Source organism: Cupressus sempervirens, chromosome 2 (assembly GCF_028749045.1).
Source record: "Cupressus sempervirens isolate cs-2001-9-10 chromosome 2, ASM2874904v1, whole genome shotgun sequence".
Lineage (NCBI taxonomy): Eukaryota > Viridiplantae > Streptophyta > Pinopsida > Cupressales > Cupressaceae > Cupressus > Cupressus sempervirens.
In genome coordinates this window covers 289,400,265-289,472,353 of record NC_143119.1, presented here as the reverse complement: position 1 = coordinate 289,472,353, position 72,089 = coordinate 289,400,265, and the positions used below count along the sequence as shown (strand labels likewise).

General features: G+C 34.9%; 1 protein-coding gene across 2 annotated transcripts; it reads right to left on the bottom strand.

Annotated features, from left to right (window-relative positions):
• Positions 1–15,224: 15,224 nt before the first annotated feature.
• LOC149572199 (chaperone protein dnaJ-like protein) lies at positions 15,225–60,596 on the bottom strand. 2 transcript variants are annotated; one of them, XM_089813463.1, is made up of 3 exons: positions 60,271–60,596; positions 18,494–18,627; positions 15,225–15,721 (listed from the first exon to the last, which is right to left on the bottom strand). In XM_089813463.1, exons 1-3 carry the CDS (start codon positions 60,302–60,304, stop codon positions 15,407–15,409), a joined length of 483 nt encoding a protein of 160 aa, XP_089669589.1. In that variant the 5' UTR covers positions 60,305–60,596; the 3' UTR covers positions 15,225–15,406. The 2 variants fall into 2 exon arrangements, with proteins under 2 accessions (XP_089669589.1, XP_089669588.1); XM_089813462.1 differs by having other exon boundaries at positions 18,494–18,631; positions 60,271–60,578.
• Between the last annotated feature and the right edge of the window lie 11,493 nt (positions 60,597–72,089).

Below are 72,089 nucleotides of genomic sequence, written 5' to 3'. Positions count from 1 at the left end.
CTGACAAAGAGATACCAGTGTCACTAAAAATTGTAGAGCCAACAAGATCCCAAGTAACGCCAACACAATCTGGGTCAATCATAGAGGAAGGCAGTGGAGAACCATTGTAGACAAGGTAGGAGCTAACGTGAACGAAAGCGAAAGCCTGCACAGAGTTCATATTTTTCACTAGTTTCATGTTGTTTCTCTTACAAGTTGATGGATGTTGTTTCATCATCCATCTCTGTTATTTTAAATGGGGAGCCTAATTTATTTCGAGCCTCCAAAGATCTTCGCTGAGGGGACCCTCTTTCCCCTATTTGTTTATTGTTATAGCTGAGGGCCTTGACAGATTTATTAAGAGTTAGGGAATGGGTTGCCTAAGCTTTCACATCTCCAATTTGTGGATGATACTACTCATGGGGATTGCCCATCTTTATAAAGCTAAGTCCTTCAGGCGAACGTTGGATATTTATTTAGCTGCTTGTCAGAATTCAATGAGCATAAGTTCTTGATCTATTTTTCCAACACTTTACAACCTATCCAAGGAGGATTGTTAACATCTTGAGGCTTCAAATTGGATCTCTCCCCTTGATTTATTTGGGCATTCATTTTGTTGTTGGTCAACAATCTAGGCTATTCTGGCAATATTTGATTGATAAGTTGCGATATAAGGAAAACAATTGGACCAACCAATGACTTTCCATCACTAGGGTGACCTTTTTACAATCAGCAATTCAAGGTCTTCCTATTTAATGAAGTTTGGTTCAATTAGCCTCTATGTATTTTCTTAAGGATTTTGGTGCCCTCTCATGACAGTTTTTGTGGAGTTATAATTTGTAGACTTCTAAGTGGAGCCTTGTTAAGTGGGACTTTATGTGTCGGCCAAAGAACGAGGGGGTTGCAGTCTTTAATCTGCTACCATGAATGGATGAGATCTTGTAGCCAAATTATATTTGCATTGGTGTACCAGTTAAAGTCGGCTTCGGGTCTGCATTCTCATGCATAAGTATTTAATAGGAGTTGAATATGGATGTTGCTATCCTTTGGAGGGTAGAGGCTCTAGAAATTGACATACTCTAAAAATAGTGGTTCAACTAATTAAAAGTGGCCTTTTTTGGATTTGCAAAACAAGCTCTAAAGCTCTTTTTTGGACAGATTCTTGGGATTGGAATCCCCCTCTTATGTCCATGTATTTGCATCTACATTTCCTTTGTGACTCTTTTACAGTAGCTGGGTGGGATAAGGATGTGCATTATAAGCCCACTCATAATTTAAGTTTTGTGGTTGGTTACAAATGGAAGGATCCTTTTGAATGGTTGTCGGGTGGTTTAGAAAGGGATCAAGATAAAGTATTTAGAGTTCTAAGATAGTTGTTTGGTAGTTTTGAGGTGCCTTGGTGGAAACAAGTTTGAAACAAATTCTCTTGGCCTAAATGTAAATTTTCCATATGGTTGGCAGTTCAAAACCGATGTCTTACCTAGTATAATCTATGCCAATGGAACTTTCTAAGTCCTTCGAGGTGGGCCTCATGTTGTAATGGTGAGGAGACATTTTCTCATCTTTTCTTACTGTTCGTTTGCCAAGGAGATTAGCACTTTTGGTGAGGTGTTTGGGGTTAAACCTGTTGGCATGTCTCCTCTATATCTAAGTTTTGGGCTTGATGGGGTAAAACTCTTGCTAATCCCTTTTCTTTAGGTTGTGTGGGCTCCCAAACTTACTTTGATCATTTGGCATGTTTGGTTGCAGAGGAGTCAGAGGATTTTTCAAGATGCTAGGATGGTTGTTCAACACTTTCGGTGAAAAGATATTCATTCTCTTTGTGAGGCTATCTTGGTTAAGTGTGATTTGATTAGTGAAGTGGATCCTAGAGATGTTATTTGCAATTATCTTGATTTTCTCTTGAATGAGGTGCTCTTGTCTCTGATGATTAGGTCAAAAGTAGTAGACGCAAACATCCTTTGCAAAAGATCAATAGAGAGGGTTGTTTGATGCAGAGCATCATACAAAACCAACAATAAATAGGAACCTTTATGATCCTTTCAACACCCATTCAGTAATATCTTTGAACAAAGGCAACTTATGAGGAAAACCACAACATTGCTGTTTTCAAGACAGTCTTTAAAGATTGATTTATTTGACCCATAAAATCACAATAATAAATTTTCTGGAAAGAATGAAGTTTTTAATCAACATCATGAACTACCATTTCCCAAAATTACAAAGTCTTATGATTCCATTTGTTTCCTCAACCAATAATTGTTTCAGACTTCCATTTCTCTGTCATAAACCAGATTTAAAACACCAAATCCTTCCTAGGGCATCTCATATCTTCCTCAAAACGAATCTAAATGACACCAAACCAATTTAAAATTATCTATTAATGAATCTAGTTTCCAAATATGTAAGCCATTTATTTTTACCATTCACAAATCATTTTGCAAGCATAAATCATTGCCTGCAACTCCAATGCAGATTGTTAAAAACCAGTTTTCACTCAAATGCCCATAACTTTCACAAATCTGTATAAAAACAACCCAAACCAAAAGGAAATGAAAATTAATTCACGTATCTTCCCAATGAATATTCTTGGAGGTGTTGATTCATCAAAATATATCCGTACCAAATGCTGCAACATGACTGTTCCCTGAAATCCTCAAATCTACAAATACTAACTTTCACCAAAATGATCATAACTTATTCATTTCTTCATAAATTTGAACCAAACAAAAAGCATGAGAAGGAAGATTCATAATTATATCTATCCATTACTATATTACATGGTTTCTAGGCTGCACATGATTGTACAAGACCTGGAACCTACACTAAAACAGAAAAACCAATCAAAATAACAATAATAGAATGCACAAGAAATGTATCAAAATATTTCCTCCTTCAAAATCTTTGATTTGGTTCGACCATACAATGATATTTATAAGGTATTTGGTAGTTTTTTACTTCATAACCAACTCCTACACCAACCATCTACCCTTTTACATCTTTTTTTGCAATGTTAGCAACTTTCTCAATGTTGCATTTTACAACTTTTTAATGCAACTTTTTACATTTTTGACAAAATGACTTAAAAACTTTATCAAACCTCTCTATACATAACTAAATATAATATTTAAGACCTCTTATAATGCATTTACCATTTCATAGCCCTTTTATACAATTTGACCATGTAGACCTAAACATGACCTAGTTGACAACTTGAGCAATATTGTGCAATTGCTTACATTTCTTGTCAACACCATTACAAATGGATTCAAAATGAATCAAAACATCATATAATTGACTTTAAATGACACTAAAACCTTATATATCTCACAGTGACCTTTAGGATTAGGTGCTCCTGCACCATTGTTGGTCACCTCCTCATGGAGTTCTAAAAATTAACATTGATGGTTCTTCACATTGGAATCATAGGCATGTTGGGATTGGTGGAGTTGGTCGGGATTGTTCTAGTGATATTCAGTTTATTTCTTCTATTTATAAGGGCCTTCATCTGAATGATTGAATGGAGGCTCTTACCATTTTCTATATTGTTGAGTATAGTTCTCCTCTTAGATGGAGAAGGATTATTTGTGAGCTTGATTCTCAAATAGTGGCAACTCAACTTACTAGATAATATAGCGTTAATGTTAGTTGGCATTTAGCTTTGACTATTAGACAAATTCTCCAATTGTGTTGCTCCTAGGAGCCTATTACTTTTAGACACAGTCCTAGGGAGTGAAATAGTATTGCAAATTGTTTGCTTCAGATCAAGTGCAGGCTTGAAATGTAGTGGATAGGGGGCAAGTACCTCCTATGCTTCAGATATTAGATCAATTAGTCGAAAGTGATAGGGTTATGTAGTGCTCCTTTTCTTGGGCTCCCTATCCTTGTTTTAGTAACTTTCTTATATTTGAATAAATTTTTACCCCTCTTTTAGTTAAAAATTATTAATAAAACAATTTCTAATATCTTTTATTAGTATTTATCATTTCATAAAAATAATGAAAGGTAATGCACAAAATAGATTGAATGAAATAAAACTAAATTGAATATCATCTACTATTGTGAGAGATTTAAGCATGAAGATTCAGAGCACAAACATTTGTCAAGATAGGAAAGGTTTGAGGGTTGTAGATATTGCAGCTGCGAAATCTTTGCTAGGCAAGCAACCAAAATATGTAGGAATAGAGTGCATGAATAATATGGATACAATTGATTGTCATTTCATGGAATACAATGATTTAGTAGTACAATATTTATAATTCATTAGAAAGGATTTTACAAAACCATAGATAATTATTTCTAGTATCTTTTATTGTTGTTCATCTTTTTTTGGGGAAACATTAAAAAAGACAGATTAATAAAAGAAAATGATAAAAAATATTCTTATAAAAAGAAGATAATAATAAAATATATATATTAATTTTTTATTTGTATATTTATTAGTATTTATCTTCTTTTTAACTTTTTCTCTCATTAAAACAGATAATTTATCCTAAGAAAGAAAATAATGTGGAAAACTATCTTATGAAAAGAATAATTAATAAAATATAGATTTCTCCTATTATGCACATTCTTTTTCTAGTATATATATATATATATAGAAAAATACCTGCAATTGTTTTTTATCATGTAGATTGCACTCCATTGCTTATGCATCCTATGCTTATGTGTTGAATTTCTAACCCTGTCGTTTATGCCACGTGTTTGATACAATTTTCTTTCCTAGTGAAATCAATAAAAAATTTGCAGTTTGATGTAAAAGGGTAAGTTCTAATTTGAAGCTTTATCCAACTCTAATTCATACTATAGAAGCCACTCATTGAATAAGCTAATTAAATCAAAAGGAGGATTCTTGGAGGAAATAAATGTATGAATGAAATGACTATGATTTTGGCAACACTTATGAGAAATATGCCACTGTAAACACCTTTTACTTTTATTTTTTTATATTCGGTTGAAATGAATAAAGATAATAAAGTAAAACAAAAACACATTTATCTTAGCCGATGAGAGGAAGAAACCTCCAAAACAGTTAGGTTCGAATGAATAAAATTAAGGAGGAAGGATCATAAGAGGGGAACACCATCATACTTTGTGGAATAGTCATTTAATGGAAATTGATCCTTGATTTTTGGATACGAAAGTGTGGAAAACTTCTTGGGAGAAACACAAAAAGATTCATAGGATTTTAGACCTTGACATTCAGGCAATGCATTCTCAAGTAGTGTAAGGGAAGAGGCACTGAAAGGTAGTTATGCAAAGCTGGAAAAGGAGTTATTTTGGAGGGGTGTACTGACAAAATATGGAAATAAAATGGAATGTCTAGGTTCTCCATTCTTCTTTTCTTGTTGTCATAGTTGGAATGAATGAATAAAAAAGCTAGGTGATAATCTCGATCTGATTGCACTTCTGTAGCCATGTCAAACCCTCAGTATTGAGCTAAAGTTGAGTGTATAGGGGTCTTGCATTTATGTCATCACTTTCTTTCCTTGTAATGTTCCCACTTTCACGAGCATAGGAGTTTGAGGGATTAGCCTATTATTGTGTCCCTTGTAGGCTAATTATTGTGGATAGAGGGTCTTCTAACGCAAATGTTTGGTTAATGAAAGTCCTTATCTTCTGCAAAATTATGTATGTTCCAATTTGGTCTTCGTTTGGATCAGATTAAACTTCGTTTGGGCTCTATTTCATATACTTACTATTCATAGTAAGCCTGAGGTTGATCGAGAAGGGCCCTTTCCAATTTTAGTAAGATAGTCATACAGACAGAGGATGCATTAGTTGACTCCCTAGCTCAGATGGTGCAAGAAAATAACGAGAATTTTTTGAGTTATGACATTTTAATTATAAATTGACTTATATTAAAACAAATTATTTAATAATTATAAAGTCAAATTATAAAGTGCATGAGGAATAATTGTCAAGTGTGAGTTTGAAGGGAGATATTAGTGTTCATTAAGATATACTCTATATTATTTTGTTGTCCACCAAATGGAGGGAAATATAAACTTTGCAACAAATGCACTTATGTTCTTTAAGGTATATCGAGTCACTAATTTAAGAATCCAATCAATTTGCCTTGAAGTTTATAAATGCATTCAATACAAAAGACTAATTCGTTCTTGATGAATTTGATATTTTGGAAATTTTGGTGTTGAAATTTAAACCTAAGGGTTTCAACATTTTTATCTGAAGCATTGAGAATTCTTTCAGATTTTCATACACTTTGAACTGGTGAATCCAACCAGAGCTTTGTTTTCATCCTGAGGCCAAGACTGATATAACTGGTTGTAGAATTTAGTGAGAAGAAGCTATATGACTTTAAGCATGGGTTAAGGGTTGATATTAATGGCAGATCGCAGCTCCTTTAACACCTGTAGGTGAAGTCTTGAGGCAGCTGCACTATTTCTTGTGGCCATATGAGAGCTGAAGATAGTGATGCTAGGGTTTGAGAGGCATACATGAATGTTTGGTGCCTTAACTACATAATTCCAGCCTTTGTGTCTAATGATATTGGCTTTCAGTTATGCTGTGTCCAAATTCTAATGTCCATAATTACCTGCAATCAGATTTCCAGGTTTCTTTTATTGCATTTGTTTATTACACAATTGCATGTTATCATCATTGTAATAATTTCATTCTATTGGCTACATATTTAATTGGGAATTCATGGTTATATCAGCACTATATTTTATCATTGATAATAAATCAATAGTGTGCATGTCAAATGTTTGTGAAAATGTTCACTGACAGTAGGTGCACATTTTACATGTAGAAATCATATGTATGCATTCAAAAGGACAAAAAAGATTGTGTTTTTATTATAGTTCTTTGCTTAGATATGTCGGCAATTACTCACAAGCATTTAAACTTCATTTGAGACCATTACAAGCAGAAAAAACATTATGAAAATAAAAGTCAGCAAGATAGAGCTTGCATGGAAAGTGTTTGACAAATTGTCAAACATCGAAAATTGAAAACCCACATCAGATTTGAGACAATATTCTAGTGTGGTTTATTACATTCCTTATGTAGATTAGTTGCTGAATTTAAGTGAATGTAGAAGGAAAAATATTAATGAACTTGACAGTTTCTTGAATGGAGTTTTTGCTCAACCCACAACAGTTGTACTAATCTGTAGGAATCTTTCTTTGTGATAACCAAACTGTCTGTATAAGTTTCCTTTAATATCTTGGGTTTTCTGATGGAAAACTCTGCATCATAACCAGGTTTTGGATAGCTCAAACACTTCAATTTATTTATTTACTTAATACAGCTACTTATAAATTATGTGTATATTCCCACATCGCCATATTTCCTACTTTTGCTTTGATTAACTCAGAGATATTATTGAGTCCCACAATAAATGAATGGCATGCACTAGTGTAGAGAAGTTAACAAGCGGTTCTCCTCTTTGTTTATTAAGTGTTAAGAACATTGTCTTCTTGGAGTTGTACTGTGGGTATTTAGCTTGAAAAGAGGTGGTCTTTAAAAACGAGACCCAGAGGACGCAAGAAGAGGAAGATTAATAACAGATGTTTTTTCATGGTTTTTTGTATAGAACCATTAGATTGCAATGTGCTGTCTGTGGAATGAATAAACCCAGAAACATGTTATGCCCTTGTTACTTGTTTCTTTTTATTCTCTTAAACATAATTCTGTAAATAGAAAAATTATGGATTAGTTTGAGGACCTTCACAATTTGTTATAAACTGTATCAGGATTATTTAATCAAACTGAGGTGCTGTTATGTTTAACTGTTCAGTACTCGAATGTGTTAACTGTAAAGAAGTATTACAATCTAGATAGGCAAGATATTGATCAGTCAAACTAAATCTTCAAAAACTTAGTTCCGCAAGATATTGATCAGTTAAACTAAATCTTCGAAAACTTAGTTCAGCAAGCACTCGACAGTCAGTTTAGGGAACTTAATGCAACTATTGCACCATCTGAAATTCATGTTGAGGAACAACAAAATATATTTTATTAAAATTAAAAGCTCCCAAGCTATTAATGGACATCCTGTAGCCGTACAAGAGAACCAAATCATTCAACTGTAAAAAGCTCTGTTGGAATGAAATTTTCTACATTTCAGAGATGTCGAAACTGCAATTATACTATGTGATTTTTAAAGAGCTATTGGTATATGTTTTGTTCAATTGCTTGATATGTGTACTTCTTTTAAATACCTCAAAGCATAACAGTATGATTAGTGAAAAGAATATGCAACTAGCTGGGTGAATCTGAAAGAGTTTGTGAAAGGCTTCTCTTCTTTTGAATCCATACTATTTGTTTGCTGAATGTGCATATGGAATAACCGTGCAAAGATTCTGTTATAAGTACATAACTGCCTATTGCACTTCACTTGGAAGTTTGTTATTGTTTGAACTACAAATTTATGTTAACACTGAAAATGCCTACGCTCAATTACGTGTGATAGCTACCTCCTTGTCAATAAATGAACATTAAAAGACATGTCCATGATTTGGATGTAAAAAGTAAACAGTTAAGATTATAATGCAGTGTACTTACTGAAGGCATGGTAGTGAATGTTGTTTATGATTTATGTACAAATGTGTTTTCGTTGGAATTGTATTTAGGATGAATGTTTTCCTTGTCCCATGTGTGTTTATCTTGTTATGGAAGGGTGTTGAATATGGGCAATGAGGGAAGGGTAGAAATTTCTTTTCTTTCTACTTGTCAGTAGAAATTTGATAATTAATGCTATGGCCAGGGTTGTTTGCACGTGTTTTCTTAAATATGCTGGTTATATTTCATTTCCCTGCCACATCTGTGATTAGTTCTATATTAGGCATATGTGTTTTGTAGTTGGTTTCACAGCTGCACTAGGTACATCCAATCCACCACTTCCGGGTTGCTAGGCTTCTCAGGCAAGGTCAATGCACTTTTCAAATTAGGATGAGCCTTGATGGAGATAACCACTCTGTGGTTGGGCAGAAAGCATTAAGCCACACTCCCATCTAGAGATAACAGATGAACACGTCCTAAGGCTTAGGAGACATGAGTTTGCAGATGGACAGATGTTTGATGGTACTCTTGTATCATGTATTTTGATTGACCTTCATGGTCTTGTCTTTGATGTATAATCATTTGATTTTTGTACTTAATGTCCAACAAGTAGGTCTACATCCTTTATCTATTCTAATGTAATGGTTTTATGTAATAATGTACTATTATGATGTATTTGGTGCTCAATAAGTAGGTTGAAATCAATGAGAGAGCTAACCACTCCATTGCGTGTTTGACAGTATGATCGACACCTTTTCTTTGTTTGAATTCATTTATTGCACATATTTTAATTCAACAAATTTGTTGAATTCATGTATATTTTCCTTATGTATAAAATGAAAACTTATTTGACTAGTCTATGTGATATTTCGCCTCTCACTTTATGTGACTTTCCGAGGTTTTTAGCTCTTTTCTTATGTGGCATTCTTGTTGCTAATGCAGTCCTTACAATGAAACAAATGTTTATGCATAAGACAAATTAAGTTGCCACCATAATATCTTTAAACATCAAGTCAGCATTCATCATTAAGTCGACGAGTTACACTTTCATCTCTTGTGATTCTTCATCTACACAATCGCTTTGATGGATCACTTGTCTTCACAAAAATGTCTTCTTATTCTAAAGAAAGTTGTGGTTCTTTCTATGAGTCTTCAACATGGTCACTGTTGTTTGTATGTTTGTGATGCTTGAACATATTGTATCCTCCTTTCTTTCATTGCAGATTAATGACATGAAGATTATTAATATCAACAATAATAATCTTCAATCTGATAATAGTGAATCTTCAATCTGATGTGAAGTACATAAATTTGAAATCAATGACAAGATCTAACAATATCTTGAGTGCCCTTGACATCAATAACAAGAGACTAAGGTAGTTTCAAAAAATGAGACAGGTTTTCTGGGCAATTGTTGTCCACTTACTATTATTTACTTATTTGAAAAAAAGAAAAAAGAGGGGTAAAAATTTATTAAGACAAAGGATTACAACAAGGATAGCTCAACAAGGAGCTCTGTCCTAAGAAACAAGTTCATCAAATTCTTGTAACAGCTCAAGGGGGAGCTGCCCCCTATCCATAATATTTCAGCCCAGAGCATGACCAAAAGCCCATTTGGCCAAACAATCAACAACTCTATTCCATTCACGAAGAATGTAAGTAAACCTAATGAACTCAAGAGAGGTACAAAAGAGAAGAGTCTGATTAACAACAGTGGCCAACTGTTAACTAACATCCTCAAGCTCCTGGGAGGAAAGCAAGTTCACCACCACTTGGGAGTCAGACTCACAGATAACCTTGCACCATCCCCGCAAATAACATTGTTCCACAACGTATAAAATGGCCTAAGCCTCCATGAGATTGTATGGTCACCCTTATGCATTGAGAAAAAGAATTTAACTTCACCAAAACTGTAATGAGCCACTCCCCCAATACTAGCCGGGCTTGGATTCCCCTGGGAAGAACCATCAGTGTTAATTTTCAGAATTCCATGAGGAGTCTGATGCCCCTCCTGATTCACCCATCCTTTCCTCTATTGTCAAGACTCTTTGGGCACTCTTTGATACCAATGAGCTGCAACCCCATCCTAAAGATGAAAATTGAGGCGATTGCATATAGCAAGATCAGCCAAATCCATACCCCCATCTAGCACACACTTCACTTAAATAGTTTCGTGATTTACATTCTTTTTGTTGATTCTTATTCATAATTACATGTCATTATTTATTCATATCATAATTAATTATAATTTACTAATTTACTAATTAATATATATTATTTTTATACTATATATACCATATTAATATATTTTGTTTAATAACATATTATAAGATTGCTATATCAATTAATTAAAATTAAATTATTGATCAGAGGGAAATTTTACTGCCTTTTCAAAGACTGTTCTTCTCTTTCAATGTTCTTCAGCTATATTGATTAGCTGTGTCTTGCACTTTATCTTCAGGAGGCCACCCACCTTCGAGAGATTACCCTGCAGTCTTTTATTCCTCAGGGGCGTACTTCTGACCAGCTCATTACTGCCTTTTTCTCTCCCTTGTCTCCTTCACGGGGTTTGAAAAGGCCTTCCAGTACTTCTCATTCCAGAATGGTTAGACATTGCACCAGTCTCTCCAAGCAACGACAATCCTACTACGGTTCTACATGACATTCTAAGATTATGGATCGTTCACGGGTTTACCCCTCTATTACTGACTTCTTTGTGGCAAGGAAAGACCCTTAGTCTTTACCTTGTCTTCTCTCTTGTGTTGTTTCTTGCTTTTGTTATTCTCAGTCACTATTTGGTGCTTCTGCTTGGCCAGTTCTTCTGTTTGTATGCTCAGTCCCATAAACCTTGATGGTTTCTCATGGACAATAATATTATTATCTTATCTTATAATTTATTTATTTCTTAATTTATTTTTATTATTTATTATTAAATTTTAATTAGAAAGAGGACATTATGTACCCTAATATTTTTCAAACATCTAGGGATGTGTACCCACATCCACACATTGTGGAAACTAGTGGTCTTTAGCATAGTTAGCTTTTATTACTTGTAATCTAAGTCATTGATGCTGGTTCTAATGTTGATGCAGGTGTGGGATGCTAATGCATGGATGTGCAAAATTTTTTTGGTAGGATTTTGGATGCGTTTGGGTGTGTCCATGTGTGTGTGTGTGTGTGTGTGTACTATAATTTATATGCAAAGAAATGCAAGAAATATACAAAAATAAACCATTTCGTAGCATGATACTTCACCATTGGTAGTTCAAATAGAAATAACAGTAATACTAATAACTAATTGAATCCGCTACCATTGCTTATGTGTTTCCAAGCATTCTTTCAAGTGAACCATGTTCCATATCTGTCACTACACGGTTTTCCCAAAGTATTTCGGAAGCGATTCATATGCTTTGCTTGTGCTTGCCAAGATGAGATCCTCAATACTCACAAGTTCATTTAAGCATCTCATAGTGCGCTAGCTGTCTCAAGAGGTAATAAACCACCTATCATATTCAGTTTATATGTGTGCTTGTAAGCCTTTTATCAAATGATTATTCTGCCAAGTCCGTGCTAATTTTGAAACTCGCCTCTCCAACAAGTTGATGACTTTGTATTTGGATATTTCTCTTACCAATTTGACCATATCTTTGAGCATCTTAATTCTATCATCCACATCATATCTCAAATCAGAACTTTTATAGGCATTTGAGGATCTAATTTTTAAAACTACTCCATCGAGCCATGACTTGGAACAATCCACATTGCTTGGTCTCTTTTGGTCACTTCAGTTTATAAGGCATCGTCCCATATAGCACTCTGCTAGATATTTCATGAGTTTGCCAGTAACCATTTCCTTCATGAGATTATGCATTATGTGATAAATGAAGAATGAAACCAGTGGCAGAGTATGGAGCTTGGGCTTGTTACAAATTGTGTTCCATTCGTCCATTTGATCAATGATGAGTTCCTCAAATTTGACATCTTGGCATTATAATAGTTCAAATGCTCTCCAGATACACCCAAATGTTGTTTGGGTTCTCTCTCAATGCTCTCAGACACATCCTGCGTGCATCCACAGGTGTTGGATGAGCTTCCTGTGTAAATAATTGCAGCATCCGAGCATCCTAACGCACTAGAACCAACATCCGATAATTTCTTGGACGCATCAATATCTTAGCTTGTAATAGTTCTCTATTTTAATAAAATTGATTCTTAAGGTGCTTTGGTGATGGTAAACATATTGTTTTTTAATCTAAGCTTTTGCAGCAACTGTATAATTCACCTTAGAAATTCTAAAAGAAACCAAGGATACTCTAAAATAATTGAAACACCGAAGGTAAAAGAAAAGTTCAATTCATATTTTATTGATCTAACTAGCACAAATAGTAAATAGCATACAAGTGTAAAGAAAATGAAACTTTAGAAACTAGCATCCCAAAATCTGAAGTGTTCTGCACAAATGGGAATTACTATTATAGAACTAGACAATAGGTGGACTCTGTGATTGACAAGATTTATCATTGTGATATTACTATCAAGATTCAACCATGTATACTTTTAAGTCAAACTCACTAACCCCTATTTCATGAGTAGCGGCTCGTATGAACCCAGCTTCCATGAAAATGAATGGAACACTTAGCATTCATTACATCTAGGTGATATTCATAGAGGTGAAGCATTGGGACTTCCTAGGAGGTCACCTATCCCAAAACTACTCCAGCTTGAGTGTGCTTAGCTACAAACTTTCCTCCATTGTTAAACCCACTTTTCTTGCAACCCCATTTTCTTGCATGTATCATCTCTATGAGCATCACCTAGATGCAATGATCGCTAAGTTGTTCCATTCATTCCCATGAAAGATGGGTTTGTGTGAACCAGTACTCACAAAACATGGTTCCATGAGTTAACTCAAAAAACTACACAGTTGAATCCTAATAGCAATATCACAATTTGACTTGATGTGGAAAATATCTACTACTTATCAAGACTTATTATGTTTATTGATATTCTATTATTCTTCAGATAGGTAAATTTTTTCCTTTCTCACAGAAATTATAGTTTTCACAAAGTAGATCGATTTGATTTTAGGTAAAGCACGGTAGATAAATGGAAATTCTCATGGCAACAACCAGTTCATGCTACACTCACAAAGAAATTATGCCATTCCAAATTTAAATATAGAGGGTTTCTTTAACTAATTGATGCATTGCAAGGAAAGGAAAATACAATTCATTTTATATTGAAATATCAATGGTGAAAGATACAAACCAAAATAATCAAATAATTAAATAGCACAAAATTGTCAAGCAATGAAGCTTTACAGACCATGGCCACCAAACGTAAAATAGACATCCAAGTGGAAGGAATGATCTATACAGCATGAAAACACTGCCCCCATCATCTGCCAATTCACAACTCTCAACCAGGAATAGTTTCAAAAACTTATAGATCATGATAGAGTTCGAATCTGATAATAAGGGCCAACAATGTGAATGGATACAGGGAAACCAGATCATGTATATATTGATTGTTAAAAGCATTTGAATTATGGAAAGAAGTGCAAAATTACACACAATCAATGTCGTCACTGTTGAATTTTGAGTAGTTGCAATAGAATTCTTCATTATGTGTGCTGGAGTTGTTCATTTCCTGTCAGCTGAGATTTGCTTATGTGTTTGACTCTTTGTGTTCATTGGGTTTCTATTCTTCTCTTGTCCTGATTGATCTTTGATAGAGATTACAGGTCATCATTTTGTATCCATGGCATCAAATGACATGGCACATGCATGTCTTTATTTATTCCAGCAGTTCTGTTTCCATCTTGGCATCACGTGTTTTGTTGGCAGTTTAATGATTGGAAGTTGACAGTCCATTCATTATCTCCATCTGTTAGATTCTTCCATAACTTTTGTTGTCTCAGCTTCCCATCGTGATCTTCATTCGAGCAGGAGAAATATGTTGGCTCACCTTCTTATTCATGTTGAAATATCTATTGGGAATTTGGTTGCTGTTTTTGGAGAAACCTCATTGTATTTTCTATACTGATTTTTTATATCAAAAGGACAGATATAATCTCATTTTTCCGAGTATTGATAATTCTTTGTTACAATCAGTTGTGTGATCACAGAAACAGTTCTGTTTTGAATTGTAGTGTTCTCATTCAAAGCAGCTTGTTTGCTCTGTGAATGGAACGATCTGTATATGATTGTTTAGTAATTTTATGTTACTCTTGATAAGTCTTTTATCATTATCAGATGTTGTGAATTTCTGATAAAATCTTATCATGATTTTGGATGATCAATTCTGAAGAATTCATCAATATGCAGTTATCTTGTAATTGGTTCAAAAGACTTTGATTAAAGGAATTATTTTTCTGTGGGCTGGGTCATTTCCCTTGAGTAGAAGGGTTTTTCCCAGGATAAATTCTTGTGCTATCTGTTATTTAAGTTTTTATTATTCATTTGTTGCACTATTATACTTCTAGTTCACAAATTCAACAGCCACAAATGACAACACACCTGCCTTAATATGCTAGTGGTTCTGTTAGGTGATCCAGTGAAATATGACTTGCATGTACTTTGGGATGCATCACTCACTATTTTGATATATTGTTAAACTTAAAGCACCATGCCACTTGTCCTCTTTGCATGTTTTGAAGCATTGCTTGTTTACCGTACAGGGTAAACGGATACTTATCCCATTAAAGTATTAGAATGTAACGTAAAACAGGATACTTTATTCATATAAGCAGTATGCAAACAATTATTACCATGATAATGATGATCCAATAGTCCATTCGGACGATGTACATATACTTTCCTGAAGAAGTGACTCAACCGTCACATACCCTTTCGGATACAACTCTACCCGTCGGCAATAATACTTTTTACCAACAACATCATCCCCTCCAAAAATTAAAGTCGTCTCCGGAAAACAAAATAAAGACCACTTTTACAAAATTCAAACTATAACCCAAACAACTAATTACATCAAGATTTAGACAATAAGAAGAGGGATGCGTGCCTAGTGTAGTAGTTGTCCGTGCTCTAAGCTCGTCCAGCTCTGCTCGTAGCTCACGCACTTGCTCGGTCCGTATTTTTAAATCTGCTTCAGCCTCCATCTGAATCTCCAAGGTTGTTTGCATCATCTCAGCAATCTCTCCAAGCTCCATCTCCTTCTCCGCTGCCACCTGCTCCTTCACCGCTGCCACTAGCTATAACGGCGCCAAATGTTTACCGTACAGGGTAAATGGATACTTATCGCATTAAGGTATTAGAATGTAACACAGAACAAGATACTTTATTCATATAAGCAGTATGCAAACAACGATTACCATGACAATGATGATCCAATAGTCCATTTGAATGATGTACATATCCCGAAGGGGTGACTCAACCGTCACGCGCCCTTTCGGATACAACTCTACCCGTCGGCTATAATACTTTTTACTGACAACACTGCTTTGTTACTTACCATCTCAATCCTTCATAGCTTTGTCATACTTCTACTATAGATGAAGTTTGTTCCTTATATGTTGCATATTTTTTAATGTAGTCCAGGATACTCTTTTAGTTGCAATCAGAAATGTATGTGTGATGTTGAGATTTACAGATAAGATGCAACAATTAAGCACCAAAAATGATTAGGAATGTATTCAGGCATGTGTCATATTCTATAAGTTTGTCGTTGCAATTTAGTCTAAGAGAACCCTCACATTCAATTTACATATGTTAGCAATTTTTCCTTTTTTCTTGAGAAATTTGATTTTTTTCTACAGGGCCACAGTCCAGAAGCAGTTACATAACTCATTATTATGATGTCTCAGTTTAATACATAGAATTTGTTATCATTCAATTATTTGAAATGATGGGCTCAAAAAGCTGATATCATAGTACAAAGCTGAAGACATGGAAACTGTACCCAACAGTCTAAAAGCAAGAAATGTAAAATGTACCCAGTTGGATGGTAAAGTACAAAACTTGTTGAGTGTGATTCAGCTCTTAAATATTTCTCTGCATATTCTTCACTTGTAGATTTGTGTGGTGAATCTACATTTCCATGATAGAGAAGTGAATACAAAAGTTTTGAAAAAAATATGGGAGGTAATTCTTCACCATGAAATACAGAAGGTGAGTTTTCTATTTACATGAGATGATTAGCATCAATGAAGGATTACCTACTAATGGATAACAAGGATAGTCCCCTTCCAACTAATTGATTAAAGAACCTGGAAAAGTTTCTCCACTGACACACATTCCCCGAGATAAAGAGGCTGAGGTTGGGTAATATGCTGTTCTAATGCATCTAGCCAACACTAACATGATGAATCATGTTAGTTTTTTTATTAAACCTGTCATCAAAATGCTCTCTGATCATTGCACCAAGATTGTATGCACTGATAGAAAATGATGCATTACCATAGACACACCAAATCAAAAGAAATGTGAAGAAGATGGATAGGAAACAGTTAGAACATAAAGTTAGGGAGAACCAGGGAAAGAAACTATATAAATATGTCCACAAATGAATTAATAGGGTCAAAAGACCTTCAGTTATCTAAACACTAAGAGCTAAAGCAAAGAAAGCACAAAAGAGGGTAAACCAGGAGCGGTTAAACTCCGAGCTTAAGATTCAAGTACAGGTGCACATAGCCACACTTTTTGGAGACTGTGATGCCTTACAATCATGAATGCAGAAATATACCTTTTGACAATTGTGAGCCATATGTGGCAAATCTACGGAAAGAAAAGGAGAAAACCTTGTTGGTACTAATCAAGCAAAGTGAATGATAAAAAAATGTATGTCTGATGGTGAGGCTGAAAGAGAAGGGTAGAGTAAGAATTTTTTTGGCTCAACTTCTTAGTGCTAAACAGAGTATACAGATATAATTTTTCAGCAAACAGATGTTCTTGGAGTTGAAGGTGTCAATTCTGATCAAGCATAAGATTCAGCTCAAGACAGAATGGTGCCGTGTAAGGCATCTGTGAGAACTGAGATTATAAACATGAAACATCAGACTTAGCCCTTTAGAAGATGTCAAGAAAATCAAGTAGTTAAGAAGGATCCTGTGCAATTATAATTGGGTACTGCAGAAGACAAATCAAAAGGATAAAAGGAGGAAAACAAACCATAAGGTTTAAGTAAACTAATAAGATTATGATCCGCTGTAAATTTTATTAATATTTGTGATTTGGCCTGAATGTACTGTATTATTGTTTTTACCAACCAAAAGAATAATACACTGAATGTGGATGATATTAACCTGAGATAAGTGTGATATGCTCTTTTCTTGGAAACTACCCCCAAACTTTATTTTCTACAGTCTTTTTGAAAGATTTTCTTCTATTTTCTATATAGTCAAAGGAAGAAAAAGACTTTAACTGCGAACATTTTATTTTTCCTTACTCTTGAAGAGATTGGTCTTCCTACGGAAACATTCATATGAGCAAGGCTCCAATTGATAAGTCGTGGATAATGTAGCAAGATCTTGCTGATCATCCTTTCTAAACCCCTCAAATTCCAACATTTCTGTTAACTTCAAAGCTTCACAAGGCCTATGAATTTACTCCATTTTTAGGTAAACAATTCCTTTTTACTTGGGATAAGATGCAATATCACTTTTAGACGGAAAGGCACAAATTCATTGATAAGAAAACAGTTAGTAATTGTTTTCGAAGTAATATTGCTTTTAGACAGAAAGGCACTTAAGACAGCACCGTCTTCATACATCCCATTCCAATTTCATTTATGAAGGCATTATTTGTCTTTCCTTATGAAATTGCCCACCTGCTATGTGCAAAAGAGGAAATAGGGTGCAGATATGCAGAAAAGAAACGGAACTATCTAGAAAGCAAACTTCAGTACTGCTGAAACAAAAAGTAAAGAAATTCCAACATATAAAAAGTTTTAAATACAGTTTCAGAAAACTACACATATAAGCAGTCCTACATACATAGAGAGACATAGTGATAAGAAATACACTCACCGCTCGGCAGGAGGGGCAGCGTCGATACACACGGTTGTTGCGTGCTTTCACATTAGTCTTCTGACCTTCACAGAAGTCACAGACCACCCATCCTGCCCCTCCACAGGGATCACAGAGAATGCCAGGGCCATTTACTGTCTAGTTAAAATGTTTCAAACAACTCACCCATTAGCAAGCACTTAAAACATTCATGTTTAGAAATCAAAAAAAAAAATGCAAGTTTGTTCATGTTAATATATTAGTTCAGTCGGATAAAATATTATTGAGAATATGGATATAATTGTGTAATATATCACTATGATTTTTCAATATATTATGTTGTTATTATCATTGCATAATAAATTAAAATATAACACACACACACATTCATATAATTGCTAAACTTGATATTTCTAAAATCATTATACAATAATAATAACAATTTATCAATACCGACTGACCAAAGTCTGTTTTGACTGACTGATTATGTTGACTGTCTTAGGCAAATCAAATTTGTTTGTTCTGTTTTAAAGGTTGTGACCAGGAGCCACGTACCTGATTGGGAAGTGACTCCATGGTGGAGTCACTCCCATCAGGGATGACTCCCCACTAAAACACACATATCTGTGTCCTTGCTTTGACCTGCAGGCAGATATAAAAATGAAGACGTAAACCAAAATAAAGTCTTTGGTATTAAATCGCAGAGTTCGGTCTTCAGTATTAATTATAGAGTTTGGTCTCCAGTATCGATTTACAGAGTTTGGCAGCTATAAAACAGTCTGCTTCCAAATCTAATAACATCAATGAATTGGCATAGCAATATTTCCTCTATTCAATATAAATTCTATATATATATATATATATAGCTTTAGGATATAAGATCAAAAGCATAAGATTAACTTCATGGCTTTAGTCTTATCTATTTCCTATTTACTCAGATCATCCTTCTCTTTTGGCTGAGAAGATTTTTTCATAAATTTGTTTTAGATTGTTCTCCTTTAAGATTAACATCATTCACAATTTCCATGCTGCAAAATTTGAGTCACCTTCGAGTCTGTCCTCAAGTCCCATTCCATTCACCAATTTAAATATAGGATCTAAGTGTATTGATTTGATAAATCTGATCTGGATCGTCTCTCAAACTTGGCTCTGATACCATGTTAATTATCAAACTTTATCTATGAGTGAAGAAATCTTATTTCTTTTGATCTTATATCCTTATGATTATATATATAATTTCAAACTTGGCTCTAATACCATGTTAATTATCAGACTTTATCTATGAGTGAAGAAATCTTATTTCTTTTGATCTTATATCCTTCTGATTATATAATAAGATCAAAAGAAATAAGATTTCTTCACTCATAGATAAAGTCTGATAATTAACATGGTATCAGAGCCAAGTTTGAGAGACGATCCAAATCAGATTTATCAAATCAATAAACTTAGATCCTATATTTAAAATGGTGAATGGAATGAGACTTGAGGACAGAGTTGAACGTGACTCAAATTTTGCAGCATGGAAATTGTGAATGATGTTAATCTTAAAGGAGAACAATCTAAAACAATTTATGAAAAAATCTTCTCAGCCAAAAAAGAAGGATGATCTGAGTCAATAGGAAATAGATAACACTAAAGCCATGAAGTTACTAGTGGATGGAGTTAAGGATCATCTACTACCCATTATTACAAAACTAGACTCAGCATATGACATGTTCAAAGCACTTGAAGAAATGTTTGAGATAAATAACGCCAGTAGCTTCTCACTCTCAAAGACCAACTCTCCATCATAAAGATGAACAAAGGAGAGTCCATCTCTTCATATTTTATGAGAATAACAGAGCTTAGGAACCAACTCTCAACAATCGGTCACATCTACGATGGCAAAGAATTACCCATGATAGCTCTAAAAGGACTTCATGTCAAGGAATAGAGATCTATAATAAAGTTTTAACAATTCTGATATAACTTCAGACTTTTGTATATTACGCAGTACAGAGACTGTTCTAAAACTATCTTCAATTGTGGATGACTGCAGTTTTATATATTGAAATATTGCTGAAGATATTTGACAGAGCAGAGATAAATATTATATTCAATGTTGATGCAGAGACTAGTATTGCCGTTGTGATTGATATAGTTTATGCAGTGAACACATCATATATATATATAAAAGGGAATGGCCATGCCTATGTAGGGACATGACTCTACGTGGCATAAGCCATGTAGGGTCATGACCCTACGTGGTCATGAGTAGGGTCACGACCACTTCTTTAATATATGTTAGTTCCACTTAATACTAAGCGCTTGGTTTACAACAGCACACACCCTATGTTAATAGTAAGTGTTGCTGACAATACTGAAACCTGATTCACATATACACAGGTCGACGTCAATCACAGCATGCAGAGCCCGATCAGGGCATGTGATATGTATCTGTACTAATATGAAGTGCGCTACGCTATAAGTAGATAAGTAAATCAATTCGTAAATCAGATCATTCACAATGTGTTTTATATATATATATATATATATATATATATATATAAGTGAGCACAAATATGAATATATATTATATGTGTGTGTGTGTGTCTAATTTGCATGTTGACACACACACATATATGTATATCAATTTTATTATGATATATTATGTGCTTCAATCCGACTGAAGCTATAATTCTAACATTTCAACATCATGGAAAACTTTTAGACAAGGAGTGTGATCTTGGTCCAAGATACCTAAATTTGATCAACTTAAAGCTGAGAGCATACAAGAAGAGCGCATGTTAATATCTCGAGGGATCAGTGATACTTCTACTAGATATGATATTCAAATTCTCACAACTCGATTTGATAAAAGAAAGAAGAAATTCAATGGAAAAAGAAAATATATAGACTACTCTAAAGTGCAATGTTATAGATGCGACAACTATGGGCACACTGCAAAAAAATGTTCTGTCAGACTTAAGCTTCAAGCTTCCTTAGCTGAAGTTAGTAATCCAAAGTTGGACTTAGAGAAATTTGCATTCTAACAAACTTCAAATTATCCATAAAATGTGTGAAATATTGGATTAAGAGGGAGTTTTGATGCAGTGCAAGGCAAGAGAATCCCCAAAGGAGATGTCCTAACCCCTAGCAAATAACCACACAGTGGAATGTAAACAACAACACATAGATTTAGATACAAAACAATATCAATTCTATTGATAGAATCATTAGATTTACATCTAACATGCCCGGCTGTAAGGCCTTCCAGGTTACGGCCTCATATAGAAGCAATCACAATAACAATCTGCAAGATCTCACAAGATCCAAACCCTAGCTAGCCCATCTTCATAATCTAGTAGAAAACTCCAAGAAGAATCTTAACTTGTGCTCGCAAGCCACCAAGCAATCTTCTTGTTTCCCAAGCACACACTTTGCTACTAGTTCTTCTCATCTTCACTCCTTTCAGCTACTCCATGTTGAACTAAATCCACTCATATCCTCAAGACAAGACAAGGCCCCCTACTTATACTACACGAAGACACAAATCCGCCTAGTAACCCTTACATTAAATAAACCCTCAAACCACAGTTTGGCTTGCAAAAGGCATTGAATACAGGAAATAACTAAATACTTGGGGCAAGGCCCAAGTTTACAAAGCATAACTAACTCATATGACAATATAAGAGTACGTGCCCTTAGGTATAGGTCCATGTGCCATCCATTGATCCAAATCCAAGAGCGCACACATCAACTCCCTCAGATCAAAGCTCGCGAATACAATCTCCAAAATTTTCCAATAAATTAGGAACACGCAACCAACAGTCACCAAAACGGCTCTAACTTTAAGATGATTATTCCAATCATCATGCACAATTAGGAAAAGGTTTCCCAATATGCCTTGAACACATCCCCAACCATGCAAACCATAACTTTAGAAATCTGAGCTCGAAGCCCTTGCATACAGAATTGCTGACTTCCCTAGGACACTCTTGCATCAGATACCCCAGGTGCGAAGAAAGATGTTTTTAGTAGCTATGAGAACATCTTTCAGGGTTTAGCATATAAACCCTAAACTGGTTCTTCACATACATGCCCTCTACCACATCAACTTATACACTCTTTCCTTTGTTCCGCTGCTGCAAATCTTTTCCAACGATAGGCCACTGTTTTCTCTCATTCTTCACATCTGTTCTTGGCATGCAACAAGTCTTCTTCCCATGCTGATCTCTCACCCTTTCAGAATCCCTCAACTCAACTCGGCGACCAAAACTCAGGTTCCTCCTTCCAAGTTTTGCAACCTACAAAGGAATCAGGAATGCTTCCTATCGCCCTTCTCAACAGTAAACACATTCTTGACACAATCATGCACAACCCTGTAATCATACTGCCAAGGTCTACCAACTAATATGTGACAACTACTCATGTCCAAAATATCACACAACACCTAATCAACATACTGCCCAATCTGAAAATTGACAAGACATTGCTCCCTTACTTCCAAAGCATGCTCATCTTATAACCAACTGATCCTATAAGGCCATGGATGTCTCATTCTCTTCAAACCAAGTTTTTTAACCATCTCCTCAGCAACTAGGTTATCCACAATCACATTCCATCATTTGCCTCCAAATTTGCAACGAGTCCTGAACAAATTACGTCTCTGACAAGGTTCCAATGTCCTCTTACCAAGCAACACTCTCTGAATCAGCAAGTTGTCCCCATCCTTCTCGAGTTCATTCACCAAATGGTCAGCCTCATTCACCACAATAGTTCTTCTGTCGCCACCCTTTTGTGAACATTCAAAAGATTTGAGTTTGTAACATACCATTTTTCATACACTGGAAAAATAGAGATTAATTCTAGAGATAAATCTATCCTTCATAACTGAATGACCTAAGGCAGTTATATTCGTTACTTCAGAAAGAAAAACTAACAATTGTTTCAATGTACAAGAAATGTAAACAATAGATAAGAAGCAATCCTTTTCCTAGTTACATGAAAAGAAACTAATATAACTTCCGTAACTACTTCTAACATAATCATTTGATACTATGATGAACATAACCAAATAAATATTCATTTCAAGTGATAAAATGAAAATAAGATGAGGAAACATACACAAGTTTCAAGAATCATACAAGTGTCAGTATCTGATAATGTGTTGTGCAAGCCTCGGCATTTGGTGAAGAGGAGAAGCATTGGCATAGGCTTAGCCTCCCAACCGCAGACATTAACTTATCCCCACACAATCTCTTATGAGAAAGGCCCTCCCTACCCCCAAGTTAGGCTTGGGTCACCATGGTCTTGCCATCCAAGCATCCTGGTGTTAGAGTTTCGGCTAAGCCACAGACAAGGCAGTGGATATCCTCCATCAACCTTCCCCTCTGTTAGCTAGCACCCAGACCTCTGGTGATCAAATGCGGCATGCATGCCTCTACCTACCCTGGCCAAGGATTTATATGGGTAGTGTTTAAGCTCGATCACCCACTGCTCGACATGACAACCAGAACATTTATACATTTGGACAGTCATGAGCTGACCCATCATATACAATTCTAAATTCTTTATTTATTCTCATTCTAACATTTTATGTTATTCTTGCAGGGGTGGTTTTCCTCCTCACCCATTTGTTCTTGACCTTACTAGTCTAGGGTATATCCTAGGAGGTTTCAATGTTAACAATGCATTTCAGTATAATAATCATAATTTCTTACTTGAGTCTGGTTCTTATCTCAATGGTATATATCAATGTTACAAAACTCGACGACTCCTGAGGTGAGCCAGGCAAAACGAGGCCAGTGGCCTCTTGTCTCAGACTCGGCCGAGTCAAGGCTGAATCACCGAGTTAGCTGACTCGGCTCATTCGCTGAGTCTTGTCAGGCTCACTCAATTGGTAGTCAACATCTAAAAATAACAAAAAAAAATTGTTTTGTTTTGTTTTTTTTGGTATGTAATTGTAAACATTCTAAAGCATAAGTTAGACCTAAAAAGGTCATTCTATCACTTGCAAACATAAAGAATAGAAAAAGAAGAGTTGAGGGAAGAGTATTGGGGTTTTGGGAGATGAATTAGCAAATCGGTTGGCTCTCATCTATAAGTTGCTGATTGTTTGTGCCACTTTGTAACTTGCATATAAGCATTGAAAGGAGTTAAAAGAAGCATTCGAAGGAGGCGTCTTCAAACTTGGGTTACATTTCCATATCTAGAGCAAATTTGAAGAGGTAAGATATATTTTTTTCTTGTTATTTTGCAATTTTTTTTACATTCATGGATCTTTTTTTATTTTCATGTGTTTGAACTCTTTAGATTTGTTCCATGTTCTGGTGATGAAGAAATTGAAAAGCAGCCCTAGTATTTGTAAATTGGATTTTTTATATTCTAAATGCTTATTTTTTTAAGTTATGGTATATTACAGTAGCAGCAACATCATGTCTCAACCTGAGGGTAGTGGAACTAGGCCTAAAACTTACCCTGATGTTGACCCTAGTGCAGTAGCAAGGGATAGGGCTTGGAAACATGCTATTGCTAGGCATAATAAAGAAGTTGTAACATGTTGGCATTGTATGATAACATATAGTGGGGGAGGCATTAATAGATTGAAATATCACCTTGCACATATACCAAAGCGTGATATCAAAAAATGCAAGGAGGTACCTCAAGATGTTATGTGTGATATGCAAGCTCTCTTAGAATCTTTAGAGAAGAAAGAATTAAAAAAAAGCAACAAGAGATGGCACAATTAGCTGGAACTAGAAGTGTAGAGGGCTCTTCAAGTTATCATGGACATGGTCACCCTCCAATTCAACCTTCTTCTACTACTGCATCTCAGACTTCAAGCATTGGGCCTCGGATGCGTAAGCAAAGATCCTCACTTGATTCCATCTTTGTCCGACACACAACTCCAGGTGCACAACCATCACTTGAGAGCATGACTTGGAATAAGGAGAAGCATGAACAAGAAAAGTTGGCACTTGGAGATTTCTTCTTTTACAACAACCTTCCATTTAATGGAGCAAGGTACTTATAATTTAAACTTTGAATTTGTATGTCTTCCCTTGCTTGTATAATAAGTATACTTATATTGTTTATTAAATTTGTTTTAACTTTTAGGTCTCCTTATTGTCCAATTGCCATAGATGTTGTTACTGCTTGTGGTCCAAGGTTCAAACCCCCTAATGATGAGGAGCGAAAAGGTCATATTTTGGCCCATTGTGTTGCTAATGTAAAAGTTGAAATAGAGGAGCAGCGAAAAGTATGGGTTGCTAAGGGTTGCACCATCATGACTGATGGTTGGATTGATAGAAGAGATAGAATATTGCTGAATTTTCTCGTCTCCTCATCAGGTAATTCAATATTGTACTTAGAAAGTTAGAATTTAATAATTTAGTAGTAAATTGATTGATCATTGTGATTGTACTAAATTTCTTTATTTTTTCTTAGGTTTCATGGTGTTTTTGAAATCAGTTAGTGCCTCTGGGAGGACCAAAAATGTTGAGTATCTTTGTGAAGTAATGGGGAAGTGTTGAAGGAGGTGGGTGAGAAGAATGTGGTGTGAATTGTGACAGATAATGCAGCAAATTATGTTGTTGCTGGTAAACTTCTTATGGAGAGGCACCGCCACTTGTTTTGGACCCCTTGTGTGCTTCCCATTGCCTTGACCTCATGTTGGAGGATCTAGGTAAAATTCCTTTGATAAAAAAATGTGTAGAGAAAGTAAGGAATATTTGCAAGTTCGTATAAAATCATGCTTGGGTCCTTAACCTTATGAGGCGACACAAAGAATAAAGAGTTGTCTCGTCTAGCGGTTGTAATACCCCAAAATTGGCTCATTGTCATGATCACCAATTCTGGTCTATTCTGATCAATTCTAAAGTCCTATGTCACTAGGCAACTCTTATTTTGATTTTCGCTACTTGACTTAATTGTCAGATGCAAAAAACCCTAAATCTGCATTCATCAGACTACCTATTTAATTCTTAAGTATTGACTCATATTAGTCACATTAAACCTATTTGATTAAGATTTAATTTAATTTGAAGTGTTTATACTTTAATTAAATTAAATTATATCCTAAGGCTAATGTACTAAAGAATTAAAAACATTAAATTTAATAATTATGCCCACTTTAATTAATTGAATGAAATGATTCAATTAAATGAAAAAGGCATTTATGAGGTCATATCTCACTTTATTAAATTAAATAATCTCTTTAAAATCTTCTCTTCAGTTCTAAAATGGAAACTCTGAGTGAACTACCTCTTGAATTCGAAGTAATTTAGTTAACTTGTTTTCACACTCATAAAAAGTTCAATTAACTACTCATCACACTCAAATCTGAAACAGTAGACTTCACTTGCACAAGGAAGTTTCCATTTTAACTGAATCTTCTCTTTAATCTTAACCATTCATCCAAATTAATCATGACCGTTGATCAACTCTTGGATTCTATTTAAGGGGCTCTCAATCCCTCATTATAGGGGTTAGAATTTGAATGGTATTGAATTGTTGTCGAACTAAGTACTCATTTGCTTTCTAGCTTTCACATTTGCTATCATTTTTTAATTCTCATTTAGATTAAAGATTGCATACATTTAGCTTAATTTCTTTTATTTCTTAGATTAAATGCTTGCATTTTCATATAGACTAATTGCATAATCATACCTTTGCATAAATCCTTCATTCTAAAAGGTTTGGTTGCTTGCATCTCGTTCTGAGAGCGCAATAGGCAAAATCCTTCTAGTTAGAAGGCAACAGGTTGCATTGTCAGGCCTCTTGGATAAACTACTCCATGTTTATTCCAGGATGAATCCGCATACAATGACCATGTTGAAGTGTAGGTGAAAGATCCAAGGCCTCATTTTCATGTATACAATAGTCACTAGATTTGCAACAAATTCTCTCATGTTGAAATCTTTTCTTAATGCAAAGGCTGGTTTGAAAGTGTTAAGAAAATAACCTGAATAACCTACAAGTCGATAGGTACAGATCGTGCCTTATTCTTCTTGTCTTATATCCTCTAATGAATGACATTTGTATTATTTATAATCTCTCTACAGGTGCCGGCGATCAGGATGAGATTGGCGAGTTTGACAGTTAACTAAACTTTAGTTAAGAATTGTTACTAATTCCTAGTCGCCGACTTAGAGATATTAAATTAATAGGTGTATGTCAAGGGTTATGTCTCTTAAGGGACATACCCTCTAATGAGGATATAAAGATGGGTATTGTATGCAGTTTGTAGAACATACAGCAATCTACAATCTGGTCTACAAGCATACATTACCACGCGGGTTCCTTACAATAATTTCAACACTCTATTTTGCAATTAATTCAGAATTACAGTGAGATTAATATTCAGCACATCTAGACCTGAATATAAGTTTGAATCAGGGTTAACTTTGAGTCTCACCTAACTTTGATCTTATTCTCAACTCTTGTTATAAGAATCTGCAGATCATTACATGGTATCAGAGCCTTGTTATCAGATCTAGGGCTCTGCAAATTTTTTGATTATCATACCTATTTATATCCTGTAGTAATTCTTCATTTTCAATGGCATATACAATCAGGTCTGAGGATAGATTCGATGGAAAGGAACATTTTGAAGCATGGAAATTCAGAATCTTGATGATTCTCGAAGAAAATAATGTTAGACAATTTGTTGATGGAGCATCCAAACAACGACTTGTTGAACCTCACAAATCCATATGGTCCAATGGAAACAGGAAAGCCATTCAAATCATCTTGGATGGAGTCAAGAATGACATCGTACCTATGCTTACAAAACACCTAACTGCCTACGATATGATGAACACATTACAAAATACATTTGAAGTAAATAATGCAACAAGGGTCCTTGCACTAAAGAGACAACTAAATCACATCCAAATAAAGAAAGGAGAATCAATCAACTCCTATTTTCTAAGAGTTGCCGGTATTAGAGATGAATTGGCAAGCATAGGAACCATCATAAGTGACACCGAACTAATGCTCATGGCCTTAGATGGACTGCTAGAATCATGGGAAACATTTGCACAAGGAATAAGTGCTAGAGATCAGCTTTCGGATTTTAATAGACTTAAGAATGGTTGTCTTTAGGAAGAATCAAGAAAATTAAAGAAAGGAAGAAAACCTAAAGTGGAAGATGAAGAACTTCATGTTCTTAATGCCAACTCATATAAAGGCAAGAAAAAGCATTTCAAGAAAAATAAAGGAAATCAGAAGAATGGAAAGTCCAAGAAAGACCTATCATAAATAAAATGTTTCAAATGTGAAAAATTTGGACACTTTAGATCTAACTGTCTAGAAAACTCCAAACAACAAGCGAATTGCACAAATATTGTTAGAGAAGAAGAAACTTATGATCCGGAGAATCGTGTTTTGTATTCCTCCTTATCAAATGAAATCTCAAATAAGGCATGGGTAATAGATAGTGGATCCTCTAGGCATATAACGGGATACAAAGAAACTCTAGATTTCTTGTCCAAGAAAGTCAACGGTGAAGTTATTATTGGTGATAACTCCGCACATTTAGTTAAAGGGATTGGTAGCTGCACTTTGAAGCTAAAAATAGGAAATACTCTCCTTCTGAAAGATGTACTATATGTACTAGGGATAAAGAGGAACTTAATATCAATTACAACATTAGAAGATGATGGGCACAATGTTGCATTCATGGATGGCAAAGCACTAACTTGAGCTAAGAATTCTTCCATCAAGAAAGCTAAAGTAATTGGTCAAAAAAAGGGATATTTGTATGAACTAAATATAAAACCCATTCAAGCCCTTGTTCACAAAGCAGAAGATTCAAATGAAATATGGCACAGAAGATTAGGGCACCTAAACTTTAAAACCCTATCTACTATGGAAAAGATGGTTACTAGATTACCAAAATTAAAACAAGATCACCCTAGTATTTGCAAAGGGTGTGCCCTAGGTAAAAGTACTAGAAGACCTTTTCATGATAGTATTAGAAAAACAAGTAATGTACTAGAATTAATTCATTCAGATTGATGTGGACCCATGTCCGTTCCCTCCCTTGGAGGATTTCGGTATTATGTTTTGTTCATAGATGACTTCTCTAGGAAAACATGGATTTATTTTTTTAAATGCAAAGAATCAGAAGAAATCTTACAAAGATTTAAGGAATTCAAAGCATTAACTGAAAATTTTTAAGGTCATAAAATTAAAACCCTTAGAACAAATAATGGGAACAGATAATGGAGGAGAATTTACCTTAGATTTGTTTAAATTTTTTTGTAAAGAATCAGGGATCAAGAGGGAGTATACTGTTCCTTATAACCCTGAACAAAATGGGGTAGCTGAAAGGAAAAATAGGACAACTATAGAAGCTGCTAGGGCTATGACTTTTAACCAAAATCTAAAATACTATCTTTGGGCAGAAGCCTCTTGTACTGTTGTATACATCCAGAACAGAAGCCCTTACTCCTATCTTAAAGATAAGACTCCTGAAGAAGTATTTACTAAAATAAAACCTAATATAAGTCATCTTAGAATCTTTAGATGTCCGATATACATTCATGTGTCAAAAGAAAAGAGAACCAAATTGGAACCATCTGGAAGGAAGGGTATCTTTGTAGGGTATAGTGAAACTTCTAAAGCATATAGAATTTTCATACTGTTGAAAGTAAAGGATCTCTGATAGATAAACAATTACAAATATTTGTCTATAAATTCTGAATCAAATAGATAGAATGATTTTACTTATCTTCATTGTTTTGCAGTAGGTTCTGAGTTCTTCCTTCTTCAGCTCTAATTGCTTTTACTGGATCTCTATAAAACAAATGTTGTGAAATAATAATAGCAATTGATATTCTAATGTGAATATAATATTGCAGGTACTTGTATTGCCTTTTTGTTATATGTCCACTACAGTTGAAATAACTCAAATATATATTCAACCGAACAGCCATGACTCCAAAGAGTCATGACTCTACATGGCCCAAGGGCCACGTAGGGACATGCCTCTTCGAAGGCATGTTCAATGTAACTGTTCCAAGCTTATTATTGTTGTTGCTCGATAACACAAGGCATAATCACAATATTACTAATAGTGCCAAGTCGCGGGTTCTAAACTTGACACAAGAAGCAATATATATTACGCGGGTTATAGCACCCCAACTATACATCCATTGAGGGTAGCAAGAAGCCCAACAATAATCATCAGTCATGAGTAATATATAAAGTCCGATAGTGATATCTGTCGTGATTAATGTGAAGCCCGACAGCAAAGTCTATCAAGAGTAATATGAATCTTGACCACTTAAGTTGGTCGATAATGCATATATATATACTGTCACAAATTTATATGTACATAACAGAGATGTATGTGTATGTACATGTATGCATAAATCATTATGAATACATGTACGTATATATAGGTCTCTGTCATGTATATCAGACAGTGATGCATAGATACTTCTCTACAATAAGACAGATATCAAAGTCAGAACACAAATTGCTTATATCTCTGAAATGTAATTACAAATAATAACATCATGGAAGATTTAGATTCACTTCTCCTGACGCTAAACATCAACACTCCCTCTTTAGCTAGGGAGAAGGAAAACTTTGGTCAGAGTCATCTAATAAGTAATACTGTATGAATAGTACATGATCTCTACTTGTACTTAAGCAATGTCTAGAGATAATACACACAACCTCTACTTGCACTTAAGCAATGTCTAGAGAAGCTTAAAATACTCTCTACTTGCACTTAAGCAATGTCTAAAGAAGCTTGAAATAATCTCTACTTGCACTTAAGCAATGTCTAGAGAAGCCCAAAAATAATCTCTACTTACACTTAAGCAATGTCTAGAGAAGCCCAAAAATAATTTCTATTTACAAGATCGTCACCTTGTAAATAATTATAGATTACTGAATATGTCCATGAAAGATTGTCACCTTTCATTACATATAAAATAGAAGAAACAAACAAATCTTTTATTTCAAAAAATTTCCATTACAAATAATCATACCAAGTCATTTTCTGAAATATTTCAGTTTCACTTTAGCAAGAGGTTTGGTAAGAACATGAGCTGATTGATCATTTGTACATATATATTCCAATTGAATAACTCCTTGATTAACCATGTCTCTAATGTAATGAAATGGAATTTCAATATGTTTAGAGCGATTGTGAAACACAGGATTAGAGGAAAGCTTGATACAGCTTTGATTATCACAATAAATCACTGTAGGCTCCAAAGGTCTTTTGAAGAGATCTGAAAGCAACTTTCAGAGCCATACTACTTCTCTGGCACATAGGGAGGATGCAATATACTTGGCTTCAATAGAACTCAAGGCCACAGAAGTTTGTTTCTGACTAGTCCAAGAGATCATATCGGATCCAAGATTGAAACAATATCCTGAAGTACTCTTGCGCTCAATAGAGCTTCCAACCCAATCAGAATCAGAGTATCTAGTTAGCTCAAGATTAACTTTGTCATATTTGATTCCCATTCCAATAGTACCCTTTAGATACCTCATTATGTATTTAATTGCCTACAAATGTACCTTCTTAGGTGAGCACATGAATTGACTCAAGGTATGAGTTGCATAGCAAATGTCAGGACGAGTATTAACCAGGTACAATTAAGGATCCAATAATCTGTCTATAATAAGTAGGATCCACATCTTTAGATTTATTCATATCATCTTTTAGTTTGTGTAAGTTTATCTCCATAGGTGTAGCAGCTGGTTTGCATTCCATCATACCAAACTTGGTTAATATGTCAACTGTATATTTTCCCTAATTTAGTATAATGCAGTTGTCCAATTGCCAAATTTCTAACCCCAAGAAATAGTGAAGTAACCCTAAATCTTTCATTTCAAATTTAGCAGAGAGATCTTGTTTACATTTTTTTATAAGATGTTCATCACCTATAATGAGTAAATCATCAACGTACAATACAAAGATAACCATATCATCACCTTCAGTTTTGAAGTATAAATTTGGATCGGCTTCATTTTTCACAAATCCCAACTGTAGTAGATAATTATCTATTCTTTCATACTAGGCTCTAGGAGCCTATTTAAGACCATAAAATGCCTTCTTCAATTTACAAACATGAGTCTGGCGATAAAAAATACTGAACCCTTCTGGTTGTTCAACATAAACTTCTTCTTCAATCTTCCCATTGAGAAACGTTGTTTTGACATCCATTTGATGAACTTTCCATCCTTTAGAAACAACAATAGCTAGAATTGTTCTGATTGAAGTATATCTGGCAACCGGGGCAAAAGTCTCATCATAATCGAGAAACCTCGGGCTACAAATCTTACCTTGTATTTTTCAATACTGCTATCTGCACCATGTTTAATCTTGAACAACCATTTAGAAGAAACAATAGATTTGTTTTTAGGTCTTGGTATTATATCCCAAACATCATTTTTCAATATTGAATTATATTCTTCAATCACGGCTTCCTTCCAAGATTGATGTGAAAGTGCTTCTTTAACATTGGCAGGTTCAGATTTTATGAGTTCAGATAATAGAGCAACATAACAAGATTGATTCCTAGTTCTTTTGCTTTCCTGAATTACATCATCTGGTTCAACTTGATTTTCAGCTAACATCTTTCTAACCCAAAGAGGTCTCTTCCTATTGTTAAGGTTGACGTTTTCAGATTCGGTATAATTTGACATGGAAGAGATGTCAGAATTTTCCTCCCTCTCAATTTTTGTATCTTGATCTTCTTTTGAGATAGATTCATCATCGTTACTAAAAGTCTTGAAGGCGGTGTCTTCTTCAAATATGACATCTCTACTAATCTCAATTGTTCTTTGTCTAGGAATGTAGATTCTGTACCCTTTTGAAGTTTCACTATAACCAATGAATATCCCCCTTTTTCCAGAAGGCTCTAATTTGGTTCTCTTTTCTTTTAGAATGTGAATGTAGATTGGACATCTGAAAATTCTTAGATGACTTAAATCTGGTTTAACTCCGATAAATGCTTCTTTAGGAGTGATGTTTTCTAGCATAGAGTGAGGAGAACGATTTTGAATGTAGATAGTTGTATTGGAAGCTTCAGCTTGAAAAGAGTAATGGAGGTTTTGATCATGTAACATGGCCCTAGCTGACTCAACAATGGATCTATTTTTTCTTTCAACTATTCCATTCTGTTGAGGATTATAAGGTACGAAATACTCTCTCTTAATCCCAACAGAAATACAAAAGTTTTTGAAAATATCAGAAGTGAATTCACCCCCATTATCAGACCTAAGGGTTTTGATCTTTTGTCTTGATTGATTTTCGACTAGGGCTTTAAATTCTTTAAACTTGGATAAGACTTCAGAAGACTCTTTGTTTCAAAAAATAAATCCAAGTTCTCCTAGAGTAGTCATCAATGAAAATTACATAGAATTGACATCTATTTAGGGAGGGAACTGACATAGGACCACAAAGATTTGTAGGAATCAACTCAAGTATATTTTTAGATTTATGAACACTATTGGGAAAGGAGTGTTTAGTGTTTTTCCCTAAGGCACACCCTTTACAGATACTTGAGTGATTTGATTTAAGATTTGGAAAACCTTTTACAATTTTACTTATAGATGCTAAAGCTCAAAAATTAAGGTGAACTAATCTTCTATGCCAAATTTCAATGGAGTTTGTCATATTTTTACTAAGAGTTAAGTTTAACTTTGGGTTTTGAAAATTACATAGTTTATAAAGACTTTTTCATCTCTAACCCCTATGGTTATAGCTTTCTTGATAGATGAGTTCTTAGTCCAAGATAGAACTTTATCTCCTTGAAATGCAATGTGGTACCCTTGATCAGCAAGTCCTGAGATGGAGACAAGATTTCTTTTGATCCTAGGCACATAAAGGACGTTCTTTAGTTGAAGAGTGATATCAAAATTTAGTTGAATAGAACATGTACCAATGCCTTTAATTGGATGAGAGGAGTTGTCTCCAATAGTAACTTCTTCTGATTCATGATTTGAGAGAGTCTCAAACTTGTCTTTAAATCCGGAGATATGGCAGGAAGCTCCACTATCTATGATCCAAGTGTTGAGATTAGAGCTTAACTCACTTAAGAGAGCTACTATAAATGCATAATTTTCTTTATCTGTTTTCTCATTATTTTCTTCTTTAACTTCTGCCAATGTTGCTTGAATTTTCTGTTTTTTAGGACACAGATAGTAGGAGTGACCAAGCTTATCACATTTGAAGCATCTTACTTTGGACCAATCTCTATGCTTGTGGGATTTGTGACTTTTATTATTTTCTTTCTTGTTATGTTTGAACTTTCTTTTCTTATTTGATTTGGAATACAAAGCTTGGATGTCACCATCTTGATCTGAAATTAAACCTTTGGATGCTACTCTAGACTCCTCTTGAGTGCATTCATTCTTTAGTTGATCAAACTTTGAAAGTTCAGGACGAGAGCTTAAACCTCTTATGAAAGTTTCCCATGATAGTGGAAGTTCTCTAAGTGCAATCATACTTAATTTCTTATCATCTATTTAATTTTGCATAGTAGCCAGTTAATCCTTTAATTCAATAATTCTAAGGAAGTAAGATGTAATGGATTCTCCATTTTTCATTTTTATGTAAAGTAGATCTTGTTTCAAAGTAAGCAGTCTACTTGTATTATTAATTTCAAATGTACTTTGAATTGTAGAGAACATATCAAATGCAGTTTTGAGATTTGTTATAGAAGGAAGTATATGATCTTTAACTGAATCTATGATTATTTTCATTGCCTTATTATTGTGTCTTTTCCATGTTGCTTTCTCAGATTCATTTTCAGGCATAGGTAAATTAGTTTCAATGTGATTTTCTATTTCCATCTCTCTTAGAATTATTAATAGCCTGGTTTTTCAAGATGAAAATTTAGAAGCTCCATCTAATCTATCTTCAATTTTTACGTGGTTCACCATCTTAATGCCTTTTAAAACTTTTCTTTTCCTTTAAATTAGACTCAGAATTTAATATTTTGCAATGGTTTTCTTATCAGTGCTTCTCTGATACCATGTTGAAAGTAAAGGATCTCTGATAGATAAACAATTACAAATTTTGTCTATAAATTCTGAATCAAATAGATGAAATGATTTTACTTATCTTCACTGTTTTGCAGTAGGTTCTGAGTTCTTCCTTCTTCAGCTCTAATTGCTTTTACTAGATCTCTATAAAAAAATGTTGTGAAATAATAATAGCAATTGATATTCTAATGTGAATATAATACTGCAGGTACTTGTATTGCCTTTTTGTTATATGTTCACTGCAGTTGAAATAACTCAAATATATATTCAACCGAACAGCCATGACTCTAAAGAGTCATGCCTCTACGTGGCCCAAGGGCCACGTAGGGACATGCCTCTTTGAAGGCATGTTCAATGTAACTGTTCCAAGCTTATTATTGTTGTTGCCCAATAACACAAGGCATAATCACAATATTACTAATAGTGCCAAGTCGTGGGTTGAAAACTCGACACAAGAAGCAATATATATTACACAGGTTATAGCACCCCGACTATACATCCGTCGAGAGTAGCAAGAAGCCCAGCGATAATAATCAGTCATGAGTAATATATAAAGTCTGACAGTGATATCTGTTGTGATTAATGTGAAGCCCGACAGCAAAGTTTCTCAAGAGTAATATGAATCTTGACCACTTAAGTTGGTCGATAATGCATATATATATATATATATATATATATATATATATATATATATATATATATATATATATATATATATATATATACTGTTACAATTTTATATGTACATAACAGAGATGTATGTTTATGTACATGTATGCATACATCAGTATGAATACATGTACGTATATATAGCTCTCTGTCATGTGTATCAGACAATGATGCATAGATACTTCTCTACAATAAGACAAATATCAGAGTTAGAACACAAATTGCTTATATCTCTAAAATGTAATTACAAATAATAACATCATGGAAGATTCAAATTCACTTCTCCTAACGCTAAACATCAACACATACCTGGACAGAAAACTATTGAACTTAGCAGGGATGTAGTCTTTGAAGAAGATCTTGCATTTAAAAAGGCAATAAATTCTCATGAACCCTCTCCTTTATCTAATTCTGAAAGCATAAGCGAGTCTGAATCTCAGAGGGAGAGCTTAGAAGAGTTCGAAGATGAAGTAAACCTTGAAGAAAGTTCAAAGAAAAGGCCACTTTGGGCCATAAAAAAAGTTGAAGCAGCTCAAGATTTTGCTGCACCTTCAGGATCATTCAGAGAGTAAAAGACCTAAAAGATTCTCAGGTTATATAGCAAATATGATTGATTTATCCAAAACAGAGCCAACCAATCCTTTTGATGCTATTAAACATCCCGCCTGGAAAGAAGCTATGACAGAAGAATATCAATCAATCACTAGCTTAGGATTCTCTAAGAATGAAGCCGATCCAAACTTGTATTATAAAAGGGATAAAGATGGTATGGTAATATTGATATTGTATGTTGATGATTTATTAATCACAGATGATGATCATCTTATAGATCAGTGCAAGAAAGATCTTATCCGAGAATTTGAGATGAAAGACCTGGGTCTTCTCCATTACTTCCTACGATTGGAAGTGCAACAGAATGCTGATAGTATCATACTGAATCAAAGGAAGTACACTTCAAATATCTTGAAGAAATTTGGAATGTGGAACTGCAATTCCATGTCCTCTCCCATGGAGACCAATTTGCATAAACTTAAAATAGCTACAGAATCACCTCCAATAGATTCTACTCTGTAAAGGCAGATAATTGGGTCTCTGATGTACCTAGTAAATACTAGACCTGATATTTATTATGCGGTTCATGCTTTAAGTCAGTTTATGTGTGAACCTAAGGAGATTCACCTAGTTGTTGTTAAACACATTATGAGATACCTACAAGGTACTATTAATTATGGACTCAAGTATGATAGAGTTGCTTTAGATTTGCATGGATTCAGATTGGGGTGGAAGTGTTAAAGATAGGAAAAGTGCTTCAAGATGCTGTTTTAGTTTAGGATCAGCTATGATTTCATGGATATTCAGAAAATAGTCTTCAATAGCTCAGAGCTCCACAGAAGCTAAATACATTGTTGCAGCAATGGCCTCTCGAGAAGCAGTATGGTTGAGGAAGTTACTTGTGGGATTATTTGGGCAAGCCATGAATCCTACGATCATTCATTGTGATAATCAAAGTTCCATCAAGCTCTCAGTGAATCCAATTTTCCATGATAGATCAAAACATATTGAAACTCCTTACCATTATGTAAGAGATATGGTAGACAGGAATTCTGTGAAATTGGAATACATTTGTACTGCAGATCAGACAACAGATATACTCACCAAACCTCTATCTAGAGTAAAGATAGAACATTTCAGAAATAGACTTGGTATGGTTGAGTTGTAATTCATTTTTGTACTATTTGATTATTAATAAAATGATAAGTCTTTTTTTGTCAGGCTATTGACTGTTATGGGCTCCACCATATGTAATCATTATTTTAGAGGTGACGATCTCTAAAATAATGAATATTTGTGCAATAGGCATTATTAGAGGTGATAATCTCTTAGATAATGTCCTAACAGTAGATTTTACTGTAAGATGTAGGTGAATTTTAGATCGTCTTGTGGCATTGACATGTTCATGGGTCACAAATTGGATAAAGAAAGAATTCTAGAAATTCTTCAGTTTTAACCTGTATTCTGGTAGTCTTAAATGCAGGATCTAGTTGTGATTTAGAAATATCAGTTTCTATGAGTCATAATGTGTGTCTTATCACTAGTAGCAGTGATTTGTCATATTACGGGTTTAGTAATATGACTTTGTATCATGTGTTTTATGATACTATGTATTAAGAAGAGATAGACAGATATAGGGTATTAATTCTTGCCTAACATCTGTATTGATGTTGCTCGATATAATCTCTCTGTAGGATCATCTTATCAAGTTAAGAGGGAGTGTTAAGAAAATAACTTGAATAACCTACAAGTCGATAGGTACACATCGTGCCTTATTCTTCTTGTCTTATATCCTCTAACGAATGACATTTGTATTATTTATAATCTCTCTACAGGTGCCGGCAATCAAGATGAGATTGGTTAGTTTGACAGTAAACTAAACTTTAGTTAAGAATTGTTACTAATTCCTAGTCGCCGACTTAGAGATATTAAACTAATAGGTGTATGTCAAGGGTTATGTCCCTTAAGGGACATACCCTCTAATGAGGATATAAAGACGGGTATTGTATGTAGTTTGTAGAACATACAACAATCTACAGTCTGGTCTACAAGCATACATTAACACTCGGGTTCCTTACAATAGTTTCAACACTCTAGTTTGCAATTAATTCAGAATTATAGTCAGATTGATATTCAGCATATCCAGACTTGAATATAAGTTTGAATCAGGGTTAACTTTGAGTCTCACCTTACTTTGATCTTATTCTCAAATCTTGTTATAAGAATCTGCAGATCATTACAGAAAGGTATGTTTGTTGTCGGTAAATTCTATATTGTAGCCGACGGGTAGAATAGTATCTGAATAGGCACATGACGATTGAGTCACCCCTTCGGGAAAATATATGTACACCGTCCGAAAGGGACTTTGGAGAATCATAATTGTAATCATGGTAATGAGCATAATCATATTGTAAGCATTGAAGTGCATATTGCATATATGAATAAAATATATGTTCTATGTTATATCTTGCTATACTGCATGCGATAAGTATCCTTTTACCTTGTACGGTAAACATTTGGTGTCGTTGCCAGTCGAACCTGGAACAAAGGAAATGTTATGAAGATTAATGCCAAATTTGCTTAACAAGGATCGAAATAAGATAAAAGGTAAGGATGAAATGCGCACAGCACAGAAAGTTTTAATTTTAGCACAAGCAGCAGAGCGCAGACAAAAGCTTCAGTAGATTGTCGACAGGCACCGAGGGGGTGAAGAACAGACGGAGGGAGTGCATTCACCTAGCAGGCCGAGGAGTGTCGAGGAATTGCTAGAAGAGACTCAACAGCGATTGAATTTGGTGGAAGAGACAAGGGAGGAGTTCCTAAACTTGTATACGCCGAGGGTAGAGCATCCGAACGAAAGGGAAGCAACTCGCACGGCTCGAAGTGCCGCAGGAGCACGAGCATGGAGTGAACTCTTCATTCCTGATACACCCGACGAATGGATACAGGCAAAGAATCGAACAACTTCACTTGAGGAAGACCTTTTCTCACCAAGTAATGCGGTTGTTGGAAGTAGGATGATTGTTCGAAGCAGCACGATCGTACAGAACAACGCAGGTGCTCAAAACAACGCAAGCACTCAGAACAGTGTGGGTGCTCAGAACAGTGTGGGTACATAGCAAGTAAAACAGAACCAGAGGAAAGTAGCAATGGTAGGACCAAAAGAGAAATTGCTGAAGTTTAATGGTGATGGGACGGCAGATTCAATTAGACACTGCAAGACGTGTGAAACATTATGGACAACAAATGGTGTAACGGACGAGAATGATTGGGTCCGACAATATCCAACGACCCTGCGAGGTGTGGCAATTGATTGGTTTGCAGATACCGACCCTCAGAAATTGACTACATGGGCAGACGTCAGGAAGGAGTTCATAGTAGAGTTTCGACTACTAAACGATGATAATGAGATCGTAGCAAAAATATATAGCACAAAGCAGGGAAAGAATGAAACAATCTGTGCCTATGCAAGACAGCTGAAAGTGTTGGTGAGGAAGATGGTGAGCCAACTAGCTGATGGATTAAAGAAACGATAGTTTGTTGAGGGGCTACGACCGGCTCTGAAGAAGAAAATAAAGATTGTACCTCTAGCATCGAACAAATGCCTATGCGTATAATCGAGCAATGTATCTAGAGAGTGAACAAAAAACAAGCAAGATGAAGAAGCACAAATCGTTGGACTCAGACGATTCATCATCCGAAAGCAACAGCAGCGATGAAGAATCAAGCAACAAAGTTTGAGCATTGCAAAAAGATATGCTACAAATGATGAAAGAATTTAAAAATTTGAAAAAGAATCCTAACACGGTGAAGGGGGAATTGTGGTGTATGGACTGTAAGGAGGAAGGCCACAAAAAGGGCTCATGCTCAAAAAAAAAAAATTTGTGATATCTACCAGATTGCGGAACATTCCATAAAGGAATGCCCATTCAATATGAAATGAAAGACACCAACAAGTGTTACTAATGCAGGAAGTGTCCACCGAAAATAACACGAACAACGATGCAAACCTCAGGAGGATATTGCAACAACAACCGGCACGAAAGGGGTGGTAATAATAATAACAATGGAGGTCGAAGTTGGATACAGTACGACGTGAGTGGATGATTGATGATCCATTGTTGTGCATGCAACCTCTGGGGGCACTTCGCCAGAGATTGTACCACAAAGGAGAAGTTGCAGCTATTATGCAGATGGTGTGGTCCGGGAGACCACGAGGATTCGAAATGCCCAAAGTAGGGGGTGAATTTGTTAAGCATCAAAACATGTGAGGAGGAAGCACTAGCCATTATGCATGAGCAAGCTAAGAAGGCAAAGTACCCTAATGTAGAGGAAGAAAAGAAGAGATTGCAGCAAGCACAAATGGAGTTGGAAAAACAGGTGGAAACAGGAAAGTTGCAAGCAAAAGATACTACTGACCCCTCGAAGAGGAACCTGGCTAAACAAAACATGATAAGGCAAGTAATCCAAATAGAAGTCCCTATAAAATTAAATGACCTTACAATACCTCAATGAAAATGACAACATTGAACTTGACACCACTTTCGAATGCAACAGAGGAAATAGGAAAGGATGGTCGTGAGACGACTACAGCAGACCCAATGCTATTGATACTCACGACAGGAAGATATTTGGCAGTAGTAGAGATGGGTATCTTGGGAACCATACTAACGGACACAATCGTGGACAAAAGGTCAGGCATAAACATGTTACTAGAGGATATATGGAGAAAGTTGAGACAACCTACGTTGTGGCCACCTACATTTCAGTTACTACAGATCAGCGCGGAATCAAGCCGCTGGGGACCTTGATGGTGCAGCCAGTAACCATTGGAACACAATCATTTCTATTGGATTTTGTGGTCATTCCACTAAAAAGAAAAGGGTATGATGCTATCCTTGGGATGGGGCTGGTAGGTGCAAGCGAAAGTGAAAGATTACTGGAAACAAAATACCCTATCCATAGAATGCAGAGGTCGAAGATTTATAATTGATTTGCACACATGATAGGTGAGGAAGCAATGTCGTCAGATTCCGAAGGCGAAGATGGAGGAGACAACGAGGGGAAGAAGAGAATGGAACCTAATGAAGAGGGAGTATTGAGACTGGAAGGAGAGTCTAACGATGATGACCTAGACTCGGTGAACGGCCTACTCCATTGACAGATGGAGGACTACAAGCCCTTTTCGAGCTGTAATATGTTAAGGGTCGACGAAAGTAAGAAAAGAGAGGAAAATGAATGTTCGAAGGAATACAGAGAAGCAAAAGAAGGAAAGGCGATTATGGCTGAAGCTGGAAAGAACATATTGTATGGCTAGCACAAGAGGAAGAACATACCATACGAACCTAGAAAAATGAAAGATTCCACTATATAGTACATGATGAATGGACCGCGCAAAAAGAAAAGGTTACACTACATCACGGATTTAGTAGAAAGGTGTTGGCAGTAAGCAAAAGACATTGTACAATCTGCACAGGAAACAAAGAGGAAGGGCTTAATAAAAACTACAATAGTACAAAGTGAAGGTTCTAGAATCAAGACTACAGTTATTGATGGCAAGGAGTGGCAGCTGACGAAATTCATGGTACCAAGTTTAAGGATCATGATCGAGAACAAACTGGGCAATATGGAAACCCTGAGGAAGAGATTTTATAACTTAAATAAACTTGATGAGCAATGATTGTAGGCACAATGGGCCACGAACGTTACATAGAATAGGCAAAAAGTATGACATGATGAGCATTTGGAATTGAATAGATTTCGACCAGGCCAGTTAGTTTTGAAGTATAATGGATAGAACAAAATCGAACTAGGCAAATTTAAATTTAAATGGGTCAGACCATATAAGATACACAAAGTTAGCGATAATGGAGCAATAAAATTATGGATGCTTGACGAGAAGGAAGTAGTCGATGCAGTGAATGGGTCGAAGCTGAAAGTCTATCATGAGAGAAATAACACACCTCCATGGACAAACAACTGAGAGAGTAAAAATAATAGATAAATAATGAATATATGTAAGATAAGTAATTATAATAAATATGTATAAATAAGAAGTCAAAGGGAAAATGAAAAAGTAAAGGAGAGATTATATAACAAAATACAGCCTTAAGAATGCAATGTACAGTGGCAATATTAGAAAAACACTGTACGGACTGCATATAAAGGAGTACTGTACAGATACAACATCGAAATTGGGAAGAAGTAAGCACTGTACAGCCGTATGGACAGGGGGAGAAGCAATACTGCACAAGTGAAGGAGGAAAAGCTATCATACAGACAAGGAGAGCACCTGCAAACAGACGATGGAGACCGTACGGCTTGGGAAAGGCATGAAAGGGAAGTACATAGGATCACTATATAGTCCATACAAAGAAGGCAGAGCAAACATGAACAGAGAAACATCACCGTACGAGGGGTTGAGCAGAGGGAAAATGTTGTACAAGCGAGATCATATGCAGATAGAGGAAATTAGAAACAATATGGCAACCTTGAAGAATACTATACAGCCCATGTAGAACACCGTACGGCTAGGCAAGAGGTCGCAAGAGATCACAGGTGATCCATCGTATGACTAGATAGTGGAGTAGATATTGTATATGTAGTACACTGATACATCGTACAGCAAGGGAGATAGAGAGAGCAGGCAAAAGGAAGCAGACCGTACGGCTGTACAGTACAAGGGAGTAACACAATTACCGTACAGTAGTTCGTACAAGCTGGGAAGAGCACTGTACGGTCAGCTATAAAAGACAAACATTGTCGTACGGCCATTGTTAAACGAGGTAGAGGTGACCGTATGGAATACACGGTGGAGGCAATACATTGTGTAACTGTACACCATACAGTATTGACAGCGAGGGACCATTGTACGGTGCAACATAATATCTTACGCTAGTTCAGATACAAGAGACGACCACTATATGGACACAGAAGAAAGGTGATAGAGTTCTTTAAAAAAAACATGACAACAAATCAAAACAATTCATAATGAATAACATATGGTGCTGAAGGAAAAATATAAACAGGTAGTGAAGAAAACATAAGCGATTGGCAAAAAAAGTATGGGATCAGAAGAAAATCACAAAAATGGTGTGTTTCATGGACTTTTGTGTGGGTTTGAGGGTCCTAATTTGGTCTTGGCGAATAGGGAGCGCGCCTGAGGCTCTACCCCAGGACCCTGCGGGAGCACTGCCCCTCAACCCCACTGGGGGACCCCCAGTCAGTTTAGTTATCAATCGTGGAAAGTGTGACCAATTGATAAGACCTAGAGCCATTGCAAGAATGGAGTGTTTGTCTGCCAGAGGTGGAGAGAGCATTGGAGCAAGCCTTTCGAGATGGGTGCTATGCTTTGAGGCACTCGGAGTAGGTGTTAAACGTGAGGCTGTCTTGGTAGATGCATAGAGAGCTCAAAGGAGCTGATCATCCAGTTGGAGGTAGTAGAGCGACACTTGGCTCAGCGTACCTAGGCGTTGGAAGCAAAGAAGGCAGCACGAGTGGGCATCAAGCTTAGATTGGCTAAGGAGACAGTATTGTGTTAGCAGAGGCTACAGATGCAATGTGTTTTGGAGACTAGTTTGGTGCAAGAACAAGAGGAATGTGAATGTGATGTGATGAAAAAAGATAAGTATCCTTTTACCCTATATGGTAAACAATGTTTGTATGTGAGGAGTAGACAAATTCATAATATTCAAAGCTCAATGTGGCAGTTGAGGTGTTTGATTGGGTTTTTTATGAGAGTGGCTTTTGGAAACCCGCCAAGGAGATTGTGGAGGTAATTTTCCTTTTTGTGCTCATTTCCATTTCATGTCACTATTTTTGTTAAAGTTTTAAACAATTATTTATGTTTATTGATATTCACATTATTCATTTATAAATGGAAAATTAAAGCTTAATGTTTTGTTTTTTACAATGATTACAGTCCATAGAGCCTCTTATTGTTATCCTATGGATTGTTGATGGAGAGAAGCCCTCAATGGGTTACATTTATGAGGGCATGGATGGCGCAAAAGAGGCTATTCAAACTTTTTATGTAGGGAATCATGAAAAATATGGTCCCATATGGGATGTCATTAATAAGCGATGGCACAATCTACTTCATAGGCCTATATATGTAGCTGCCCACTTTCTTAGTCCAGTATACCAATTCAGCTCAAATTTTAAGGTTGATGAAGAGGTGTTGAGTGGCCTCTATGATGTTAGAGAGAGAATGTCACTTGATGCAACTATTGGAACAATTATAATCCGTGAGATAGAGATGTATAAGAAAGTACTAGGAGACCTATTTTCACAAGACTTATGCAAGAAAAAATGGACATACTAGTAAAAATATATGATTCCAAATTCCAAATTATATTTTATTACCACTTTAGAATCTAGAATCTAGATTGATGAAGTCAAATTTATAGAACTGATTTAAAATTTTCTTGTTTCAAATGTATGGTGGGAGATGTTTGGTAGTAAGGTGCCAAATCTACAGAGGATTGCAGTTCATATCTTGAGCCAGCCATCTAGTGCTTCAAGATGCGAATGCAATTGGAGTATGTTTGAGCATATACACTCGAAGAGGCACAACAGGCTTACAAAAAAAAAGTTGAATGATCTTATTTTTGTTCACTACAACCTTCACTTCCACCACAAACAGATTTTGGGCATCAACACATCTCCCATTGTATTAGAGAAGATTGATATACAAGCAGAGTGGAACATAGAGGTTGATGATCCTGTCTTCAATGATGAGGACTTGGAGTGGGTTGATCAAGATGATCGAGAGGTAGAGACAGTGGAGGAGGCTAGAGCATGAGGAGACCCAGTGCAAGATCCTGAGGCCGAGAGTGATGGATTTGACTCTGATGATGAGGATTATGAGGATGAGGATGAGTATGAGGATAAGGAGGATGATCAACAATGAGATTCAACCTCAGACACAAGGAGAAAGGATGGATCTAGAGGCTTCCATAACCTATCTTAGGCATACCCATAGGAAGACATAAGCTACTATGAGCCTTTCTTTTGATATATTTTTTGAACATTTGATTCCATGGATATTGACATATTGTAGACATTTGAAAGTTACACTATATTTCAGATTTTTATTATGTTATTTAGTTTACTTTATGTAACTTTCAAATATTCGCATATATACTTACATGATCTATGAAAAGTTGTATATGTGTGCAGAGTGGCTTGTATTTATCTCAATTATTGTGTATTTGATGTTAATTGGCTAAATGATGCATGGAAAAAACTTAAAATCTTTAAAAATCTTTGAATTTCAAGGGTTTTATAATTTGCCAATCCGGCCGCCAAGACAAAGTTCGAGCCCAATTTGGGCCTAATCGAGTCTAAGCCGAGTCCAAGGTTGGTAACACTGGTATATATAAACTATACCACTGTATAAGTCAGATCTCATGAGTAATATAAGGACAAGCTCTATATATATATATATATATATATATATATATATATTTGTTGTACACAGTACACATTTGGCTGTGATTACTAAGCAAAAATAATATAAGTGAAAGAATGACAGTTGATCGGGTCTGTACATTCTATATGACATCCATCACTTGATGTACACAAAATATAATATGAAAAGAAAATAGAATAGCTTTCATGCTCTCTAAATCATTATTCAAGGCCTTCGGATAATACCAGTATTTCTAATCCATGACTCGTGGATGCAAGACATCAGTATGATCATTCATTAACAACGATATGTCTGCAAGAAAAGATAGAATGCATGTAAAAGTGTGACATGGTACATGGTAACATGACCTGAGGGTTGATATTCATGTCGGTGGTTGTAGCACATCACCAAGAGCTTCAGTCACAAGCTTTTCTTTCTAAACTATGAGCAATCGTTGATTACTTTGTAGTTTGAGGTGCCGTAAGTGCAACAAGAATGATGGTATATCAATGTCGTACATACAACAAGAATGATGATATATCAATGACGCATAATAATTCTCTACTCAGATTTCAGAGTCCTTATGCTGATGGAAAAAAAAGAGGAGCACGAGAGAGTCTCTTTGGTAGCGGAAGGCTCACATATACACCACACACTCCCTCTGTTACAAGATAGGAAGTGGTGTTGTGTGACCGTCCATCAATCACTAATAACTCCTCAAGAATCTTTAAATGAATTTCAAAGAGGATTGAGGCCAATATGGAAGTGGTAGTATCTCAATGTCATGGAACCGATAAAAGACATACAACTCAAAGTTGATATATAAATACAAATTATATATATATATATATATATATATATATATATTGGCATCATGTTGTTTGATGTCACCTATAATTGTACGTACACCTATGCCTATGTATATATATACATATGCGTGTGTAATTTAAAATCATGTGGTTCTCTTTTTCTTCCTTTCAGTTTATTATTTTATACACACACATATATACATATATATGGCCATACGTGTAGGTGCAATTATAGGTGTTAAAATACCATGGTGTCAATATATAGATTCACATATTGATGACGACTTGATGCTGCAACAAAAATTAAAAGAAGGTAACATCTCCCTTTCCAATAATTATCTAAATGTTTACTTGCTTTAAGAATTGACTGAGTAGCTCATGATTGTCCAAGGTACATTCCGTGTTGCCTAGCCATTAAATCCTTCATCAAGGTGGTTAGAGCTCATACCTAATAATATGTTAATGGACCTTTTGTTTTGGTGCCCCATTCCTTAAATCTTGTTTAGCAATGCTTCCCCTTTTCATCTGGTCTTGCACCCACAATAATAATATATTCCTTCATTTTAAATCAGGATAGCTAATAACAACAATAACTCATAAGTGTCACAACAGCTAATTACCATTACCACTAACATTTTTCTTAAAATATAAGCATTCATTTTTAGTTGAAATAGCATTGAACAACTAACAATTTATTTTCACATGAATCAAAATGGTTAACCATAACTTCCATTTCACAAGATCATGACATTCGAGAGTTTTAACTAACCATTTCAACAGCTATAAGCTTATTTTAAGAGATCAAAAATTTGGGATGTAACAGTGTCCACCACATCTATAGCAAGTACCCTTAAACGAACCTCTGTATGTTCTCTTCCTTTGATCAATAGGTTTTGATTCATTTTCAGCAATCTGTTTATTCTTCTCAGAATGTTCCTTCTTCTCCTTCCCTCAAGAATTACCTTGATGTCTTCTCCTCAACTTGTCTTCTGCCCTCAGAGCATACTCGGAAGCATCCTCAACCAAAGCAATATTCAACATATCAATCTCATCTTGAATATTGAATCTCAAACCATTAATAAATCTAGCCACTCTCCTTAGACAATTCTCTATGTTCAGACCGAATAGTTAACTTGTAGAACTCCTTAGTATAATCCTTTACAGTCATATCCTTCTACTTCAGATTTTCCAATCTCTTAAACAACTCAAGTTCATAATCAGCAAGAAAAAAATTAGCCTTCAATTTTGTAACCACCAATCTCTATCTAGTGATCTTCATTTCGCCTTCTTCTTCTCTATCTCTTTGTAATTCTTTCCACCATAAAGCAGTATGTCCCTTCAACTTAGTTTGTGTCAACCTCACTCTGAGCGGATCTCCAATATCCTCTAACTCAAAGTAGCCTTCTGATTCACCAATCCAATCAATCAGGTCTTCAGGATTCAAAGTACCTGAGAAATTAGAAACATCCATCTTGTGCTTCATCTTCAACTGAGATCCAGACCTATACAATCGACCAGCCCTATCTTCCATAGGTCTCTCCATTCGATCAACTCTGTCTTCACCACTAGATCCAGCAACTTCAAAGTCTTCAGTAGCTTCCTCGTAACCATCTTCAGTACCAATATTCCCCAGTACACCAGTAATAGTTCTCATGATCTCATTCTTCATCAACTCTATCTCATATTTGAAATTTACTTTAACCTTCTTTGAAATCCTAGTCTCCACAACATCACAGAGATCATCAATCGCCCTAGGGTCCAATCTTCTTGGAGGCATCTTCCAAGATCTTCACAAACCCAAAGCAACAAATCCACAAGATCAACTAGCTCCAACCTTCGCTCTGATACCACTTGATGTAGTGCAAGGTAGGAGAATCCCCAAAGGAGATGTCCTAACCCCCAACAAATAACCACATAGTGGAATGTAAACAACAACACATAGATTTAGATCCAAAACAACATCAATTCTATTGATAGAATCATTAGATTTACATCCAACATGCCTGACTGTAAGGCCTTGTGGGTTATGGCCAAATACAGAAGCAATTACAATAACACTCTGCAAGATCTCACAAGATCCAAATCCTAGCTAGCCCAGATCCACAATCTAGTAGAAAACTCTAAGAAGAATCTTAACTTGTGCTCGCAAGCCACTAAGAAATCTTCTTGTTTCCCAAGCCCACACTTAGCTACTAGCTCTGCTCAACTTCACTCCTTTTAGCTACTCTATGCTGAATAGAATCCACTCATGTCCTCAAGACAAGACAAGACCCCCCTACTTATATTAAACCAAGACACAAGTCAGCCTAACAACCCTTACATTAAATAAACACTCTCCCTAAATAAAACCCAAAGCCACAGGGTGACTTGCAATAGACATTAAATACATGAAATAACTAAATACTTAGGACAAGCCCCAAGTTTACAAAGCATAACTAACTCATATGACAACATAAGAGTACACACCCTTAGGCATAGGTCCACATGCCATTCATTGATCCAAATCCAAGAGTACACGCGTCAACTCCCTCAAATCAAAGCTCACGAATACAATCTCCAAACTCTGCCAATAAATCGAGAACACACAACCAATGGCCACCAAAACGGCTCTAACTTCAAGACGATTACTCCAATCATCATGTGTACTTAGAACAAGGTTTCCCAATATACCTCGAACATATCCCTAGCTACACGAACGTAATCTTTACAAATCCAAGCTCGTAGCCCCTGCACACAGGATTGTTGACTTCCCTAAGATGCTCCTATATCAAGTTCTCTATTCTTTATCATCCTAAACAAACCTCATGCAAATAAAAGAGGGACACTTTCAAAGTGAACTTGGCATGATTGTAATTTTTGAGATAGACTCTCAAAATATTAGATCACTGTACTATTTTTTTTTTGATAAGCAAGCAAGAGGTCAAAACCATTGATTAAAATAGTAAAAAAATACAACCCAATTCAAGAGGCATTGCAAGGACAGAGTTGGGTAGAAGTCCTTTAATTTTGCCTGTCATTTGAAAAATACAAAAGAGAGATGCAATATGTGAATCAGAATTTTCTTCCTGCAATCTAGTGCCCATTCAAATTCCCTCATCTAGTTCAGTCCTGAAATAACACAACCAAACCACCAAACAATTCCTAGTCTACTTTGTTAATCTGTTAGTTTGTAATATAATTAAACCACAAATTTGGAATTTGTCATTTTTTATACCATATAGCTTAAAAGGAGATAAGAGGATTAAGAACTATCATTAACAAACTAAAGAAGAGGTACAGAAAATACAGATGAATATAAGAAGCATTTGTTTATTAAAAACTGAATTTGAAGTACATAACCCCGATGAAAAGTCAATTGATAAGCATAAAAGAAGGGGATGGAGGTTCTTCCTCCTCTAAGATCCCTTCATCCTTTGCCACTGAGGTACCAAACATCATTACCAAAATAAAATTGCCTTTTTAGCAAGATCTCACTCTCATTAATACCATTTGTTAGCATATTTATTACTTTAATGATGTCTTATCTTCATTAATGTATAAAGTTTATCTACCTTAGCTTATTGAAAGATCGATTCCCTAATTAGCTAACTCATTAGCCTTATTGTTCCCTTCACAATATATATTGTTGATTAAAAGTTTGTCAAAATAATTAGAAAGCACAAGGCCTTTGGATAATTGGGCATCTAATCTCTAGTTAGTGAGGGAGCCTTTCCTGAGAGCATTGATTATTATGGATGAATCACCTTCTATTTCTAGTTTCTTAAGTCCCAATTCCTTACATAGATCCAAATCCTCTACTAAAGTTGAAATTTCTACCTAATTGCTAGTAGCTTCTCCAATTGCTTTGGCTACACATGCAATCTCTATCCCTTCATAATTATGAATGTTGCATGCTATACCAGCCTTACTAGGATTCCCCCAAGATGCTTTGTTAAAATTGAGCTTATACCATCCTCTTTCAAGGACCTTCCAAACACATTCTTGCTTTCTTATGTTTCTTTGAAGGTCCCCCTTCCCCATGAAGGGGGGGATTTTCAATCCAATCCACCTACCACGCATCTTCTCATCCCAATTGAGATATGTTTGCACCTTTGGGGATCAAGACATCAATTGATTGTTTGTTAATTCAATGATTGAGGCTTCAATTTTATTAACAAGATGATCAACCTCCATCTTCTTGTCTTAAAATATTCTTCTGTTTCTCTCTTTCCATAGTTCCCAAAGAACTATAGAAGGAGAAGAGATCCAAAGGTTCTTGTAAATGCTATCTGATTTCAGCAAGGGCCAAGCTGAAAGAAAACTTATGATAGAGTTAGGGAAGGCCAAACTCCACCCTGACTTAAAACACAACTACTGCTAGCAGTGATTTGAGAAAGAACAATTAAGAAAAGGGTGATATGTCAATTCCTCTTCTAATTCACAAAGGGGGCATCTACTAAGACCCTATAGCCCATTCTCGTAAACCTATCTGTTGTCAGGGCTCTATTGTGGAGAACAATCTAGTTGAATACTCTTGCCTTGGGAAGGCAAAATTTATCCCAACAGAGATTATAGGAAGAGGACTTTTACAGAACTTGGCTCCCAAAGCCTTCCCTTGTAATTTGATATTCTTGATACAAAACCCACCTTCCTCGTTTGGCTTACAAACTTGATACCAAGATATAAGGGGGAACTTTTTCTTCTCATTCGACCCTTGCCAGAAACAAGTTCTAAGAAGCCTATTAATTTCATTTAGTTTACTACCTGGGAGGTCCAGACAAAAAAGTTGATAGATAGGTTGGCCTGATAAGACAGATTGAACTAAAGTAACTCTTCCTATAGATGAGAGCCATTGCCTTTCCATCCTACCACTCTTTTTTTGAAGCTTCTCTAAAATAGGATCCCATGATTTAGCTGATCCAATGCCTATTTAAAGGTAACCCAAGTATTTATAGGGAAGGTATCCCTTGTTGAAGTCGAAAATATCACAAATCTAATCTTCCACACTTGATTGGATCTTAAAGAAAAAGATGTCTAATTCATCTTTGTTGATCTCTTGACTAGAGGCCAAAGATTATTGCATTAAGTTTCTATTTAGAGTAGTACCCTCTTCAATCATGCTCTGACCATAGAGCATGGTATCATCCACAAAACATTGATTCGTAGTCGGTTCTAAATCACTAGTAATAGAAATGTCTCTAATTTGACCCAAAGATCTAGCATTAGACAAAGATCTACTTAAAGCATCGGCCATAAGGATAAACAAAGAGGGGGAGATCAGATTTCTTTGTCGTAAACCTTTAGAAATAGTAAAGAAGCCCTATGGAGAGATATTAATCAAGACAGATAATTTCAGTGTCAAGATGCATTCAACGATCAAGTTTATCCATTGCTTGGAGAAACCATAAGCTTCTAGACATTTGCATAGGAATCTCCAGTCTACTATATCATATGGCTTTTTGATGTCCAATTTGATCAACATACTTGGTTCATTGTTGATTTGGACAGAGTGTATCGCCTCCTATGCTATAATAATTCCATCATAAATTGATCAACCAAGGACAAAACCAGTCTAATCCTTGCTAATAAGGTTAGGTAAGAGCAATTGAAGCCAGTTAGCCAGACTCTTGGTAAGCAATTTGTAAAGAGTATTACAAAGTGTTATAGGTCGAAAGTCATCAAAAGACTTTAATTTCTCCTTTTTAGGGATGAGAGCAATAAAGGTATTATTTACTTCTCTCAAAAGTCTACCCGAGTTCCTAACTCCTTCCAGAGCACTTGTTATATCGTCACTGAAAAAATCCCAGCATTTCTGAAAGAGGACTGCTAGGAAGCCATTGGGCCCATGCGACTTATGTGGGTTCATAAGATTTAAAGTTGTCTCAATTTCTTGCTTAGTGAATCTTCGCATTAGCTTTTTGTTTTGCTCCTCAAATATAAGTTCGGGAATAAAGACTAAAATATCCTTCTAGGCCCTAAGGTTGGAGCTTTTCGTATTGTTATAGCTATGATCAAAATATGAGATGGTTGCCGAGATAATATCTTCTCGAGAATCCCTACTTGACTTTCACCATCTCCAATGGATGTTATATGGTTAATCGTTCTCCTTTGTTTAGTATTATTTTGAAAGAACTTTGTGTTCTTGTCCCCTACCTCTAACCAGGTTTCCCTAGACTTTTGCCTTTAGAAGAGTTCTTCCTTAGCAGGGCATCTTCATACTGCTGCATGAGCTTCTTCTCTTCAAGGAACTAGGGTAAACCCATCCCATGTTCCAAAATCTCTTTGTTGAGAGATTCCAATTTATCCTCCAAGGTGAGTTTATCCTCAAAGATATTGCCAAAGAAATCTAAGTTCCATTCTTTCAGTTTTACTTTAATAATCTTCAACTTACTAACCACCTGAAAAAGTTTGAGGCCAAATACTTTGGTTTTATTCCACCATTGCTTAATCAAATTAAGGCAATTCTCATCCTTAAGTCACATTTGTTCGAACATAAAAGGGTGGTTACTTGGTCTTTTGTCGTCAATAATTTAAAGCTCAATAGGGAAGTGGTTTGATCCCAAAATTGATCTAGCTTTAGTTACAAATGAAATAGAGAAGGCAAATGAATCCCCATGAATGAAGAACCTATCAAGCTTTTCAACAATATTACTAAAACCGTTCCTCATATTATTTCAGGTGAATGAGTTCGAGGAGCATCTAATATCCAACAAACCAACCCTATGGACCCAATCCGTAAAATCTTTGGATGCTGAGGAAAGATGGATGTTGCCACCTCATTTCTCCAAAGGTGTAAGAATAGCATTAAAATCTCCTCCTAAAATAAAAATCTTTGACCCCCCTAGACTAATTTAATCTTCTATTACCTTCCACAACCTTGCTTTATCTTGGTTGCTTGTTGGACCATAAACATTGAAGAAATTGAAACAGACATCAGATCTAATACCCTTTACTAGCCCACACATCCAATTCCTATGAAATTCCAGGGAAGATACTAAAACATTCCTAGGATCCCACAAAATAGCAAGGCCCCCTGAGGCACCCTCTATTGGAGAGCCCTTAGTTCCCTTCCAACCTAGGGATCTTCTATATTTATCCATCTCTTCCTTAGCTCATTTAGTTTCTTAAATAAGGATGATATCAGCTCCAGCGGACGAGATACAACATTTTAGAAGACGATGTTTGTTAGGGGCATTAAGGCCCCTAACATTCCAGGTTAAGATATTCATGATGTTGTGGGAAGGATCTTCCCCTTCCTAGCATAAAATAAATCTGTTAATTTCAATTTCCTGCGGGCCACTCCATCTCTAGATCTAAGCTCATGAAGAGATTTACAGCCACGTTTCTTTAAAGATTCGGAACAATCTGGATTGCCTCAGCTTAACTTGGAACAATCTATGAAAACCATCCCATCATCTGGGCTCGGGGGTGATCCTCCACATGCTCCTCGTCATTCTTAAGAATCAAATTGATAATAATTGATCTTTGTCTTCTAACTTCTTCATCATATATTTCATCTAAAAATTGATTCATGAGATCATCAACCACCATATTATTCAGGGCTTTTACTAAAATTTTAACCTCTCTTTCAACTCATCTTGGGGTCTCCATGGTTTCCTCCTGTGGAGGAATGCCAATTTCATTTTGATCACCTATGTTTATATTGGGTACACCCTAATCATAGTCAAAACCATGATCGATTTGATCCTTTGTCAAGGAGATTTGTACTGAAGCTATATCAGCATTAATAGGGGAGGATTCTTCCTCCACTGGGTTCTCTATCCTAACAATTATTGATCAAAGACGAGAGGGGAGGGGGTCCCTAATCTCCCCTTCTCATTCTTCAACTGTGTGAAAATAGAAACCTCCTCCATACTCATTGAGAATGTACTAAACATTCGAGGCAGGGGTAGCATCTACTAAGAAGTTTGGAGCTGGGGAAGGAAGATTGCAAAGAATTGGGTCTTCTCGGAAGGAACCCTTGACAAATCTAGGTTTGATAGAAATGGTTTTACCATTGATGTTAACATCTAGCAATGTAGGTTTAATATGTTAACATTCATATTAACAATAATAATTGGATAGGAGCACTTAAGATCAGTTTCTACAAATCTTGAAAAGATCCTAGAGTATTACCTATAAGTTTAAGTGTTTCCCTAACAGTTAACTCTGTTGGAAGATTAGGTAAAATTATTGCACAATCTACTTTTCAATCTCTCACATTCCTTGGATTGAAAAAGGGTTCACAGTCCAAAATTTTGAAGGGATAGACATTGAAAATTAGGGTTTCCCCTTTAAGAAGATTATTTTTTAAATCTAAACGGTCACAAGCTATGTAAAGAAAATCGTTTTGCATAATTGCTAAGTCTATTTGATTTCCTAGGAGCACTTTAATCCATTCAACTATAGCATCTATATCCATACCTGGGCCAGTCTATCGAGGAAAAACTCCAAATTTCTGGCATTGGCGTTTACTAAATGACTTGTCAAACTCAAAATAAGGCAATTATCTACCTTGATCCCAGGTTTGTTACTCAAAGACTTTGCCAGATTTGAAGCTAGAGGATGCATTGTTGTTGACTTCTTGGGGATTTGGTGTTGGCTCCAGAGTATGGAGAATGAATTTGAGTTAAGCTCGGTATTGCTTATGCCTCCATGCTTAGGGGAAAGCTTCACATAGGGTTTTAAGTTCCTTTTGCCCCCTAATCTTGATCTTCTAGCATCATATTTGCGTGAATGGTGAGATTGAACTACCGCCCATTCTCCTTGATGATCTTCCATGACAGTTTGAGGGCTGAGGGACTGGAGGAAGGGTACTGCATATCACAACCTCTAGAAGACATGGCATTGTCTAAGATATCTATTGAATTCTCCATGGGGTTAAACGTTGTTGAATTCGCATATTTCACTCTAAGCGCAAAGGCCATCGCATTATTTTTGTTCAAAATACACTCACATAAAATCATTTTTGATCTAGTGCTTGTAGGAATATTATTATGAAACCTAACTTTTAGATTCCCTAATGATAATTCGCAAAACAAACATAGGAGAAATTTGCTACTACAAGATGAAAATTTGTAGTGAATATTGATGCTACAACAACCCTATTTACTACCAAATCTCTGCCTTGTGCTGGGGATTTCCCTGCTAACTTGAAAATATTTCTTCAAATATTGGGTAGAGATCGCAACCCAATTAGGGGATCTTCATTGCCCTCTGTAAACAGATTTTGTCAACAGATCAAAGGCAATTCATCGCCTAATTTACAGAGGTATTTTGCCTCCTATGTGTTTTTGTAGACTCTAATTCATACACTATTTTGCTCCTTGAGACAGGTTGCAGACTATTAAAGCTCAAGTCCACTGCCAATAGGATAAATTCGATACCAATTTGAGGTCTCTTCACCTACAAACCCTTGGAGTGCTTTGTTGTCCTAATGCAAAGGTATCTCGCTGTCAAAGTGGAGTAATTCGCTGCCCTTCCTATGGCAAAATCCACTGCCACTCCGTAATTTCTGCAAAATTCACTATTATAAATTTGTTCTTATGCATAATTATTTCTTGCAAATTCCAACTTTCTAACAATTACTTCCTACAAATTCGATCTTTCGACTCACAATTTGTGTTAATTTATTTTTAATGAAAGTTATATTCTAACTAAATGAGCCCCTGTGTACATCATCAAAAAGTGATGACTTTCAAATGATCATCACTTGTATTTGCAAAAGTTATTAGAAGGTGACAATCTTACAATAACTCAAATCATGATATACATTATTTATAATTCTAAAAAAGATCATGATGGATTATATCTTGTAAATAAATAACTAAGTGTTAGATGTCATTCACTTGATGGTCTATGAGTTGCTTGTATAGATATATTTGAGTACTTGGTGAATATCATGTGTTGATATTCTGTAGGTCATTACTCAAAGTTTTTGGTGAATATCATGTGTTGATATTCAAGAGGCCAATTCTCATGATATATCAAAATGGTAGATGTTTCATGATCAAAGATATCCTTAAGTTTTGCCATTCTGAATATTACCTATGGTGTAATATCTATGTGTTTATCCTTCTAAACTGAGTGTCAATGTGTTAGTTCAGTTGCATAAAATGTTATTGAAGATATAGATATATTTATGTAATATATCACTATGATTTTTCAATATATTATGTTGTTATTATTGCATAATAAATTGAAATGTAAAACACACACACACATATATAATTGCTAAACTTGATATTTCTAAAATCATTATACAATAATAATAACAATTCATCAATACCAACTGACCAAAGTCTGTTTTGACCAACTGATTAAGTCAACTGTCATAGGCAAATCAAATTTGTTTGTTCTGTTTTAAAGGTTGTGACTGGGAGTCACGTACCTGATGGGATGTGATTCCACGGTGGAGTCACTCCCACCGGAGACGTGACTGCCCACTAAAACACGCGCGCGCGCGCATGCACCCTTGTTTCCACCTACAGGCAGATATTCATATAACAATGAACACATAAATCAAAACAAAGTCTTCTGTATTAAATTGTAGAGATCAGTCTTCAATGGCACTCCTCTACGAGCTCACAGAGACAAATCAGAGCTCCTATCCATTCGCAGTCGTATCCTTCTGTGACTGATTTCTTTTTGCCAAGAAAGGACTCTTAGTCTTTGTCTTGGCCTCTCTTTGTGCCTCTCTCTATCTCTTTTCTTCTTAGTTTTGTTGTACACTTTTCTCAGACACCATTTGGTGCTCCTGTTGTTGTAATCCTTCGGTCCCATAGAACTTTTGGTGGTCTTTCGTTGGACATTAATATTATTATCTTATATTATCTTATCTTCAGTATTAATTACAGAGTTCGGTCTTCAGTATCTATTTACAGAATTCAGCAGCTATAAAACAGTCTGCTTTCAAATCTAATACCGTCAATAAATTGACAAGCAATATTTCCTCTATTCAATATATATATATATATATATATATATATATATATATATATATTCTCATAAGGGAATAAGATCAAAAGAAATAAGATTTCTTCACTCATAGATAAAGTCTGATAATTAACAGTTCAGATAGAAACAACGGATACTTATCTAGAGTTTATTAGTTTATCTTCACATTTAAAGTCACATAAAACATTTTAAAGGTATTTTGGGACTAGGGGCAGTAAGTTAAATCTCCTGCCCTGGTTGGTTTTCTTGGTCTGCTGTCTTGCTCAGAAAATCCTAAGTTTATAGGCTGCTATGTTTGATATGCTTTGATAACATTCTTCAAATTTGTAAACATGGTTCATACTCGAATGTTACCCATTACCATTATAAACAACCTTGACACATGTCTGCTGCAGTTATGGATCACTTTATTGCTCCAGAGGTATTTAATTTTGCGTGAGCCTCTTATCAATGTCCCCCATTACCATTACATCATAACCCCTCAGTCACCTTAGTGGAAATCATAATGTTTTTTTTTAAAAATTTTATCAGTAAGAGGCTGAAGCCAAGATTAATTATTATTATGTGTTGTGATGATTATTATTATTTATTTAGCTCAAATAGACTCGAACCCAAGACCTCTCAGATAAGAGGCTCACAATTTATTGTTGTGTTGTGGGCTCTTGCCTAGTATGAAAATCAGAATTAGTATGTAAAAAAATCTGTTATCATGTCTAAAGTATGGAAATCAGAATTAGTATGTAAAAAAAAAATTGTTATAATGTCTGCAGTACAGAAATCAGAGTTTGTATGTAAAAAAATTGATATTTGGGAAGCAGCTCTCTTAAATAGATGCCCACAATTATATTAATATAAGGATGTTCAAGTTAAAAACAAATGAGAAATTCCATATGCCAAGGGGCCTGCACGCTCAGATCTTATCCTCTGCTTTTATACAGAGTGCTTTGTTGTAAATGCATATTTGCTACAATATTGTTTACACAACTAATAGAGTAAGAGGCATGGTCAACAAGATATTAATGATGAAATTAAGTATAATCGAAAGCAGGGTGGAAGCAAGGGAGGGAAAATCTGTCACGACGAAAACTAATCTCCAATAGGGGAAAAGACCCAATACCTGAGTGTGTTCTAATAGCTGTTATAGTAGTTGTGGATTTAACATTCGCACTTGTCTATTTAATGTCCAATATTTTGGACACATTGCACCAATAGTTGTGACATTATAGCTTTTATTATTGATGGTGACCACACATAATGGAATGAAATGTATCCCTTAGTTCTATAAAGCAACCAAAAATGTTATGCCACATCAGCTGCACAAGTATGATCTCCCTATTGTACACCATTAGTCTCACTTTTTTTGTCTGTATTGAACACCTTGACAAAAATCATGTTGATGTGACATTATATTTGATGATGTGGAAACAGCAGACTTGCCAAGTAAGCTGCTGTAAAAATTTGGGAGGGATTTGAAATTTCCATATAAATTTTTGAAAAGAACGAAGTTAAGGCACTTAACTACTAGATCCTCTCCCCTAATTGTGTTGCTATGCTGAAAGGTGAACACGACAATAGTAACTTGTATTTAAATTGTCCACCTCAATGTTAGTAAAATCTCCATTTTCCTATTCGGTTGGTTGATTTCTTCATTTTTGTGCACTGTTTGTGAAAAAAGGGAGAATTGCAGACTCGGAAAATACTTAAATGAAGAAGTTTACTGCATCTCTGCTAAATTTTGTGAGCATAAACTGTCAATAGCTCAACTCTCTTTCGTTTAATATTTTGTAAGAAGCCTCATTGTATCAATAGAGGGAAGTAATAATTTGTGTCTTTATGAACTCTCTTTGGTTTAATTTTCTGTAAGAGGCCTCATTTTTATAAATACAAGGAAGCAATACTTTGTTTCTGTCATTCTATTTTTGTTCTCTCCATTTTCCTTTCATCTGCTCTAATATCAGATGGAGGAAAAACAAGCCCAAATGCCATTCTCAATAAACTTCGATTTCGTATAACTAGTTCCACTCAAGTGCAACTAATTTATAGCCGAAACATAATTGCAGTCTCCTGGAGATTAGTGCCTGAACTATCAAAAAAATCAAAGCATAATTCAATAAAAATGGATATTCTCTTGAAAGGGATTTTTCAATGTCGCAAATCAGCACTTCCCAATTCAACTATTTTAAACAACACTTGCATCGTCTTTCATGATTTCGAGATGGAAGTGAAGAATCCCTGCAAGCCGTTGTGGCTACCATGGGCTTATTCAATTAAAATGACTTATTTGTCAACACAAGGGAAAGAGGAATAACAGACAAAAAGAAGCAGCAGTTGACTAAAACTTTCAAATAGCAAGAAAAATTTTCAAGCCCAATTCTATCAGCAACACAATCTGTACTTTAGGGAAACGTAGTATGTATGCTTACTTGTCTTTGTGGTGGAAGCGAAGAAGCAGTGCATGCAATTCTAGTTGTAGACGTGGATTTGAAGTGCACTGATGAATGGGAGAGACGAATGAAACCCACTCTGTACATCTCCATTTCAATTACAGTGCCTCCTCCTTTCTAAAAGGACGGAATATTTTAATGGGGTCTCGACCGTTTCAGGAATATCAAATATAGTCTCATCCCATACCACGTGTCATAAAGCCATGCAAAGAACCTGATGGATAAACAATTGGAAAACTGAAATTCTTTGTGCATAGTATTCAAGGGTTACACAAGGTTAGGTTCTTGCGTATATATGTTTATCTTTTCCTTACAAATGATGATAGACCACTTCATATATATAAATATAGATATGTAAGGATTTGAACGATAGTAATAGAAGATATATATATATATATATATATATATATAATGATTTGAACATATATTTTGTAAGATTTGAATTTATAGAGATCTGATTAATTGATTAATTTAGATAATTTGTTATTATAAATATATATAAATTAAGTATAAGTTTAAGGGGTTTAGCTTAGTTGGACATGAGTTTTCATTGTGGACACCTTGGTTCAAATCCCAAGAGGGATATCTTTGTGGAATTGTAAGTTGCGACTCTTGATCTTCTGTATTTGTCTCATTCTAAAAAGTGGATTCTAAGTTGTGACTCTCGGTCTTCCAATTGTTGTTTCTAGTGTGATTTTACCGTAGGAGCTTGAATAAACAGGTTGGAAAAAAACAACAAATTATAAAAATGTTACAAATTTTTATTATTATATTTGTATTTGATCTTTCATTTCAAATTTTAATTACACGTATTATTATTTATATTATCAATGTGAATTTGAGATTACTATTTGAAAAATAAGAAAAATAGAAACATTTAAGGAACAAGTAGCTCTACAACTATTTCTTTATAAAATTGATTTGATCTATCATTTATAAATTTGTATTGTCTAAATGTGAACCTCTAAAATATTATTGTCTTGATATTTAATGTCGGTAACTTTGTTAGGATGCTAATGTGTTTATAAATAGATCTAGGAATTGTCATCCTAAATTAAATCCCTGAATAAATCACATTTACATTTGAAGTAAGAGCTTTAACATACTCTCTTAACACATAAATAACTTATATGTAATATTTAAATAAAAAATTAATAAACGAATACAAATGGCGAGCTCTGCACTAAATGCAAAATCTATGAATATACAAAATAGTTTAAAATCATACTTCTTTAAAACAAAATATGTGAATAGTGATTTATGCTAACATCAAACAAATTTTCCATTCTCCAAACGCTTAAGGAGGATGATTGGATGGGGGGAAAAATGTAGAGTTTCGACTAGGATATCATCAAGCTCAGATTTCGTTGTATCGAACAAATTGGAGCGACAAGTAGTTTTTTTCCAAAAGCAAATATGCAAAGACAACGAATTTAGTTAGTCAAGCCCAACATGAATGGATACCAGTGGTTTGAAAAAATAGACTCTTCAGATAATTTTGCGATGGTGTCTCACCCTATCTGTTCTCGACCTAGCAAAATCTTTGAACCTAACAGCATTCAGCTTGGAAAATCATAGTCAACTAAATACTCTAAACCTAAACCTAAGGGCCTGTTTGGCTGCGGGAATAAGAATAGGGGAATAGGAATAACTATTCTAGAACATAAAATGGGGGTACATATTCCTATTCTCTATTTAGTTTAGCCAGAATTTGATGGGAATTCACGGACCCAAAAATTTATGTTTTCTAAAATAAATAAAACTGGAATAAGAATACATATTCCAATCCACCTATTTAGGTGGAATTGCAAAACCTCATTTTTGGGCCAAAATTGGAATATGTATTCTTGTTTTATTTCATATTCTAATTCCGATTTGGTGCATCCAAACAAAGAATTTAAAATTTTAAGAATTTACATATGCCTATTCCTCTTGTATTCCCGTTGCCAAATGGGCCCTAAGCTACTAAAGAATAATGGAGTCTCCTACATTCCCCCCATCGAAGAATAGCTGCCCTCTATTCTAAAACCCCTTTATCTCACTAGCCACTCAATCCTTACTCTAATAGCCGATCTTCTAGGCAAGACATCTCCAAACCATGGAATCTAGACATTAAGAATGATAACAAGAAGGATTCAAATCCTGATAATGTTCTCATTATTAACAATAAAGTGAGTGAAGTTTGATGTTTGAATGTCAAGAGTGGGCACTTTTCGCATTTTCAAATGGTCGTTTCTCTAAAAATTCAAGTATGATCAGATGGCTTGAAGAAATTTGTGGAGAACAGGTAAGTAGATCTTTTGTAATTAAGTGATTGTTTTACATTCATTGCAAAAACAAATATATTAAAGAAGACTTTCTTTCAGTTTTGTTTTATTTTTTCAAGAGTTATCTTGTTAAATTTATAAATTGGGAACCTAATTTTAGCGAATACATAGCTAATAAATATGTAGTCCAACTTGGGTTTAATTGATTCTATTTCTCCAAAATCAATCACTTAGATATTAGTAAACACATTGGATCCTCTCTAGGTGAACTCACAGGGTTAGAATCAAACTTTCATAAGTGTAATAACATCAAAATGCTTATAATCTAGAAACCATTCAAATTAATAAAAAATAGATCTATTTACAATCTAAATGTTACAAAATTTGAAGGTCATATCAAGGAAATCATTAAAATTGATTCTCAATGAACCAATAATCTCAAGAATTTATCTCTCATCTCTCCATTAAAAGAGATTTTCCCGATGATATATATTAGAAATAATAATACAAATTAGAAAGAGACAAGAACATCTAGATCAATCAAAATCTATGAGATTGATTAGGGAAGGAACATATCCTTGTAGTTACTTAGATGATCTTGATGACAATAGAAAGGAAATAGAAGAATAATTTATAGAAAGTATCAAATCGCTTCAAGAGATTCAAACAACCAATAAGCACATCATAAGGTTGCAGATAATCCAAGAAGATGCAGATTTGGGTAGAAATGGCATTAACAAAATTGAAGAAAATATGCAAACAATGCAACAATGTGAGAAATGCATCAAACATAATTTGTTTATCGAAGACATCAAAAGAAATTTGATTCTCTACAAAAGGTGTACCCATGACATTCTATTAATTCAAAATAACATCAATGATCAGATCGTACTCTAGGAAGAAGCTCATAAGGAGCATAAGTCAAACAATTTATCACCCTCTTTCAATAGAAAAAAGACAGATTGTAGGGCAACTAAATCTATATAATTTGCAAAAAAAGATTCACAAAGAACGAACATAACGCAAATTCCCAAATCCTAAACCAAATCTCCTAAACAAGGAGATAAATGATTCGCTAGACAATCCAAACAAAGTTGCACACAAAAGGATTAAAGCCTTGAAAAAGGGTGAAGGAATATTGGAAAGTGTCAGATAATATTGATGCAAGTAGTTTGCTACCAAATCAAAATCTCAACCATACAACTTATTCTAAATCTGAGATACATGACAAGGAGAATGATATCATCTCAACCCCTACTAAAACAGGGAAAAATTCTTTTATCCAAGAATACCATCTTGTTCACTCAAAATCAAATATACATTTAGGACACATTACATTTAGAAAAAGAGCAAAAGAGACTAGAAAGAAATTCCATAAATTCTGACAAACACCTCAAGATGGGAAAGACACGTTTGAAAGTAAAGTCTTTGACAAAGATTAGGATGAAAGAGAAGATCAAAGCTAGAACTACATCCCTTTGGAAGTAATATCTTGCATCAATAAGAATGAGTTTGAAACAATCATTTATTTGAATTTAAATAACAAAATTGGAAACTCAAAGGAACACTCCAAAGAATTTTGGGAAGAATTTGGTGTACAAGAACATCTTGATCAAAATAAAAGTTAAAAAAGAAAAAAAGAATAGTAAACAAAATACAAAAAAGATGAAGAAACAAGTACCCCAGGAGAAATCAAACTTAAGTGATCAGATATTTAAGGAAATAAGAGAATAAGAATTTTTTTTAGATGATGAATCAAATTGAACTCCACCTCAATAATGCTAAAAACAATCTTGATCCATTAGGACTAGCTTGCAAAATGGAAGTTATAAGAGCTTTACACTGTGGCAAACAAAAAAATGAAATAAAAAGAGGAAGCTAAATGCTAGTCGAATTGAGAGTTGCAATTGGTAAGATAGGAAATCAAAAAAAGATTTATGAAGTATTAAAAGTTGGGAAGTGGAAGAGCCTTCCCTAAGGGAAATGAGGTTGACAATGTGGAGTGTTAGGGGACTTAATGACCCTAACAAAAAGTGCCTACTGAAGCACAACCTAACTTTATTCGAATCTGAAATAATGTTAATACACGAAACAAAACTAATTAAGTTAGAGGGAGAAAAGTTAAGCAGGAAACTTGGTATATGGAAAACTTATATGATTGAATCTTAGGGTGCTTCAAGCAACATAGGAATCATTTGGGATCCTAGGAAGATAAAATTCTATAGAATGACAACAAACAAAAATTGGATGGTGGGGGAGATTAAAAGCTTCAAAGATGATTCAATTCATTCTTATTATGTTTATGAACCCATTGACAACTAGTAAGAAGGCCTTATGGAATTAAATAAGCATTTTTATAAATAGTCATAATACATATCTTTTTTGGATTGGTGGGGACTTTAATGGTGTTTTAAATTTAGATGGAAAAATAGGAGGAACATAAGTAATGTCTCAAGTTATGATGGATTTCAGATATTGGTTTACAAAAGACATTTTAATTCATTATCCCCTAATGAATGGACGTTACACATGGTACAACAGAAGAAAGGATTTATGTTAGATTATGGAAAGATTCAATAGATTTTCCCTTAAAGGGGATCTTAGAGTTTTCAATCACACAATTCAATCCTCAATTCTCCCTAATGTAGGTTCAGATCATTATCCAGTTAGACTAGAAATTTTAGCTCAACAAAAACCATCTAGAAATATGTTTAAATATGAAAAAATGTGGTTCCAAGATGAAAGGTTTATGACACACATAAAGAAATGGTGGCAAGAGGGGAACTTTGAAGGATCAAGAATGTTTTTTTTTGTCTCTAAACCAAAATTATTAAATGAAAACATCTTAATATGGAACAAGAATCACTTTAATAATATTTTCAAAGAAAAATAAGAAATAGAGGAAGAACTAAAAAAACTTAATGGAAATATTATAAGAGAAGGGTTGGATAATAGAAAATTCATAAAGAAAAAGTACTATTAACTAAACAAGAATTTATATTAGCAAAAGAAGAAATCTTTTTGAAACTGAAATCGAGGGAAACTTGGCTATCAGATGGTGATTGTAATACAAAATTATTTCATAATAACATTATTAATAATAGGAACATTAATAGAATATCAAAAATGAAGGATGTGAAAGGTAATGTAATAGAGAATCCAACACAGATTGAGGGGATATTTGTAGACTACTACACTAATATTCTCAATAACTATGAAAAGTCAAACTTAAATTCCCAAAACACCATGCTAAATGCAATCCCAAGACTAATATCTAATGAAGATAACAAATTCCTAAATAAGGCTTTTTCAAAAGAAGAAATCAGAATTTCTCTTTTTAATCTCAATCCAAACATGTCTTCGGGCCTAGATGGGTTCAAGGCATTCTTTTTCCAAAAATGTTGGTAAATTTTATGTGAAGATTTATGGAAAGTTATAAAAGCCACAAGAAATTTAGGGTTGTTGCTAGCATAAATCAATAACACTTTTTTGACCTTGATCCATAAAAAATCTATTCAAGAAGAACCAGCTGATTATTGTCCAATAGGTCTATGCAACAAAATATATAAAATTCTTATCAAAGCACTCGTAGATAGACTCAAAATAGTATTGCCTAAATTAATTTTAGAGGAGTAAATTGGATTCATGCCTAATAGATAAATTCTAAATGGTATCATCATTATTCAAGAAGTTATTCACTCCTCTCAGATTAATAAAGAAATATGCATGCTCATGAAATTACTATACATTCATAAAGCATATGATAAAGTAGATTGAAGATTCTTTTACAAGACCCTCACAGCTTTTAATTTTGCGCATCTATGGGTTAATCTTATATTCAATTGCATTGCTACTCCAAAAATATCATTACTCATCAATGGTACCCTGAAAGTTTTTTTCAACATTTCAAGATGTATAAGATAAGGGGATCTGATTTATCCCTTCCTATTTATCATCATGGCAGAAGCTTTTGGAAGAAGTATTAAAAAACTCAAGAAGATTCCCACATAAAAAGAGCACTAGCTTTGGTAAGCATACCTAGGATAAGCCATCAACAATTTTTTGATGATACTGATGCAGGAGCATCTTGCATGGAAAATTTATTGAAAAAAAAAAAATTGAAAAAAAAAAAAAAAAAATTGTGGAGGAGAGAGAAAGTGACGAAAATTAGAGGAGAAATAATTTTAAAAAATAAAAAAGGGGAAAAAGGAGAAAAGAAAGGAAAAGAGGATTTCTATTTTCGAGGTGCATAAGTGGTGTAATAGAATTTTAAAAAAAAAAAAAATGGTTGTCATTCCATTTATCGAGGTGTGTGGGTAGAATTCTAGAAAGTTATGAATATTGTAGAAAGTTGTGGATAATGTAGAAGGTTGTGGAAGTTGTAGAAGGTTGTAGAAGCTTATGGATAAGTCATGCATTGGGTGGTAAGTGCCTATTTAAGCAAAGTATATGAGCATTTCTAATCAAGCTCGAGAAGGAGGAGCTTGAGGAGTAGAAGCTCAAGGGGAAGCTTGAGGAGTAGAAGCTCAAGGAGTAGCTTGAGAAGTGGAAGCTCGAGAAGAAGGTGAAAGCTCGAGGAGGAGAAGCTTGGAGAAGCTCGAGAAGTAGAAGCTTTGGAAGGAAAAGCTTGAATGTGTGAAAGTTGGAAGGTGTGAAAGAGAAAGAGGAAAGTGAAGAGTGAGTTTTCCTGAGTCTGTGGACAGAGCGCCGAATGTGAGGTAGTTTACAGCAGGATTGTGATGGACTTGTGAATGTGTAGACAGAGCGCTGAATGTGAGGCAGTTTACACTTGGATCTTGGATAAGTTTGTGAGAAGAGCTAGTGGCTGCGGTTTAGAAACAAGGAGGTTGCTTGGTGGCTTGCGAGCACAAGTTGAGACCTTGGAGGTTTCTACCAGAGTGTGGATCTGGGCTAGCTTGGGTTTGGATTAGATCTTGAGAGATCTTGCAAAAATGTTATTGTAATTACTATTGGATTTTCAAGTTTAATAAAATTTCTTGGGAAGCATTTTATCTCTCTTTGTCTTCATATTGTTGCATTCTTGGTTGTGAGTTGGTAAGGGTGGAGTGGTCCTTCGTCAGTGGTATCAGTGCGTACCTTCATCAAGTGGTATCAGAGCCGTACTTCATCAGATACCATCCTCCCAAGGGAAAGTTTAATGGAAGAATCCCATAATTTCAAATGAACTATTATGACATATATGGAAGCCTTTGGACAAAGAGTTAAATATTTTTCCTAAACACTTCACCAAATTTAGAAGATAGTATATGCCAATTCATGGGTTTTAAGAAAGGTTCCTTCCCATGCAAATGTTTAGGAATACAGCTTGAAAAAGGTATGAGAGAAACTAGATCTTGGAATCCTATTTTAGAAAAAAAAGATAAGAAAATAGAAGATTGGAAAGGTGACTCGCAAATCACTTTAAATGCTATAAGAAGATGATAGACTCCCAACTAGAAGCTCAATTCAAAACTTGAATATGAGTTATTGTTCATCGATAAATTAAAGGAAGTTAGAATTCAACATATTTATAGAGAATGAGAGTTCAAGAAGCAAACACTCTAGAAAATCTAGGTGTGGGTGGAGAATAATTATTAATTTAAAAAGGACTAATAACTATTACATAAAATAAAAATCAAACTTAAAAATGAAAAATCTTAATTCAATCATTCGACACTTGTTATGCCATCATTAATTGATTTCAATTACGCATTTCCACAAAAATTTAATCCAGTGGTTGAATTGTCACACCTTCTTGTTAGTTTTTTTCAGTTATTAATAGGCCAATATTAGAACTAGGTCAATATGACCATTCCAAGATTGAAGCAATGTTGACACCCATTAAATGAAAAGGTTCTACAATTCAAATTGCATTTGAAAACCCCATCAATGAGTGAAGGCTTTAGATCATTCTACTTGCTACTCACTTCTTAGTTGTTAGAGAAGTCCAAAGAATTTTGGGACAATAATTTATAAATAATGGAGATAGATACAAAGTAAACTTGGACATTCTAGCAATGTTCATTGCTTTAGCCTTGCAAGTGGATCTTGGAAAAGTCACCATCAAACTTCTGTGTAGAAGAGTGTTTAAAGAGGCATATATTCAAAATATAGAGATAATAATCTCAAACTTTAGGGAAGATTTAACAATACCCAAACCAATATTTTACCAACAACAAATGATAGGTAACAAAGAGATCTTGATATATCCAATATTGGAAGTTGAAGATATTGAAGGGTTCCTTGAATGGATGCCAACCCTTAGAAGAAACCTAGATTTTCTCTTTCATTTTCTTCATGTCCGCCCTCCTCCTCTATTGGATTGAATTGATGCTTTCAATGTGGAAGATTGTATAGAAGCCTAGGAATGGGAATCAGATACAACTCAAGAGGAACTAATCAAAGCCATGACATATGATAATATCTCAATAGAATTGAACTCTTTATGAATGGTTACCAATTGTAATGAATATTTCATATTTGGAATAGAAAAAATTATGGACCGCCTACCTTTAAAATTTAAGAGTACTCACAACTTAACTTCATCATAAACATTTAGAGCATCCCACTATGGTTAATAATGAAGATAAGGACAATATATAATAATCACAAGTTCAATATGAGATTAACACTAGGTTTAGGTAGGAGTTAGCCACATTTATAAAGATTGCGTCAAGGACAGATATAGAAATAATTAATAGTATTGGGAACTAAAGTTGGTCCTTTTTACATCTCATCAAGCTCTCACCATCATTATGACATGTCTATTAATATCGGGCCTGATCAAAGAAATTTTGTATTAGATGTTCATGATTCTCATTAGGTAAGTCTAGGTTAGCAATTTTTATGGGTACTCCTATTCAAATGAAATCAAGAAAAAGAGATATTTCATTTTGGGGGGTTGTTATTGAGTTTATAATTAGCAAGATTGGTATATTTAAGAATGACCTAGTCTATAGAGCCATAACATAGATATAGTTTCAATGTTATTAACAACCATAATGAATGTAGATGAGGACAAGGCTACCATTAGGGATTTTTATAGAAGAGTGTTTAAAAGATCCATCATCAAGGAATTGGATGTGGTTTTAGAAAACATAGATGAGAATCTATGTATTCCCAAGAAAGGTAAAGATAGAGTCCATAATTTTCTTATCCAAGTTTATCCAATTCTGGAAATCAAGAATCATCTAAATTTCACAACTAGAAGGAATGAGATCACTAGGAACTAGATGTTCCTTCTTGTAGCCACTTGTACCTGCATATGGAAAGATTGGAAGAGTTTCAATTGATGTTTTGAGGAAGAAAGTATAATGGAATGAATGAAGCTCGACTTATCTTTTTTGGGGGATTTTTGTCTATGGTCTTAGTTTTTGTCCCTTAGTGCTCGCATCCACTTCCTTTCTAGTGCTTTGTTTTTGTTTATAGTTCTCCTTGCTCATAGAGCTCTTTCATTTCTTTAGCGGTGTGGTCAATGTTTTTTTTTGGTTCTCTCTTCGTCGGCCAAGGGCTTCTATATTTATCTTTATGACCCCTTATGTTTCTATCGCTCTGCTCAGCCCTAATCAAGTTTTAGATTTTCTCTCTGCTACTTTGGTTCTTTTGGTTCCTTAACTTGGACAAATTATGTAAATATATAAATAAATTAATGAAAGGTTATATTTCTAAGCATTTCATGGCAATCTGAATGTATCCATTTTAGATATTTTGGGTTCAAAATTATCAAATTTTGGTTTGGAGATTGTCCATCATGCGAAAATTAGTGCAACTCATTTTATGTTCTCTTATCAGTTATATTTTAGCTATTTCTTTAATATTTTAAAAAAAGTTCAACAATATAATATGTTTCATACACAAAATGTCAATCTGGATTTATTTACTTTCCTTGTCTTTGCAATAATCAAATTCCATACTTGCTTGAAATTTTGGTTAGTGGATATTATTCCTTTTGTGTATTGATCCTCCTATGGAGTTGAGGTGGTTGTATTGTTTCTGATATTTCTAGCCAGGAAGACCTATTTCTTTGGATACTATGGATTTTAAGGATCTAGCTCTTGAATCTAGATTGTTTAAATTGAAGTGGTTTTTGGTCTTGTTCACTTCCTTTTCTTCTCTATTTTTTCTCGTTCCCTATTGGTCTTGCCATTTCTAGGCTTTGTTCATGTTTGATTATGACTCCTTTTGATGTTTTTTTCTTGGCTTTATTTAGTCCCCTTCTTAATATGTTTATGTATGCAAGAAAATATAACCTAGTGGCAGCACCCATAAACAAGCAAAGTTAGTTGCACATGTGTATCAAAGATTCAAATAAGATTAAAATACAATTATTTATACTTGAGTTTTGCAACTTAATACAAGAAAAATGAAAAGTCCTCATGAAACCTCAAAGCAACTCAACAAGGGCACACATAAGAGGCATTGTTGGTGTGCTTAAGTTGGAGGGATGTGAATGTGCTCTTCCAAACACAACTATTTGAATCCCATAATGATAGATGAAAATGCAATATGGAATATAAATATAAACTAAGATGAGTGTAGAATAACTTCAAGAAATGGCTATGAGTAAGCCAACCTCAAAGGATTCTAAATATGTGAATATGGAAATGGTATGCAATGGAGTAAACTATCAATAGTAAGCTATCATGAAAATATGCAAGCATAAATGCAAGAAATCTAACATCTACTAAAGGGTTAGTAATAAGCATGCAAATCTCTAAGAAATTTTTAACTCTATACTAGCATGATAATAATGCAAATGAGGGAGATGAGAAATTCTTGAGACAAGGGCTCTATTTATAGGTTTGAGAGAGGCTTTAGGGAGGTGGCATCTATGTGGTATCCACATAGGTGCCACAAGGGAGACACATGGGCTAAGGGAGACAAGCCATGCAAATGTCAACATAAACCTTTTTGGTGAAAGGGATGACTCAAGATTTTCTCACACATGTGTGAGAAACCTTGGAGAAAGGAAAAGGGGACAAGTGTGTAAGAGTGTAAGACTTTTTGGATAAAATAATAAAATGGAAGCTTTATTAGATTTTGAGTTTCTCACACGTGTGAGCAAGTACTTAGGGACTAAGATGTATTTAGAAAGGTGTTTAGGATTAGTTAAGTGAGATTAATTAATGGGTAGGCTTAGAAGGATGAGAGTGATGGGTGTAGACTAGGTTTTAGGATGGGATTGGGATTAAATTAAATAAGATTTAACTTAATCATAGGATTAAAGAATTTAATAAAGTGGAGGGAACCAAATAAATTGGGATTTATTTAAAAGGGGATTTATGGAGCACTATGCATTAAATAAATTTAATACATTAGAGGGAACACATTTAAATTAAATTTAAATACATTAGGAAAATGAACCTATTTAATTAAATAAATTTAATTAAATAAGTAGAAGAATATGAAAAATATAATTAATTATAATGTCAAAGGAAATATTAAATAAATTAATATAGTGTTTGAGACAATTTTAAGCACCTATATTTTGCCCCTCTTTGATGTGGTGTTGGGATGACATTGCATCAAAGA

Bases quoted from the DNA above. Each gene is read 5' to 3' on its own strand.
- LOC149572199 (XM_089813462.1), bottom strand. From the start codon at position 60,384: ATGGAGATGTACAGAGTGGGTTTCATTCGTCTCTCCCATTCATCAGTG. The intron at 18,632-60,270 runs GTAAGCATACAT...CATTTTAACTAG, and splicing joins CGCTTCCACCACAAAGACAA to ACAGTAAATGGCCCTGGCAT. The intron at 15,722-18,493 runs GTGAGTGTATTT...GCGCCGTTATAG, and splicing joins GCTGCCCCTCCTGCCGAGCG to CTAGTGGCAGCGGTGAAGGA.